Source organism: Bubalus kerabau, chromosome 2, assembly GCF_029407905.1.
Source record: "Bubalus kerabau isolate K-KA32 ecotype Philippines breed swamp buffalo chromosome 2, PCC_UOA_SB_1v2, whole genome shotgun sequence".
Taxonomy (NCBI): Eukaryota; Metazoa; Chordata; class Mammalia; order Artiodactyla; family Bovidae; genus Bubalus; species Bubalus kerabau.
The window spans coordinates 89,251,664-89,323,752 of NC_073625.1; the positions used below are offsets into that span (position 1 = coordinate 89,251,664).

Sequence of the window (72,089 nt, forward strand, 5' to 3'; positions counted from 1 at the left end):
GAGGTGAACTTTATTCTATTTGGCAAATAAATGGTCATGATTTTTGAAATGATATAACTTCAGCAAGCTTTGAATAAGTGGAGAATATTATTCCAGAAATACAACATAACAAGAAGCACGGATCTAAGAAAGTGCAAACTGGATACAGTTAACAGTGAGTCTGATTAAAGTAAAAGAATGGAACAGAAAATGTTTCAAAGATGGAACTAGCTAATGCTAGAGTTTGGAGGTGAGACTAAAACTAGACAACACCAGATTGCTTCTAGAGGAGTCACTTAATGTTTTTAGTAAAAGGTTGATGTGATCAAGTCTATGCTTTTGCAAATCAGACCAGCAGAATGTGTAAAATGGATTACAGGAGAGAGAGCTGGCAGAAAGGCTACTGTCACCATCCAGCAGCCTGAACCAGGGGAGGCCAGCAGGCTTCCAATGAGACAGACATTATGTAGAATCAGAAAGCTTTGGTTAAGGCAAGGGAACAGGAAGAATCAAAGATGATATCACCACCAAAAGTCCAGCAGATGGGGAAAACATGAAGAAAATGGGAACTGGAGAAATGATGAGAAGATGAGCTCCAATCTGGATATATTAAGTTTTAGATAGCATGAAAATATTCAAATGGAGCTACTTTGAAGACAGTTAGAAATTTAGACCTAAGGCACAGGACAGAAGGCAAGACTGAGGATCTGAAATCATCTGCTGGTTAATTATGTTGTTGTTGTTTAGTCGCTCAGTTGTGTCCAACTCTGAGAGCCCATGGACTGCAGCACACCAGGCTTCCCTGTCCTTCACTATCTCCTGGAGTTCACTCAAACTGATGTCCATCAAGTCGATGATGCCATCCAACCATCTTATCCTCTGGCATGTCCTTCTCCTCTTGCCTTGAACCTTTCCCAGCATCAGGGTTTTTCCAGTGAGTTGGCTCTTCATATCAGGTGGCCAAAGTATTAGAGCTTCTGTTTCAACATCAGTCCTTCGAATGAATATTCAGAACTGATTTCCTTTAGGATTGGCTGGTTTGATCTCTTTGCAGTCCAAGGGATTCTCAAGAGTCTTCTCCAACACCACAGTTCAAAAGCATCAATTCTTTGGTGCTCAACCTTCTTTATGGTCCAACTCTCATATCCGTATGTGACTACTAGAAAAACCATAGCTCTGAGTATACAGTCGTTTGTTGACAAAGTGTTGTCTCTGGTTTTTAATAAGATGTCTCTGGTTTTGTCTAGGTTTGTCATAGCTTTTCTTCCAAGGAGCAAGCGTCTTTTGGTTTCGTGGTTGCAGTCACCATCCATAGCTAATAATGGTTACCATTTACTGAAAGTTTCAGATGTTCTAAACACCATGCTAAGTGCTTTACATGTGTTATCTTACTTAAGCCTCACAACAAACATAAAAAGTGAACCCACTGAGACCTAAGAATTGCTATAACTTTCCCAAAATTTCTCAAGCAGTAAAAAGAAGAACTGGGGTTATAAGCAAATGTCTAAATCCAAAGCACATGATTCAGATGTGAATGTCATGAGTTAACTAGAGAGTAGCTCTGCTAGGGGCTTCCCTGGTGGCTCAGAAGTAAAGAATCTGCCTGCAATGCAGGAGACTTGGGTTTCATCCCTGGGTCTGGAAGATCTCCTGGAAAAGAAAATGGCATCCCATTCCAGTATTCTTGCCTGGGAAATCCCAGGGACAGAGGAGCCTGGTGGGCTATAGTACATGGGGTCACAAAAGAGTCCCACATAACTTAGCAACTAAACAACAAGCTCTGCTTGTTTATCTAAAAGGTTCTCCAGTACCTGGGGTGGGGAATTCCTACCCACCTTCTGTGGTGGAAGGAGAGAGAGATCACAGCACCTTCTACTCAAAGACTCAAGGCCTTTCCCTCCCCTTCCTGCTTCCAGGCATCTTCTTACTGCAAATGGGAAGGGAGGGGCACCCCTGCCATGGAGGTTGGTTTATAGTTATGATAATAAAATTGGATTCTGCTGCCCCTAAACTGGTCCTGGAAGAAGTACTAATCCCAAGTGTTTGAACCCTTTCTAGTTGTTTTTTAGATAAATTCCTATCGTTCGTATCTTTGAATGTGCCTTTAAGTCTTGAGCAAGAAAAATGTCACTCTACAACTTATTTTAAGTGTTCATGAAAAACACTCATGACTGGACCTATGGTGTGTGTCCCTGAAATCCACTGCCACCCTCAGTACTTAAAATGAACCGTCCAAACCAAATTGTATTGCATGTGGTAGCAGTTCATTTCAGGAGCCAGAGGAAAAGCCACAGGAACCCAAGTTCCTCCTGTTCTCTCAAAGGACCTGGATCCACTTTAAACGAGATAAAGTCAGATTTTTTTGAGGCAGCTAATCTTAAAATGGCACCCCATTTCAGTACTCTTGCCTAGAAAAATCCCATGGACGGAGGAGCCTGGTAGGCTGCAGTCCATGGTGTCGCTAAGAGTCCAGCATGACTGAGCGACTTCATTTTCACTTTTCACTTTCATGCATTGGAGAAGGAAATGGCAACCCACTCCAGTGTTCTTGCCTGGAGAATCCCAGGGACAGAGGAGCCTAGTGGGCTGCCGTCTATGGGGTCACAGAGTCAGACACGACTGAAGTGACTTAGCAGCAATCTTAAACCAACAACTGATGTTTAGCAAAATCATTGAAAGACAAAAAGGAAAAAAAAAAAACCCTCAGTGGTGCAGACTTATTTGGGAAAAAGCATAAAAACACAACTTTTTAGAAATTCTTCCATTTTGAGATGCAAGAATGGTCTATAATGAAGCGCTGTGTATTGAAATAAACTTAACTGGAAACCAGACTTGCCCTGATGACGTAGCCCCGGCCCTCATCCCTGCTGGCATGCAGCCACAGGACAAGCCATGACAGCTCCACTCCTGCCCAGACTGGAGCCTAACCCCACAGGCCGAGCAGAGGCTGCCTCCTCCCCGTGGGCGGCCTTGTTTCCAAACAAAACCTCATAGTGTCTGAGCTCTTATGCTTTGGGAGCTATGTACCTACTTATTAATATTTAACCTGCACAACTGTCTATTCTCATCTTTCACCGTCAAGCATTTCTGGCTTGTGTAGAGGTTAACGTCAGTCTCATATCTCTGTACTTTCTGGTTCTAATCAAAAGAGAAGGAATGCAGTGAACTGACAAGCAGACAAGGATCAAAGTACTCATTTTCTCTATGGAGGACTAACACCCTATGGGCTTCCCAGGTAGCTCAGCTGGTGAAGAATCCACCTGCAATGCGGGAGACACTGGTTTGATTCTGGGATCCAGAAGATCCCCTGGAGAAGGGATAGGCTACCCACTCTAGTATTCTTGGGCTTCCCTGGTGGCTCAGACGATAAGGAATCCACCTGAAATGCGGGAGACCTTGGTTCGATCCCTGGGGTGGAAGATCCCCTGGAGGAAGACATGGCAACCCACTGGAGTATTCTTGCCTGGAGCATCCCCATGGACAGAGAAGCCTGGCGGGCTATAGTCCATGGGATCGCAAACTGTTGGACACGACTGAGCGACTTAGTACAGGACCGCACAATCACTCTACAGTACTACTACTGAGGGTGGGAGTGGGGTGTGGGGTGGGGTGGAGGGTTGTAGGTGGGGGTGGTGAAAGTACTCAATTAAAGAAACTAATTTAGAATGAAGCCAAAAGAAATGAGGCTACCTGTTACCTCCAGCCAAATCTGAACCTTAGGACCTGGACTGGAGGTCCTGGAGGTCTGAACTGGAGTGTCTTGGGCCAGCAGGCAAACCCTTCATACATCCTTAAGCAGCAGTAGTATGATGGATGGGGGCCCATCTCAAAGAGCCCGGTTATCAGCAGAAGAGAGTGCCTGAAAGCACAGGAAAGAAATAGCTTCTAGAAGGCAGGCACCATGCCAGGTCTGTTTACAGAGCCCACTGTCTCCTTTTAACAATCTGCCAAGAAGAGAATCTTATATCTTGCTTTTAAATATGGCTTTCAAACACAGTTTTCAAACATAGCTACTCACTGGAATCACTTGGTAAGGTTTAAAAAAAATTATAGTGACCTGGCCACATCCCAGATCAACTGAATCAGAACCTCTAGAGAACAAATCTCTATTTTCTAAAGTTCTCCAGGCAATTTCAATATGCAGCCTAGGCTGAGAACCACTCCCTGGGTTGGCCAGGTCATTACTGGCAAACCCATCCAATCAATGCAGCCAGTCGTAAGCATTTTTGAGTGACTTATTTATGCTGGGAAATTTACATAATCCTCATTACAACTCTAGGAGGTAGGTATGATAACCATAGCATTTCACAGATGGGACAAGTGGGACTTGGAAAGGCTAAGTGACAGACCTGGGATGACATTTTAGTATATTGAATTCTGAGCTGGATAGGATTCCCTGACAGCTCAGCAGTAAAGAATCCACCTGCAAGGCAGGAATTCCAGGTTCGAACCCTGGGTCGGGAAGATCCCTGGGAGAAAGAAATGTCATCCCACTCTAGTATTCTTGCCTGAGGAATCCCAGGGACAGAGGAGCCTGGAGGGCTACAGCTCACAGGGTCACAACAGTCAGACTTGGTGCCTAAACCACCAGCACTTCTAAGCTGGATATTTAAACATCATATACTTTGTTGCTATCATGCTTCCAGCAATCACTCTAATCAGAGAATACATTTTTTGTTTGTTTTTCTTTTGTAGAGAGAAGTATGCAAGTGTTGGAGAAATCAAAAGGGTTTATTCTAATATGCTCTCCATAAAGTGAACAAAGTTGAAGAGGAAGAGTACAGGTTTCCAAAAACTAACATTTGTAGAGATTTGAAAAACATGTGTTATGGGCAATAAATAAACAGCCAGCAACAAAGGTCAAATGGCAATTTTTAAAAACAGAATCAGCTTAATAGTTTTGAGCAGCCCTCCTTGGTATATTGAGACTAAGAAAACTGGATGGCATAGTTCTGCTGTGGACATAAAAGAAAGAACTATGAAGGTGCCATGGGAGATTATGCAAACAAGAGACTCAAAGCTGCTTGTGTATATCACAATGACAATACAAGCTGATCAGAGATAAACAAGAACAGAGGCAGGAAGACTGGGAGAGGCTGAAACACTGTAGAAGTGAGATAAAGTTCACATCTGAGACAGAGTCTGAGGATGGAAGGTGATACAGCACCCCATAACTCAAATATTTTAAAAGGTGAAGATGAGAGGGTAACAGGCAGGAAGGCCAGGGGTCTCCAAACGGAGGAAATAGCCTGCAAGTGTCTGACATTTTTGTCTCTCTTAAGCAGCAGGAGGAAACAAACTAGTGATATTTTTTTCCTTCTCTATACAAATTTAAAAGGAGGTATCTCTTAAAATACTGTGTTGCCATAATGACACCTGGTTTCACCTGAAGTTAACTATTTTCAAACCTTGAGATAAACAATGCATTTTTCTTATGGAAATGTTTGCCTTAAGCTATGCTAATGTGCTATGATTTACCCCAAACTTTGTCTTCAAGTCAGTTCCAGCTCATGGCTCAGAACCCACTTGACAAACCAGTGTTATACTCAGATATTGTTCCCCTAATCTATGTAAATAAAACTATTTGTATGGTGATCTGCCCTTCTACAAGATTCAAGTTAACCATTTTATGGCCCAGGATGAACCATTTGGTGCCAAGATTATCCCAAAACACATCTTATGGGTAAGAGGCCTGGTGCCATTCTGAGTTTTAAGACATTCCTTTCTTTTATTAACAGACTGCTAATGACTATATAACATCCAGCTGAAGACTAGCAGGGGGGTACTCTTTCTGTCCCCTTCTGATGCCTATGTCAGCAGCTTTCTCTATCTCCTTTATACTTTAATAAAACTTTATTACACAAGAGCTCTGAGCGATCAAGCCTCGTCTCTGGCCCCGGATTAAATTCTTCTCCTCCGAGGGCCAAGAATCCTGGCGTCTTTTTTCATTCAACAACAACCTTTCATCTTGGGGGCTCATCTGAGATCCTTCAGGACAAGGTAAGGATGCTTGGAGCTCTAGTTCTTTGTTCTCTTAGCGAACACATTTTCTGCTGTGCTTTACTAACCCTATGGTGTGCTTGTGTGAATAAATGACATGCCCTGCGCTAAACAAGTGAAGAGCCCTGCTCTGCGGTTGCATGGTGATCTCATACGGCTTATGACAAAAACCTGTTGGGGATTTATACTGACCTGCCAATCCCAAGAGGCACCCAATGTCTCCTTCGGGAACCGACCAGAAATGGGCAAAGTGTGTAGACCAAACTCTCCTTTCTTGGTCAAGCTTTTTGGTCTCTTTGACCATTTCATAACTCCTTGGAAATTAGGAGTACTAACCTAATCTATTGGATCATAGGCTTTCAAGCGACTTGTGATCTATACTGTTACTGTGTACTGTGGCTTAGGTCCCAAACTTGGATTGGTAATCAGAAAAGTGCCTAGCCTCACTAGGAATCAAAAGTTCAAAAGCTAGATAGAGCTCTAGCTCCAAAAACATCTCTGAGGTTAAGGGTTACTCAGATTGGGACTGCAATGGTTTTTTCCTTTGGTAACGCTGGCTCTTGGTGGACCAGAGGAGGCTCTTATACTGGTGTGGTGATGCTTGGAAGGAACATCTCAGTTTTATGTTCGTATCAGTCTTACTGTGGTCAGGAATATACTCAGGGTCATGCACAGGCACTCAGGTGACGAATGTTTCCCCCAGCGGTCTTAACTTGGGAGGCATTCCGGAAGGTTACTCTGATTGCACCCTGGGTGGCATCAGAGGCAAGCAAGGTTAATGGTGAAGAGCTGGACATCAGGTAGGGATGCTATCAGATATACCCCTGGTACATCCCCACCCCGTCTCGGTGGTAGAACCGGGAGGGACAAGGATGGCGCCTGCGTCGGTAAGGGACAGACTAAGTCCGACCAGGAAGGAAAAGCTTTTGGTGTAGTCTCTCTACACCCCCATCTAGAGCAGGGAGGGACACCTCCGGTAGAAAGATGGCACTGGTCGCTTTTTTTCTCTCTTATAGAAGAGAGCTAACAATTCTAGCCTCACTCCTTTGAACTGTATCTTGAAAAACTGGGATAGATTTGATCCCCAGGGCTTAAAGAAGACACACCTGGTCTTCCTATGTGATACTGCATGGCCACGGTATCCATTGGAGGACGGCGAACGGTGGCCAGTTGGAGGGTCTCTTAAGTATAATACTGTTCTACAATTAGACCGGTTCTGTAAGGAACAAGGGAAAAGTTATCTTAAAGGATAGATTTCTCACTCAGTCAGCTCCAGATATCCGCCGTAAGCTATTAAAATGGGCGTATGGACCAAATCAGCCTTTAGATACTGTTACAACTGGCTCACAGTCTATTATGGTAGGGAATATGAGAAAAAGAAAGAAAGGCAGAAAAAGACAAAGAAAAAGGAGGAAGCCTTGGCAATGGCTATGAAAAACAGCCTGAAAAATATGCCCAGAGGGATCCAGGTGAAAAGAGATGGGCTTGCTATTACTGTGGAAAGGAGGGACACCTCAAGCGAGATTGCCCTTAGGCATCTAAGCCTCCCCGGCTCCATGTCCAGTCTGCAAGGGACCACACTGCAAGAGAGACTGCCCCCAGAGGCGCAGGTCTCCAGGGTCAGACTCTCAAAACAATCAGGACTGAAGGCGCCGGGGGGTCCCCACACAAGCGCTCATCCTAATTACACCTGAGGAACCCCGGGTATTAATAATTGTGGGGGGCCAATCCGTCGATTTCCTTTTAGATACTGGAGCAACTTACTCTGTGCTTACTGAAGCCCCTGGCTCACTTTCTTCCCGATCTGCTTCCATAATGGGACTGTCTGATGAACCAAGAGGTATTATTTCAGTTATTCTTTATCTTGCAACTGGGATTCTGTGCTATTTTCACATGAGTTTCTGATCGTGCCAGAATCTCCCTCACCCCTTTTGGGAAGGGATATACTGAGCAAGGTCCATGCCTCTGTTTTCATAAATATGGAGCCCTCCCTTTCTCTCCCTCTAGTTGAACAAAATGTAAATCCTAGAGTATGGGCTGATGGAAAATCTGTGGGTCGACCACAAAATGCTATTCCTGTAGTTGTTAAGCTCAAAGACCCGCACGTATTTCCACATAAGAAACAGTATCCACTAAAACCTGAGGTTAAGGAAGGGTTAAAACACATCATCGAAAATTTAAAGGAGCAGGGACTATTAATTTCCTGAAACAGTCCCTGCAACACTCCTATTTTGGGTATAAAGAAATCAAATGGCAAATGGGGACTAGTTCAAGATTTCCAAATAATAAACGAGGCTGTAGTTCCTTTACACCCCATGGTGCCTAATCCTTATACTCTATTGTCTGAAATTCCTGAATGAGCCAAATATTTCTCAGTACTTGATTTAAAAGATGCCTTCTATTCAGTGCCTTTGGCGAGGAAAGTCAATTTCTATTTGCCTTTGAAGACCCTACACAGCCAGCTTCTCCGTTAACTTGGACAGTTTTGCCCCAGGGATTTCGTGACAGTCCTCACTTATTTAGACAAAGTTTATCATGGGATCTACAAAACTTTTAATAGCTGTAAAGCGGTGGCATTACAACATGTAGATGATATTTTGCTCTGTGCTGAGACAGAGGAAGCTTGTTCACAAGCCTCAAAAGGTTTCTTAAACTTTCTGGCAGACTGCGGTTACAAGGCATCAAGAGAAAAGGCTCAGCTTTGTCAAAAATCAGTTAGATATCTGGGCCTAATCATATCAGAAGGGACTAGGGCCATAGGCCCTGAGAGAATTAAACCTATACTAAATCAAAGACAAAAGAGAATTCTCTCCTTAGTTCATATTTTTAAAACGTTGCAAAGATAGAAAATAATATAAATTGGATCTTACAAGTTTGCTGAAAGTGTGCAAACATTAATGTCAATGTTTTAATTTTGCTAACAGAAATTTTAACACTAAAAAGGATTTGAATGACTTCTTGAAGAGAGCAAATAATTATTCTAATTCTTTATGCAATTTAGAGTTTTCACATAATTTGAACCAAGGGAAAAATAAATCTTATTACAACAGTGTGTTGGAACACCTGATAAGCAAAAGAAAAAGAATTCCTATACATAAATGTGTTTTCTTGTTTTATTTCTCTTTTCAAAGTATGAATCATCACTCCTTTATGAGAAGAGGGCTGAAAGGAGGACAAGAGACTCCACCTATGTGTGCCAGGACAGAGGTGGGCGGAGTTTGTGAAATAATAATTTTCATCTTCAGAACTGTACCCATTACCTACTCCTTTAGCTGTTGGGAAACTTTTCAAAGTGTTGCAGCTGGCAAAATCAGCTTAAGACAACAGGTTGTTTTCATTTCTGGTGAAAGCTTGTTGTTCCATCACTCAGTTGTCTGATTCTTCGTGACCCCATGGACTTTAGCCTGCCAGGCTCCTCTGTTCAAGGAATTTTCCAGGCAAGAATACCAGAGTGGGTTGCCATTTCCTTCTCCAGGGGATCTTCCCAACCTAGGGACTGAACCCATGTCTGTTACACTGGCAGGCAGATTCTTTACCACTGAGCCACCAGGGAAGCCCCTTCATGAGGGTTAAATTTTAAAATGCCCTCACATTATTTTACAGTAATTGAAAATGGTTGGATCTATATTATATATGTTTCAACAGTGCTAGCCTGCAATTTAGCGATATCTCTGGGATAAAGAAAAACAAACTCTATAATTTGGTGTATAGTCATCTCGTTTTCACTGAGGTCACCAGTCAGTTCACCTGTGACTTAACTCCATCCATCCTCCCTGTGCAACCCCCAGCCCCATACACACACACACACACACACACACACACAACTAATACTTAGGTCTGGTAAAACTTGAACACATTACAGTTAAATTCTCGAGACCTTAATGTATAATGACCTAGACAGCAGGCACAAATGTTAATTGAACAAATAACTTCTGCCCTTTTTATTGCATCAACTTTTAACTGTGTTTATGTCTATCCTTAAAAGTTTTTCTAAAATGAGTTTTTGCTGAAAAGGATATAGAAGACATTATTCATATCATGAAATAAGGTTAGGAACCATAAAATTAAGATCTTAAAACATGTTTCTTAATTCTTAAGTTGCCATAAAACTCACATTCTGAAAAATCTGAAAATTATTTTGCTTGGGGATTGCTTTCAAAGATTAGCTGGAAAGAGATTAATAGCACATTCTTTGGAGAAGGCAATGGCACCCCATTCCAGTACTCTTGCCTGGAAAATCCCATGGACGGAGGAGCCTGGTAGGCAGCAGTCCATGGAGTCGCTAAGAGTCGGACATGACCGAGCAACTTCACTTTCACTTTTCACTCTACTGCACTGGAGAAGGAAATGGCAACCCACTCCAGTGTTCTTGCCTGGAGAATCCCAGGGACAGGGGAGCCTAGTGGGCTGCCATCTATGGGGTCGCACAGAGTCGGACACGACTGAAGCGACTTAGCAGCAGCAGCAGCACATTCTTTGCAACTGATTTTATGTATTAATCAAAAACAGTTAAATATCAGTAATTTCATATAGTTCCACCTGATTAGAATCATTAGATAGCTGCTGCTTCTGCTGCTGCAGCTGCTAAGTCGCTTCAGTCGTGTCCGACCGTGTGACCCTATAGACGGCAGCCCACCAGGCTCCTCTGTCCCTGGGATTCTCCAGGCAAGAATACTGGAGTGGGTTGCTATTTCCTTCTCCAATGCATGCATGCATGCTAAGACACTTCAGTCATGCCCAACTCTGTGCAACCCTATGGACAGCAGCCCTCAGGCTCCTCTGTCCACAGGATTCTCTAGGCAAGGATACTGGAGTGGGTTGCCATTTCCTTCTCATTAGATAGCTGAAAACCTGTAATATTTATACATCAAGTGAAACAATCCAAGCCTTTGTATTCCAAAGAAAAAAGCCTTCGAAGGAGAGAATGACCTTAGCTACTCTGAAATACACTAAAACTACAACACATATTCAGCACCGGGGTTCACTGAGGAAGCAATCTACGGGTGAGGCTCAGGAGTTGGGTTCTGACTGAGCTTCCTCAGTGCACGTGAAAGATGGGTGTTAGAGTAGCAGTTAGATAACTCTGGGGTAACAAGAAGCAAAGATATTGTTTAAAATAAAAATCCAAAAATGTCATGTTGGTCATTAATTTAAAAATCCCATTCCCCAAAGAACGCTGCGCTTGTTCACCTAGCTTTTGTACCTTCCACAAAACGTGCTGAAAGGCAGTGAAACTTCAAGAGTTAGAAGAGGCAGAAAACTGAGTAATCAGCCATCTCACAGGCAATAATCTACTGAAGAGTAACATTGGCTTTAAGTCAGAAGCTAACTTAATTATTTTATATAGAACATAAACATCCACAGCCATTAAACGACTTTACGAAAACTAGCCATGTTGGGGCTTCCCTGGTGTCCAGTGGAAGTCCACTGGCTGACTTCAAGCAGCCAATCCACGGGGAAGGGGTTCAATCCCTAGCAGGGGAACTAAGATCCCACATGCCATGTGGCACTGCCAAAAGATAAAAAACAGGAACAAAAAACTAGCCATGTTAGCAATGATACATAATATTATCATAATACATGATATGTATCATAACACATGATACTTTGAAAACAGGTCTTAAAACTGAAACATTAAAAAATTGTCTCTTATTTTCTAGTGGGGGCATCCCACATTTTCTAGAAGAAAAAAAAAAGACCCAAACAATAGACATAAAAGAAAGGCCTTCAGAGCAACAATGCACTTCCCTCAGAAAAATCACAGTAATCCTCATTCAGAATCCTGTACTGCTTTTTATCCTAAGGTACTGAAATTTAATCAACTCAGACACTATACACAACTCTGAGTCTCTTCTCATTTTTTATTTTTTAAAAAAGACAGATTTAGGATTTCGTAAGAAATTACTGTTACATTTTTTTTAATCTGTCAAGTACTACAGTAATGGAATAAATAAATAAGATTTTTTTTAAGTTCAATGTGTATAGACATATTTATAAAAAAATGACTGAATTAGAAGACATTAAATAATGCTGACACACCAGGAGGGGTTTAGGCAAGGAAAGGCACATCATTCCACCACAAGAGATAAAGACCAGTCGGAAGTTAATGACCAGCCAAAGCTTTAGGTCTTGTGGTAGTTTTCCTAGCTCTGGAGGGTCATTACGGTGGAACCTTCTTTATGGTACTTAGCTGAAATAAACAGCAGTTGGAAAATTTTACTTGGTGACCTCAATGTATTATTTAAAAGAAAGCACTCTTGTAATATGTCTGGTGTGTGAGGAGGGAAGGAACAAAAATCCAAAAAGGTTTGCTGATACTGGAAATCCTATTGACATATTAAAGATTTTTTAAAAAAAAGTAAAATAAGGTTAATCGTCTTGACTGGCTGAACTGGAATTTTTGTAGTTAACAAAGTTAAAATTCCACGTAAACACTCCCTTTCTTTTAAACAGACAGTGTACAGATAAAAAAACTGCAGTATTTCACTTCAGATGAAACTATATGCCAATATTTAGGGAAAAGGATCTTAGATGATTTGCTTATTTTAGATAGCCTAAGTCCTTGAAGACAGCACTGTATCTCTGGCTGACTGGCTGTCTACAATAGCAAAGCGAATATAAGTTTTGACAATGATAAGAGGTTTCCCAAAGAAACTGTAAGTTCCAGTTAAACAGATACAGTTACATTACTGAAAAGTCTAATAGACGTCAGCAGAACTTGGTATGGGTCAACCTCCTACTACCAATTTTCCTCACAAATTTGTGCCAAGACTCTACCCATTTTTCTCTGTCTGGATTCTGAACCTAGATTAGTTTGACTAAAAGATGGAATCACCCAGGTTCCATTTAAATTTTAGTTGTGTTGAGAAACAACTGTCTGCATGAATAAATAAAATGGATTTTCAGGATAAAATGGTATATCCACACAAAAAAAGTTAAATTAAAAACAATTCGGGGGAGGTAACAGACAATATTAATATAAAAAAAAATCATAAAAATGGCAACTGTAAAGCAGGCAGCTTCCCACTCATGCCACACGATATGCCTTCATTAAGGTGTACTCTTTCCGGTTGGTATGAGCAGCCCAGATGAAGAGAGCAGAAGCCATGAACTGTAAGGGAGCTGACACGCAAGCCAGGCAGAAGGACCATCCAAATTCACCAGACACATTCTCAGGCAGCTCCAGTTTCTGGTGGAGTAGTTCAATTCCAGCAACGTAACAACTCACTGAGCCCAGTGTACACAGACCTTGGAGGAAAATTTAGGGGGAAAAAAACAACATAGCTAGATAAGAGCATGATAAAAGGCAGCGACATGTGATCCCTAAGGCGACAAAGAGGTAAAACTAAGTTTGAAGAAGAGACCCACCTGCAAGGAGATGGAGAATGCCTGTGGCGATGGTGGGATACAAGCTTCGGCAGATACAAGCACAAAGTCCAATCAAAGCCCCAAAGCACATCAAACCTAGACTAACAAAAGGTAAAAGGAACTGGCAACGCCAAAGATCTGATTTCAAAAGAGAGAGAGAGAGAGAAATGAAATGTTACCATTTCAGTTTTCTCACAATGGCAATTTCTTTCATATTCTGTTAGAACTTTTCTCAAAAAGTGAGAATGGGGTACTTTGATATTGAGGCTTTTTTCCTAAAGCACATTGTTCAAAACAGTGCTAACTTTCTTCTGACAAAAGCAAAAAGACACTAATAGTTAACTATTACTGAGGGCTTCCTATGTATCAGGCACCGTTCTATACATGCTTTGTGTATTAAACCTCCCAACATCCCTATGAAGAAGGTACTATTACCTCCATTTTATAAATGAGGAAACTGAAAGAAGATAACTTGTAAAAAGTAACACAGTAAGTGGAAGAACCAGACTGGAAGCAAAACCTTCTGGTTCTACATACATATTTAAGTCCCTATAGGATCTCAAGGCAGGAATAACAAGTAAATGAATAGTGATTATAAAAGACCTGTTAAAAGAATATACACAAAGCACAAAGCAGAGGATCTAGTATATACCAGGCACTCAAAAAATGGCAGCTTTAATTATCATAAAGTCCCTCAACAACATTGGGAAAAAAGCTGATGACTTTCCAAAGCACCCCGTTCCCTTTTCAAACTATGTTAATTATTATCAATGTAGGAACATCAACTCTGAACCAAATTTTACCTGTTAGGGCTAGTTTTTACTTTCTGGAACTACATCAATGTCTTTTTTCGAACTTCCCTTCAAACTCTGTTAGTAACAAACTTCCTATGCATTGACAATGCAAAATTGAATACTTGCCATTTATTCAACATCCCCTCTCATGAAACGGTCATTCTTCCGGGCAGGTTCCAGTAACTCTAATAGCCTAGAGACTAGGTCCAAATCTGAAGATAATATTTCCCAGGCAGCCTGACCATCAAGGAACAGAATGCTCTTAATAAGGACTTTCATTTTTGACATCTACACTTTTGATACCACCACCTAAGACTAGAGCAATAGTTTTGGGAGGCCTGACACTTAAGTTGACTCATGTAAAGCTTGCAGTCAACTTTTTTCACATATCCCTAGCTGAACACAGAAAAATGAAGTGTTTAACTTAAATATAGACATTTATTATTTATTCCTATAAATTTCCTCTTTAAACAGGCCTATTAATAACATCTTTTGGTGAGTATAGATTCTGTCACCCAATGTATTAGCTGCTCAACTTCATATCTGCAATTTGTTAAGTACATATCTAACTTCTAAAATATATTATCAAGAGGACAGAGTTTGTTGGGATAACATTAAAGATCTTATTTCAAGTTGACACAATGTACAATGTCATCTTGTTCCAAAAACTGAGTTCAACAAAAGACATATAAAGTTATTTTCCTTTTTTTCCCAACAAAGTACTCACAGGTCCGAAGCAGATCAATCCCACTATTGTGGTTTCCAGGCTCAACAAATTTCTCCATGAACTGCTCATTTAGTGTGAAACTCATACATTTTGTGACCATATCAAATGACTCTGGAATAAGAAAAACAACGATTGCTTGTTGTGTTTTGGTTTGTTTTAATTTTAAACATTTAACAAAAATCTGTAATTATTCTCTGAAATAAAAGGTGATGTGGAAAAATGTTCTCAGGAGAGCACCCTCTTTGGCCCTGAGTGACACACAGGACAGACTAATGCCCAAGAGACCAATAGTTCTCAGCAGCAGGTGTGACATAGGTACAGGAAGGCAAAAAAAAAAAAAAAAAAAAAAAAGGAGTAAAATGAATGAGAATAGACAGTAAGATGACTATGAAGGAGGAGGGGACAAAGACTAAAATAGAAACTTTGATCCTTCTCCCCCAAACCTATTCCATCAGTCTTGTTCCCCATCTCAGGTAAACGATAATTTCATCCTTCTCATTCCTCAGACCAGAAACTTTATAGAGTCATTCTTGCCCATAAGCATTTCATCAGGAAATCCCACAGGCTCTACCTTCAACATTTATCTAGGATCAGGCACTGCGCTCAGTACTACCACCCTGATCTGAGGCGTAACCATCTTTCACATGAACTGGTTCAACAGCCTCTTAAGTCTCCTGGCTTCCGTCTTGCCCAGCCACCTGTCTGTTTTCAACACATCTGCCCAGGTGACCAGATTATCTTTCCTCTGCACAAAGCCCCACAATGGCTCCATCACACTCAGAGTAATATCCAAAGTCCTCATCGCACCTACAGAATCCTGCCTGATTTGCCCTACTCCCACTCCCAGAATACATCTCTGACAGTCTACCCAACTCTCCCCAGCCCCCTCCCTTCCAGCCTAGGGAATTCCTTGCTGGTTCTTGAGTATTTCAGGCATGCTCCCACCACAGGGCCCTTAGAGTCGTTCCGTCCATTCTAAATGAGTCTTCTTATTTCCACAATTACCCACAGGGTCAACTCCTTCACCTTTATCAAGTCTTTACTCAAGTGGTGTTTTCCTGCTGCAGCCTATCCTGCCTTTACTATTGAAGAACATAACTTATATGCCCACCAACATCCCCTTCCCTATGTACTTTCAAATCCCCTTTATTTTACTCTATTTTTCATAGCACATCACCTTCTACTACATAATTATTTATTCTGTTGATACTGTTATACCTATTTGTTGTTTATTGCCAGTCAGCCCTTATTAGAATGTTAGCTCCCCAGGACTAGGGATTTTTGTTTTTTTCCCTAACGTACACCTAGCTCCTAGGCCCTGAACATGAAAGTGTGCAATAAATATTTGTTGACTGAATAATAAATGATTGCTAAGATTCAAGTATCAAGTGTTCCTATGCTCTCATAAATAGAACTGAACATTTTAAATAAAATTCAGCCAACTTTCACCTCTTTCCGATCACTTTCTTTTTTGTATAAAATCACACTATCATCCTTCTGATGTACAGTATTTCGAGCCTGTTGTGCTGTGATTTGAATACAATGCTCCCAACCAAGAGGCCAACTAGTCATAAATGGAAACAAATTTATAAAGCTGTTACTTGCAAAGAACTCTAAAGCTTCCATCTTAACAACTAGAAATTAAAATTTTTCAATGCTAAGAATGCTTACAAAATAAACCTGAGAGGTAGTTTCTTAATTTTTTTTATTCTCGTAATGCATATTTTTAACCTAAAAACTCCATCAAGATTGTTGTAAAAAGGTCTTAAACAAGGAGATTTAAACATAGAGTTGGCCAAATTATATCCTCAAGATTTACAGGGCAAATGATAATATCTACTAAAACACAACTACATATAAATGACTATTAATTCATATGTGTTGACTTGATTTTGGATACTAGTACTTTAACAATTACCAAGTATTTAAAATCTTCCAAAGTACTTTACTAATTATATTCTCATGACATGTGTAAGATTAATACAACTATTTCAATGTGTGGCTAAATAAGTACAAAGATTTAAAATGGCTTTCTCCAAGATAAGGACAGTTACTCATTCAACCAATATTAATGAGTACAATGGTAATTAATTAATGGAAACTGAGGAGAGATGGTGATAGGGAAAAAGAATACATAAGATTTATTTCTTTGGGAAGAGAAAGAACCCACAGACATTCTTGTACATAACTGGCCATCATCGTATCACTTTCTCTATTATTGAGTAGCCATTGCAGAAGACGCAAAAGATGTGAGCTCAATTCCTGGGTGGCGAAGAACACCTAGAGTAGGAAATGGGAACCCCCTCCAGTATTCTTGCCTAGAAAATACTATGGAGAGAGGAGCATGGCGGGCTACAGTCCACGGGGTCACAAAGAGTCGCCCACGATGCAGTGTGTATGCGTGCACACGCAAACACACACACACACAAAGGAGACAAAAAGTTAAAATAAGACAAATACCTGTCCTTTCTGGCGGGCTATACCAGTACGTGTTTTGGGGTATAGTGATACACCGTCTCCACAATCCCACTGTGCCATTATATCGGAAAAGTGCATCACTGTAAGTCTTTTCATCTGCCTCATCACTAGCAAAGTCATTCCAGATGCTTTTGTTCAAATCGCTGGAATTTTCTTGAACTGGACTCCGATACTCATACCAGAAGTCTGTGCCAATTGAGGCTGCCATGTAGATGGTAGAAATGAGGCTAAGTACACAAGCAATTACAAACGCTGTAGCAAAACGGTTATCCATTCTGGCATTCAGACTGCTCTGTTTAGAAGTTGAAAAAGAAGAAAAGTTAGACTTCAAGGACAAGTACAGATTTTGAAAGGAATTACGTCAAAATCACCCTTTACCCTATTCCCCATCCCATGGCTCTTTAATGTATAATCATTAATGAATTTTTTTAAAAAAAAGAAGCAAGCATGTTTTAAATTAAGTTCAAAACAAAACTCATTATCATGAAAGTACTTATTGAATGCTCACATACCCAGGATGCTACGGAGACAGAAGTCTTGTTCTCTAGTCTATCACCTGCACACTAAAACAGACAACACTGAAATGGACATACACATTACAGATACAAACAGCAGACATGCCCAAAGTCAGCAATGTACCTTGCATACATTTTTAATGACAGACTGCAGAGCATTAAGTGTTCTGGGTCTGAGTGTGAAAAAGGCATAGGAAAAGGAAGCAGAGGAAATCGGCTCCTCCCAGTTTCCTCTGAACAGGGAAACCTTTTAAAACAAGGTAAAGAAAGAGTAAGGAACTATTTAGAAGACAGCTGAAAATGTTAGCCCAGAGAGAAAGGTTGTTTCAGGCGCACGGAGGAGCAAAGAGAATAATAATATGCAGTAATGCTAGATACCAATCTGCCCCTAATCCATTAAAGCTAAGCCAAGCTCCCTTCCGCTGTCACAGTCTTCACTCCTTCCTACCTACTCGCCCAGTTCCTTATACTTTTGAACCTTCTTATCTGCAAACTAAAAGATCCTCAGCCGGAAGGAAAACTCTGAATTAGGCAAATATTAACACTCCAAAGGCGTGGACTGGGCTGAATGGCAATAGTAAATGGCCGCAGTACAATGACTCAAGGCGGATCAAGCTGAGTCAAATACTGCAAATATATACCATGAACCGCGCCAAACACCTTAAAAAGGAGCTCGAAAACAAGCTCGCAAACTGGGGTTGCTGAGTTTGGAAAATGGCAAGTGACTCAGGAGAGATCAGAGCAATCACAATCGTTAACGATGATAACTCCAGAAGTTGGGTTTGTATTTTTATTCTTTTTAATTCTTTTTCATCCTGATGCTCTCAAATGACCTTAAAAGGTCCCGAGCACCAGGAGCGGCGGTTCTCCCAGGCCGGACGCCTGGAGCTGTCACCTCGCGGGTCGCACCCTGGGGCTGGGGGTGGTCGAGACGAGCGGGCGGGCTCTGGGGCGGGGCAGCCCTGAGCTGTCCCCGGCCAGGGGCCCCAGATACCCGAGAAGGCCCCTCCCCGGAACAATCAGCCAAGGGAAAAGCCCGGCGATAACCCCCCCACTCAGGACCCACACGGTCCGGGCCGCGCCCAGGGAGGGGGCCCCCTCTTCAAACTGCTGGAAACCTCGAACGGCTACACGACCCCCGCCCAGCGACGTCGGCCCCGCTCACTCACCGCCCATCCTCCTGCTCCGCCAGCTTCGCCCTCAAGCTCAAACCACAGCACCCTACTCTCTCCGCGCCTCCTCTGACGCACTTCCCTGCAGAGCCCGCCCCCTCCATAACTCCCGCGCCTCCGCCTCCGCCTCCACCCCGGGCCGGGCCTGGCCCCGGAGCCGAGGGGACTTGTGGGAGTTGTAGGAGGGACAGAGGAAAAGCTGCGGGGGGGCGGCAGACGGCATTCCTGGCTCTGGGCGCGGCGCATTGTGGGAGATGTAGTTCAGCTTCCGAGGTGCGCAGAAGGGAGGTCTGAGCTGATTGTTTCTTATATTTTACTACGAAGGTCCACCGAGTAAGGCGAGGTGTTTCGGGTCACTACGGATCATTAATTGTGACTAATGTGACTCAGATTTTTCCAGTTGTGCTTTCCCTACCACCACCCTAATTGTGAAACAACAATGCGATTATCCTTTTAAAATATTAACCCAATAATTTTAAAACTCTCCTACAGGCTCATTCCCATTGCACCAGGTACTTTCTGGTTTTATGGCTTAAGTTTAGACTAAGAAGGATGTAACCTGACAGAGTCCCTTGGACTGCAAGGAGATCCATCCAACCAGTCAATCCTAAAGGAAATCAATCCTGAATATTCTTTGGAAGGACTGCTGCCGAGCTTGAATCTCCAATACTTTAGCCACCTGATGTGAAGAACTGACTCATTTCCAAAGACCCTGATGCTGGGAAATATTGAAGGCGGGAGGAAAAGGGGAAGACAGAGGATGAGATGGTTGGATGGCATCACTGACTCAATGGGCATGAGTTTGAGTAAACTCAGGGAGTTGGTGCAATGGCACCCCACTCCAGTACTCTTGCCTGGAAAATCCCATGGACGGAGCAGCCTGGTAGGCTGCTGTCTGTGGGGTCACACAGAGTCGGACACTACTGAAGTGACTTAGCAGCAGCAGCAGCAGCAGCAGGGAATTGGTGATGGACAGGGAGGCCTGGCACGCTGCAGTCCATGGGGGTCGCAAAGAGTCTGACATAACTGACAGACTAAACTGAACTGAACCTGACAGAAGGCATCCAAATAGAATGTAATGACATTTTTCAGGTTTCATATGATTTTTGGCTGCTTTCTCTTAAAGGCAAATGATGTTTTCTCTTTATTGTAGTAAAGCTTCCTTTTTAAATAAATTGGTTAAAATATTAATACTAAGCATCTCAGATATGTCAAAAAAGTGAATACTTTTTTAATTTAGTATGAAAAAGACTGAATTTTGGAGAACATTGCATTAAGCGGATAAGGTCATGAATGACCTCAGAGATTGCAGGTGACTTTACCGCAAGGGGCAGCAGAGGATGAGGTGATTGGTTGGCATCATCTGCTCAATGGACATGAATTTGAGCAAACTGGGAGAGATAGTGAAAAACAGGGAAGCCTGGTGCTGAAGTCCATTGAGTCGCAAAGAGTTGGACACAACTTAAGCGACTGAACAACAAGAAGTAGGGCACAGAGGCAACGAAAGGATTCTAAGCCTTCAAGTACTGCATAGAAATCCACAAACAAGAAACAGCGACGTCTCTTTAGTGACCCATGTGGACCCAAGAATGTGCTCTGAGAACAGCAAATGTCAGATTTCTCAACAGATACCTACAGAGACTGGGCTTGCCAGGTGGCTCAATGGGAAAGAATCTGCATGCAACGCAGGAAATGTAGGTTCAATCCCTGGGTTGGGAACATCCCCTAGAGAAGAAAATGGCAATCCACTCCAGTATTCATACCTGGGAAACCTCATGGACAGAGGAGCTTGACAAGCTACAGATCATGGGGTCTCAAAAGAGTCAGACTCAACCTATGGACCAAACAACAACCTACAGAAACAGCCAACTCAAGGACCAGCAGGACTCTCAAACACTTCCTCATCCCCCAAATCCCTTTGAATTTGGCCACAGCACAGGGAAAAGGTAGGAACCCCAATCTGATACTAAATTTCTACCACCCTGATAGACTGAAGGTGTATCATTTGTTTTTCTATTTGTAGCCTTATTTCTTTTGCCAGAATTGGTGAACTGGTATTCATATCCAGTACATAATTAAAATAAGGTAATAGCCAAATATAATATTCAAAATTACCATATTTTCATGTAGGATATCGGATCAAAGGAGAAGTTTGTTAGAGGTACCAACTAGAGAAAATGGTGGAGGTGCTCAGGCAAATTGTTAATGCATAATAAAACCCCTCAATGCATTTTTTCACCAGGAAATGTTTTCATCCACTGGTTTCATTAGAAATTCCCTACCTTCTTTCTCCAGTGAAGTGGAACTATCTCTCTAGAGAAGTTACATGGTAAATAAAACCAGGTCAAAGAGAAGTTTGAAAAAGGAAAAGGAAGACACTGCCTCAGTTCACAAACAAGGAAACTGAGCCCAGGGAATAACTGACTTCAAGCTTGAATACTCGGGTGAGCTGACTAGTTTTGTGACATTAGAGAATTTACTTAACCTCTTTAAGTCTCAGTTTATTTTTATCTAAATTATGATGTTGACAATAGCACCTATTCCATGTGATCATTGTGAGAATTAAATGAGAAAATACATATAAAATACCCAGTCTAGAGCCTGGGGCATACTAGACAATTGCTAAACTATTAGTATTTGCAAATATTTGTTCAACACCTATAATCTTTGAATAGGGGCAATATAAACACCTCTTTAAAGCTCTCAATTCCCCCTGGAGGCTGGAAGTAAGCCGTTTGTGTTGGTCCCTGCTCACTTCAGAAGGTTTAGGAACATTGTTGTTGTTTGTTGTTTAGTTGCTCAGTCGTGTCTGACTCTTTGTGACCCTAGCCCACCAGCTCCTGTGTCCATGGGATTTCCCAGGCAAGACCATTTCCAACCTCTGGACCAACTTCCAAATGGCTAAGAAGGATGCCAGGACCAGATTTTAGGCATCCTCGCTCAGCTTCACTCAGGAGATTCCCAGGCTGGGCTCATGGCATACGAAAGTCCTCATGATTCAGGAGATGGATGTATCTGGAGAGACCTTCAAAGGAGGATGACGCTTTCATCTATCAAATCTGCAGAATGCCTAGAAAACACAACACATTTCAGTCAGCAGTTTAGCATGGACCTGGGAGTGTCTGCACACTTGAGGTTGTGACCTTCCTGCCCACTCAGCCCAGAGGACTTGAACCACTCCATCACACCCAGTACCACCAAGCACACAACCATGTTTCTGGTCTATCTTTACATCTTGGGGTTTCTGTCTTCTATCTGTGCTTGCTGCTCATGTTGGTAAGCAAAATAAATACTTAATAAATTCATGCAGTTAAATTTGTTTTCATTTCATACTGCACTGTTTGGGAAACGATAGCTTGCCTGATGTATTTTCACATAAAGATGATTTAGTGCAACCAAGTACAGATTATGAAATTTAGATTTAAAAGCAAAGTTGAGCTAGTCCTCTGGCTTAATTTGTTAAGGATGGTTCTAGTTTCAGCAAGAAGATATTGTAATTACACTCTACTTTAAATAAACCAAAAATCTAGTTATGTAGATATTATAACTTGTTTCTATTATGTGCTTACAAAAACGACTCTTTATGTGAGAATTCCCTCCAATACAAAACTCCCTAATACACTTAAATATTACTTTTAATTGTACTTTTTTAAGGAATTAAAAACTACATTAAGCAAAATATATATTCCTTATATTTTTCTCACATAGTTTTATCCTGATTGTTTTCATTATGAACTTTGGAGTGCAGAAAGAAGGAAAATAGAAAAATATCAAGTTCTGGGCTCTAATCAATAATGATCCTCAAACAGATGTATCAATCTTTGAATTTCTTTGTACCAATTCACTATAGAACAATGCAAAGTTAATCAAGGACAAGGCAAATAAAAAGTGTGTCCAAAATAGCTCTTTCCTTTTAGTAATTCCTGCCAGATGTTACACAGAAGAACAAAACAAACTATAGCTGTTCAGATATCCATGTTTCTGAAGGACAGAGAATGGACCATGTGTAAATGAGAAGTTTAATTTGTCCTTTATTTTAAAATCATCAATGTGAATCTTTGATAGATAACCTCTTTCTGGGCCCCAGTGTCCTCATTAGTTAAATGGTTGTACTAGATGATCACTAATGTCACTTAAAGCTGTACAATTTTATGAATCATAATTCTGCTAGAAGAAAATGGTTGCTATAGGTCCACAGAATTGCAGTTTCACTGGAAAATGCATGTATTCTATACCTCCAGCTAAAGTAAAATACAAGACAGAGAGTGGGAAATGTAGATGGACAAAGAAAAAGGATGAAAGCTGCATGCATGCTGATTAGAAAAGATACAGCAGTTCAGACCTTTTGCTGTTTCAACAAAATCAGTAATCATGGAAAATGGAAACTGTTGGAGAAGTTTGTGAAAAATACTTATTCATAGCAGATGATTCAAAACTCAAGCTAATTCAGTCCAGTTCTACAAACACATATTGACCATCAATTGTATGCCAGACAATATGCTGGGTACCAGAGACACCAGTGTAAATAAATACAGTTTTTGCTGTACACAGCCTAAACCCAGATTAAATCAACAATGATGAAGAAGCCTGAAGTGTAGGTGCCTAGAATACTAAGGTCACTACTGTTTAGGTAAATATGAGATACCAAGAGAGAAAAAAATCCAACAAATGAAGTTGGGGATAATAGCAAATAGGTGCCACTTAATTTGGCATGATATAGTACATTATATTGCACTAAACTCTCCTGTCAGAATAAAAAAATAAATAACTCAGTATAAACAGAGATTTTAAACTGGACTATTTAAATGGTCATACATGTTATGATACTCAAATAAGAAGTGGACAAGCAAGTGTTTCTAACAAATGAATGTACAATCACTTTATCTGATAAGATTTATGAAAAACAAATAGTTTGCTTCATGATCTTTGCCATTTACCCTGGGACAAATCGGTACAGCATATATGAAGAGATTTCTTTCTGCTGGACCATCTGCTACGTAATCTAGTGAATCCTAACTAATATGGGGGTCAGAATGGTTGATAGAGAAGAAACAGAAGTAATATATCACAGTGCCAGTTGGAGTGGCTGTATTCACACAAAACCTCCAATCCACCCGTGAAGCAGAGGCTGTAAGTCACAGGTATGGCTGAATGATGATAGTAGATCCACTTGGGCAGATGCCTCAGTGACAAAAACTTACTCTGTCTCCATTTTTAACATTTAAGTCAGTTCTGAACATATCTCAGGAATTAGGACACAGAGTAAGGGAGGGTTTAGAAGTCTAAATTAATTCCTAAAAATTTCTGAGATCCAGGCCAGAAGACTTCTAAGAAGTTCAAACTAAGAGGTGATTTTTAAACTTTTTTTAAAAATTAGCCAAAATAATAACAAACATAATGTATAAAGATGATTAAGATCTGTGAATTACAACAGTGGCCCTAAACTTTAGTATATTTAGGAATCACTGCTGCTGCTGCTGCTAAGTTGCTTCAGTCATGTCCAACTCTGTGCGACTCCATAGATGGCAGCCCACCAGGCTCCCCTGTCCCTGGGATTCTCCAGGCAAGAACACTGGAGTGGGTTACCATTTCCTTCTCCAATGCAGGAAAGTGAAAAGAGAAAGTGAAGTCGCTCAGTCATGTCTGACTCTTCACGACCCCATGGACTGTTGCCTACCAGGCTCCTCCGTCCATGGGATTTTCCAGGCAAGAGTACTGGAGTGGGTTGCCATTGCCTTCTCCAAGCCACTCCTAACGACTCTGATTCAATAGCTCTGGGACCAGGTTCAGAAAGCTACAGTTTAGTAGGTATCCCAGGGGATTCTGACATGGGTAATATGGTCTAGCATCCACAAATTCAAAACAATGACTTTAAGGGGCCAAAAAAAAAGACTACAGTTGGATAACTACTATAACCTTGAGGCTAGTGGAATGATATCAGATGGTCTCTGCCTTTAAGTTGCTCATGATCAGCTCAGGAGGTCAGACACCAAAAAACTTACCATGTGAGATAAGGTAATAAGTAGTTTACAAGTAGCATTGTGAAAGGTCTTAGAACATACAAAGGTGTAGGCAATAATCTCTGTTATCAGAAAGGATGAGGGAGGGAGTATTTCCTTTCTGGAAAAATAATTCTTAAGAAGTGACATGTGTGCTGTAATTCAGTTACTGATATTTATAGCTTACTCTTTTTTATTTCTGGTCATCGCCTGTTCATACTGCCTTTTCATATGCTTACGGTGTCCAGTGTTGTTTTTGAGTTTTGGTCTATTTGGTTTCTTCACGTTTATTTCAAAGGGCGTTCAAGGTTAAAAATGATCATCATTCAGAACTTATTTAGAACTATGACCTCCCCTACTCTATGTAGTCAGCTTTTATCGTGGGTTCTGTCTTATAACAGCTTTATACTCTTTGAGTTATTAAAAGACCAGTACTGTGCTGTTTGGGCTTCCCTGGTGGCTCAGCAGTAAAGAATTTGCCTGCATTGCCGGAGCTGCAGGAGACTCAGTTAGATCTCTCTGAGTCTGGAAGATCCCCTGGATGAGGGCATGGCAACCCAATTCAGTATTTTTGTCTGGAGAATCCCAAGGACAGAGGAACCTGACAGAGGAGTCCTTAGGGTCACAGTTGGACATGACTGAAGCAACTTAGCATGCACGCTCACAGTATGCAATTTGTTCCCTTTTTTTGGCTCAAAACAATTTTCTAACTCAGGTTCCAAGATACTGTTGATCTGTGGTGGGTATTCTCATACTGCAGCATTCTACCACTAATTTCCATAATCCAAAGTGACTATATGATAAAGCAAATCATTTTGCCTACAGGTGCTTCAAAGTTTACTGAGGAAGTCAGCCTTATTTGAGATAATTGACATCAGCAGGCCAACAAATTTGGAATGCTGAAAGAAAATTTAAGGCCTGAAGAATAAAAGTACAGTCAGATGTGATCCTCTGGAGTATGAGCCTAAACTCTTTTCCATTGTTATAATTGTATGCAGAATTCCTGAGATATATCTAAAATTTGTTTAATATTTTAGGCCTACAATCAACATTATCTCTTTAAATAGCAGAACTTCTGGCTGAAGAATGTGAAATTCTAATAGTACAATTAACATACATTTACAAGTAAACTTTTATATATATATATATATACACATATAATTGCTTCTTTAACGCAAACACACACAGTGTTTAAATACTTGAATATTTTATGTTTACCTCATCAATCCTTTTCAAGTAAACACTGTCCTACTTCAAACTAACAGACTGAGTTATTCTATTAAATATTTAAGGCTTGCCCAGTGGGAAAGATTTCTATCCCAGAAATGTCAAAAAGTTAATTAGCTATATCTCCTCTGCAGCCTATACTTAGGGAAGGATATGGCCTCCCACACTCCCTCAGGGACAACACAGAGCAGCCTAGGACACAAAAGAAGACAGATTGAGGCCCATAAATCAACTCCCTAGTGACTTTCTGGAGCTGCCCCAGATCAGGGGAGCCCTCCCCCTTCCCTGACCCAGACTACAGTCCTGAAACTGAATAGAACATGGCAATAGAACATGGCAGGGGGGAACCCAGCAGGCAGGATCGTTCTCTACAATGTGTTAATTAATTATGGAAAAAACAAAAATTCAGTGGAAAGGACTTCGAATGTTTAGCAATTATATTTTCTTCTACACAATAGTAATATCAACCCAAAACTGTAATTTTGAGGGTGACATGAGATGGAGGGACAGTGAAAGGACACAAGAGTGTGAGGGAGCCTTGAGCTACTTCAGCCAGTAAAAAATTGAAACAGGAGTCAACTTCAGAATTTGTCATGTTTTACTATGGTCTTCCTAAATAAAAGGGAACAGGTGAGAGAAAAATATGATAGAATCCGTCTGCTACTAGGCTGTCCCTCAAGTGTTTTGAATGAACCTCAAATCTTCCTTTTGTAGGGCTTTCCTTTTATACTGGCCACTGCATCGTAGTGTCAACTAATATATGGTTGTCTGTTGCCAAGTCAGTCATTCCAAAAGGGAAGTTCACTGATGTGTGGAGGCACTTATTGAAAAGTCAGAGTTCAGAAGCTAAAAAATCAGTCCTATCAAAGTGAAGTGTAAAAAAGAGTAGATCAGAGGGAATCTAGAGACTGGTGGAGGATAGTTATTTGAGGGTTCATAAGGAGAATTCCTTCAAGGATATTATTCAAGGATATTAATGCTAACAAAAGGAAACCACGTTTGTTGAATTACAGTAACAGAAAACAATGGAAAAATAGCAGTTTGTGCCTTTCAAACCTGTGTTTGTAAGCTGCATAAATAACAACAGTGCCTGCAATTAAACCCCAATGAATTCATCCTTGCTAAATTATACTGGATCAAAGTAACATTTCCAAAACACCTACTAGGTGCAAGGTACTATGCTAATTGCAGTGAAAAACATTTTAAATAATAATAAAAACACAAGACGTGGTCCCAGCATTTTGGGTATTTTTTAAAACTCACTGAACAAGACAGGATCTGTTATGCATGAACTGAAAGAGCCAAATAAATGAGAAGAAACTAATTGGAATCATAATGTTTGCCATAGATGCAGACTGGTATGATTTGGGAAAATTTCAGTTTACTCTCCATGCAATGGAAGACTATTGAAAAGTCTTCATATTCCACCAATGATATGATTGAAAAGAGTACCTTGAGCATCACCACCTTAAAATTCTAAAAGTAAAACAGGATCTCGTATGTGAAACAGGAGGCTAGATCAAAAGGATTCTCAATGTTAGAAAAGCAAAGATGTCTTTAAATTTAAGTAGGTAGGAGAAAAAAAGTTAATTCATCTCCCAACTTCTGAATTTAAAGAAATAAATTGAATACCTTGAAGAAAAAAGCCAAAGAGCACCTCAGTTTTCTGTGTATGTATGTGTGTGTGTTAGTCGCTCAGTCGTGCCTGGCTCTTTGCCAACCCCATGGGCTGTAGCCCACCAGGCTCCTCTGCCCATGGAATTCTCCAGGCAAGAGAATCCCTGGAGTGGTTGCCACGCGCTCCTCCAGGAGATATTCCTAACCCAGGTATTGAACCTGGGTCTTCTGCACTGCAGGCAGATTCTTCACCATCTGAGCCACCTCCTGGGCAAATGCAAATAAAGAAAACCATAACCACAACCTACCCAGCACCTATCAGGGTGGTGTTCCTTGTGGGCCCTTTCTGAGGATTGGTAGAAACTGTGTTTTTTAATCTCTGTTTTTATGCTTGTCCCAAGATCTTTTAAGGAAGGGGGTGGGGCAGGGGGAAGAGGCAGACGCTGTATAAAAGAAGCTGCCTTGAGAATATTCTAAAACACACACAAAAACTTCCTAGGTTAGGAAACTTACCAGATTTGGCAGCTGATGGACCCAGTGATGGACCCAGAAGCAACCACGGTTTATTTGGAATATCTCTTTGTTACAAGTCACAATCCTGAAATTGAAGAGACCCACTCCCATGTTCCTTATACATCAGTCTTCCTTCCGGTCTTCTACACAGCTGTGTTCCTGATTGGAGTGTCTGGGAACCTCATTCTCATGAGTGCACTGCATTTCAAACGGGGCAGCAGAAGACTGATTGACATCTTTATCATCAACCTGGCTGCCTCCGACTTCATCTTCGTCATCACTTTGCCTCTCTGGGTGGATAAAGAAGCATCTCTGGGACTGTGGAGGACAGGCTCTTTCCTATGCAAAGGAAGCTCCTACGTGATCTCAGTCAACATGCACTGCAATGTCTTCTTGCTCACCTGTATGAGTGTGGACCGCTACCTGGCCATCGTGTGTCCGGCCATATCCAGGAAAGTCAGGAGGAGAGACTGTGCCTATGCAGTCTGTGCCAGTGTCTGGTTTGTCTCCTGCCTTCTGGGGTTGCCTACCCTTCTGTCCAGGGAGCTTACCCCGATTGATGGTAAACCATACTGTGCAGAGGAGAGGGCCACTCCCATCAAACTGACTTGGGCCCTGGTGGCCTTAATTTTTACATTTTTTGCGCCTTTGGTGAGCATTGTGTCCTGCTACTGTTGCATCACAAGGAAGCTGTGTGTCCATTACCAGCAGTCGGGAAAGCATAACAAAAAGCTGAGGAAATCCATAAAGATCATCTTTATCGTTGTGGCAGCCTTTGTTCTCTCCTGGCTGCCCTTCAATACTTTCAAGCTCCTGGCTATTGTCTCTGGGTTGCAGCAAGAGCTCTACCTGTCCTCAGCTTTTCTCCAGCGGGGGATGGAGGTGTGCGGGCCCCTGGCATTTGCCAACAGCTGCGTCAACCCCTTCATTTACTATATCTTTGACGGCTACATCCGCCGGGCCATCGTGCGCTGCTTGTGCCCTTGCCTGAAGAACTATGACTTTGGGAGCAGCACCGAGACATCAGACCTCACGAAAGCTCTCTCCAACTTTATTCACGCAGAGGATTTTGCCAGAAAGAGGAAGAGGTCTGTGTCACTCTGAAAAGGACAGTGACATTTCAAGCTCTGTTGATGGGGTTGAAGGGTTCATTTATGCCCACGACAAAGAAAGAAGAAAAGTATTGCTAATAGTATTCATATTGCTTATGAATACAAAGAAGTGTTCATTTTTAAAGAGACATCTAGAAAGTCTCGGTGTTCATGGATATAATTAGGTTATATGCTGTTTTTTGTTTTTTGTTTTTGTTTTTTTTTTTGGTTTGAGCTGAATAGCCTTATTTGACCCTTGCCAGTCAAGTTCACTGGGCAAAATACAACTCTTCTAAGTCTTGAACTCTGAGATAAGGCTCCTGCTTGGACCAGTTCCTTTCTTCATGGGTGTTAATGCACATTCCAGCCTTTTCCTCTCTCAGGAAACTTGATCCACACCACCCTTCATACTGGGCTCCAGAGTGGACTGCATGTAAAGGATTCCACCCAGTTGTAACTGGTGAGAAATATGGTGACAATGCAGATAGTAAAAAACTGTAATATACCTGTGCTCAGTAATTACTTGTTCCTGAGTAATGAAGTCAGGTTCTGGCCTTAATCTTTGATCACCCTTAATTTGGTGATTCCATACCACCTTCCAACCTTGTCTTTCACCCTATACCATTCACAGTGACTTTGGGCTGGTGAAACCTCATGGGGAAAAAATCATTCTGTATTGTGTTTATGATTTAGGACTTACTTTACCACTTAGTCTTCAAGAATATTTTGACATAGAATAAGCTTGGACTTTTGTTTTCCTTATAAGATATATTGGTTAAAATGTATCTCATTATAATGGTATAATAACTACTTTTCAATGAGGTTTTACTGTGCTCTTGTTTTCCTTTTAGCCTTTATAAATTAGGATATGACTTTGTTTTAATTACATGTTTTTAATTACCTAGTTATCTAGTTATCAAATAAAAATGTTACTACTACTATAATTGGAGGTCATCTAATGCTTAGCTACACCCTCATGCAGATTATCATTTTGTATTTTAATTAAAATGTTAATGCTGCACATTCCCTAGAGCATCATTTGCTTGGTATATGTAATTTCACAATTTGATCCGATAATACAGGAAGACAGGATGCTCAGTATTCAGGTGAAGGGAAAAATCTGTAACAAAAATGTTACTGATATTTTACATGTAGTTTTTTTAAACTCAAAAACCTTCGAGAACTCCTTCAACTGATAAATATTTACTGAGCCAATTCATACCTATATTCCTTTCAAAACTTTGAAGTTAAAATGTAATTAGCAGCAACCACAAAAGACTTTGCAGCAGCAAGCCTACTATTGTAAATACCTTTTGATTCAAGATAAAGTAGTTTTTTTACCTCTACTGTTGACACAAATGAATTACTATTTTAGTTTTAAATGTTAGGTTTGAAAATCAGAGAAAGCTTCAAATCTTTTCAGAGATGACATAGTTCAGGATCATCCTATGTACCTTAATATTAAGAGAAATCTCAAATATTGGGCATCTTCTTATAGTCTGTCTAGAAGTTTTGGGTTTGATAAATTGGTTAATTTATTAATTTCTCTTAAACTTTTATTAAATAAAAATATAATTTCATTATAAAAGTGTTCATCTATGTTGTATTAATTGCTATTAACATATCAATTAACACTGATACCCTAACAGTGTTTTAACAAATTATCATAGATATAGAAATAAAAAGACTGTAAATCGTAAGAAATAAATTTTCTTGGAAAACTTCAAAAGTGAATTCAACATAATTAAATAGATTGCCAAGCATTAAGTAAAAACAAAATACAAGATATTTACTTTTCAGAAACAAATCAACAAAAGCACTGTAACTAATCAATGCCTTTGAGAAATGCTACCTTTAGAAAACAGCCCAATCAGCTGCAGTATTTGTTAGGAAATGAAAAAACCTGGGTTACTTGGTTTAACTTCACCTTTAATGTTGGGACATTGAACAAATCATTTTAATCTTTCATATCTAAATGTCATTGGTAATATCCATGCCCATAGTATCCTTAAGTTTAAGACTAATAAATACAAGTAAAAAGTTCCTTAAATATTAAAAAGTTATGTAAAATGATTGTATCTATCATTAATTATTGAATGTTACATAAAAATTTCCAAACTAGATTATTAAATGACTCTTAATCATTTTCATTTAACAAATATTAGAATCTATCTTACTTCTGTATCATCCCTTTTATTTTTCCATTTTAACACTAAAGAAAATATAGTATTGTACTTTTAAATATTTTAAGTGGATATGCTGTGTGCCTTATAAAAATCTTAGCATATTTTATATTCATAAGGTACCAGTGATGGAAGGAATATAGGCATAATTCTACAGATAGCATAACTGATAGAAAAAAGTATAAATGTAATTAATAAGTCACTATGAAAACTTACCACAGAAAAGCTCTCCATTAAAGCCTGGATAAGAAGTTGTCTGATAACTTATAATTAATTTAAAAATTAAGGCACACACAGTCACAAACACACATTTAGTCCATTTGGGCCATATAGAAAGATGAAAACTAACCTGACATTCCTGGGAGTCCCACAGTTCGTCCTCTCTAACAAGTCAAAATTACCCCCGAGTGAGAACAACACTAAGTAAGAACAGTCTTGAAGGAAGCTATGTGCGTGACTGAAAGGAGACATAAGTTACTAGGGGTCACAAGTTAATTTTTAAATAGACGCAGAAATACACAGTATGATGGGAAGCTGAGTAAAAGAAATCTTCCTCTGATTCATCTCGACTCCTCAAATCATTCTCTATCCCCCCCAAGAGATATCAGAAGTGAGAAATGACTTATCAAATGTGCATGCCACAGAGAAAAGTGAGCCTCAGTTTTCCTGCACAGCTCATTCACAAAAGTCAAACAATAGTAAAGAATTACAAATTTGTTTCTCAAAGAGCCCCTGATGGAGCCTGCTATCAAGATGATGCCTCCACCGGGAGAGAGAGCAGTGCCATCCAGAGGAAAAGCAGAAGGATAATTCTAACTTGTAAACGGTACTGGATTCAACTGCTTTCCACAGAGCTTGTAGGTTGGATTATCCCTTGCAAATGCCTGTTCTTATTTTCCGTTCTTTTCTTTGAGTCAACATTCTTTGCTTTTATCGATTCTGCGAGTAAGCAGTTACGACTAGACTTTACATGTCAGTAGACAGAGAAAAACTACTCCAGCTCTGACTTTTAATTGCAGATGAGTGCCTCTTGTCTCTTATCTTTGTCAGTTTCTTAACAGAACTACATTAGCAAAATGTATCTGATAAGTGGAAATTTCATCCTCAGATTGATTAAACTTCAACATTAAAACAAACTTTCTTTAAATATCCAATGTGTCAAACTATTAGCAAAGTGAAAGTTCTTATGACAAGTTGAAATACCATAGTATATAAACTCACCTGAAATGTTCATTTATTAATCTAAAAGTGGAAGGAGATATTCTGTTACTTGACAAGCATTATTAACCTAAAAAGTTCTTGGTTTATGTATGTGAGTACCAAATTTCTAAGATTCAATGGCACTTTAAAATTACAGTGGAACCTTTTCTGAGTTGGGCACATATAACTAAGTTGAATTGTCATTGTTTTAGGCAAGTGGCCCATTTGAAGGATTCATATGATACAGTGTTCATATTATTTTTGTAATGCTCTGCAGACCGAGTGAAGATATCATTGCAGGAAGATTCTTTACCAGCTGAGCCACAAGAGAAGCCCAAGAATACTGGAGTGGGTAGCCTATCCCTTCTCCAGTGGATCTTCCCGACCCAAGGTCTCCATTGCAGGAGGATTCTTTACCAACTGAGCTATCAGCGAAGCCCTAAGATATCATCAATCTGACATTATTCAGTGATTTTTTTTCTTTTCTAATTAAGAGGATTTAATAATTAGCTAGTTTACTATCACTTCCATATTAACAAGAGTTAGGCTTCCTCTATGAGTACTTCATATTTGTCAATATTGATGGAAAATTTAGTGTTTTTATCTGCTAGCCTCTATCAACAGAGTCGGACATGACTGATGCGACTTAGCATGCGTGCATGCATTGGAGAAGGAAATGGCAACCCACTCCAGTGTTCTTGCCTGGAGAATCCCAGGGACAGGGGAGCCTGGTGGGCTGCCGTCTATGGGGTCGCACAGAGTCAGACATGACTGAGGTGATTTAGCAGCAGCAGCAGCAGCCTCTATCAATTATGATTAGAAAGATTTTATTTCCTTATTACTATTAGTTTAAATGAAATATAAAAGGTACTTTTTGCTAGAATACTTTGTCTATATTTGCAGAAGCTATAGATATTCTTGTGATGTTCTTAGATCAAATAAAATTTTTTCATCAATAATTGTGTGAGTAAAGACTTTTAAATTTTTTTAAAAAGTTTCTGTGGCAGAGTCTTTAGCAGACAATTCTGCTTTTTTTCCATATAGACAGTGTGTAAGAACTGTCTGTTGTAAAATGCTCACAAATTCTTAAATCTGAAAATTCCAGTATAGCATATAAAATGCTCCATACAAATTTTGTAAAGTTTAAGCTCTTCAGAGATACTGTATGATGTGTAGAAAATAAAGCAAAATTGAGATCTCAATTCTAAGTGTTTAGCCTAAACTGCTAATTAAGTCATTACTCATCCCATCATAGGTCAGTGGTTTCATTTTATACTTTTATGCCTAGACCAGTGGAGTTTCTTGGAAAATAGTCAATATCTCAAACATCAAACTGTGAGTGCAAAGTGTCTATTGTACACAATGCATTATGACAGCCAGAAATTTGTTAATCTAACTGATGGGTCCCTTATTATAATTTATGGATTCTGAAGCAGGCGTACTGCAGTCATCCACTCACAAAACCTCTCTCTCTCTCCCCTCCCCTCAACCCCACATCTCCATCTCTCTCTCTCTTTCTCTGTCTCACACACACACACGCAAATATACAAATACATGATGTACAAATACAGCTGATAAATACCCACTGACTTCTGTTGCTAATATTCAGTCTAAAGTACTTGATAGAATGCAAGAAAGGGAAAAATAAGGCAAAGAAAAAATATAGTAAACATAAAATACAAAAGAAAATGTCATATATAAAAAATAAACATATCAAATAATACAATAAAATAACATAATATTATATTGTAATAACAATTGATATTGTAATAATACAATAAAAACACAAATGAATTAAAATTTCCTGTTAAAATTGAACCAGTAGCTCATTCTCACAGTCATCTAATATATATGTGGCACTACTAGACTCTGTAGAATGTAAAGAGATAGAGGTAAAATTTATTTCCTCATGGAGTTTACAAGCCTCTAGTTATATTTTAAATCAAAGAATGGAGTATTGCCATCCAACAAGAACTTGATATATGCAGAGAAAATAACAAGTCAAATCACTTTATTTAATCTTTTCCAATGTTTAGGGGAAAACCCATATTTGTCCATACACAAGTTTCTTCATGTAACTGCCATTTTGATATGGTTATTTCCTAAATATCATCCATATTTCCTTAAAGAAATGTGCATCCCCATCACTGGCATCCCCCAATGAAGATACTTTTGTTGATCTTAAAGATTTTTAGGTGTAAAAGTTTATTTTAAACATAAGAGCGCCTCTGGTTTCAATTTATTTTCAAACAAATTTTAAAAGGTATGTAAAGTAGATAAATCTACTCTAACCTTGCCCAAAGACCGTGATTTAATGAGATGCCCTCTCTTTTACCCTCTGTTTAGACCAAAAACAAAACTGACAACTCAGGTGGAGAAGTGGTAAATGAGAAACGAAACTTCCCCCGTGGTTTCATGTTTAAAGCAAAAAAAAAAAACAGATTCAGAGGAGCTGAAGGTAGATGGAAATGGCAACTCTATTTCTAGTGAAAAAGATGTTCATGCAATGCAGATCTGACTTGTATGCATTAAGAAAAATAGTTTAAATTAGTAAAGAATTGAAAAATGAAGTCAATGCAGAGCATAACTTACACAGACTTTAGGATTTTAAATTACAGTAGTTTCATTTATATAATTCAAAGTACTGCCAGTAAACTTATGAAAATATTTAGCATGATAATCAAAGATGACCAAATTAAAATAAAAAATATAATTTTACCTATTAGGTTAGCAAATATTTAAACATTAAATACTGAGGCTTACCAGAATTAAAGGTGTGGAGTGTGGGCAAGACTTCTTGGGCTATTGATTGAGTATAACTTGATTAAGCTTTCTACAGGATTTAGAAAATCTATGAAAAGAAATTTCACTTCTAGGATTTTACCACGCAATGTAATTATGGCAACATGCAAAGATATACATTCATGCATTTTTATTGCAGCACTGTTTGCAAAAGAGACTGGTACATATTAAGAGCTTGATAAATAATAGTTGATAAATAACTCCATCTTAGATTACAGATGAAGAAAACAGAATTCAAAGAAATCAAGTTTCACATAATTCTTAATGAACTGAATAAAAAAATGAAACCTGATTTCAGTCAAATTGAAGCCTATGCAATTTCAAAGCTCCTGCTTTTTCCACGATGCCATATTTTTTTCCTCTGATTCCCTTACTCTTTAATAGACTGTTAAAAACCTTCACTTATTTATTATTTTTTCCAATGCAAATCTCTCAAATCACCAAACCCTTTGTCTGTTCTTGACTAACATTGCCTGAGGGAGAAGGAAGTTCATTTTACTGAAAGTTTGTGTTTTGTTTTTTTTTTTTTTTTTTTTTTCAAAAGAAAAACATTTTCTTGTAACATGTTTCCCATGATCTCTTAATTATGACGTTTCAGAAACAGCATCTTCCATCCAACAGTCACTAAAAATTCTTATCTAGAAAAACAGATACAGGCTGCATGTAAGAAATGGACAATTATCTATTTTACTCCCCCTCCCACCCAACCCCACACTAAAGGATAGTAGCATTATGACAGAGGCTTTCACAGGAAAACATTTTTTTTAAGCGTGAATAGGTACTAAGTAAGAATCATAGTTTCATTTTCTTTATCCCTCAAATGTTTCTAGTCCCAGATTTCTGAGAATATACCCATAGCAAGAGTCTGAGTGAACTCCGGGCGTTGGTGATGGACAGGGAGGCCTGGCCTGCTGCGATTCATGGGGTCGCAGAGTCGGACACGACTGAGCGACTGACCCATAGCAAGAAGAAAAAGTAAATCTAATGCCAAAGCTCACGCTATAAACAGTGTGGGCAATGCAGCCTAAACTGGTTCAGAAATTGAAGTTTTACCATCTTTCTTATTAAGTGCTATTCATTATGCCAAGAAGCTGCCCTGATCCCTGTGCAGAAGACATTCAGTAGCCAGTGCTCCTGTCTTTCAGCAACTTTGTTTACACTTTTCAGAAGGCACATTTATATAAATGGCTTCCTGATTTCAGTAGGGACTCTCCAATGCAGATTTGAGAACACAGAAGTTTCTCAGATTAGGAACATTATTGTTGTTGTTCAGTCACTAAGTCATGTCTGACTCTTTGCAACCCCATGAACTGTATAGCATGCCAGTCTTCTTGGTCCTTCACTATCTCCCAGAGTTTGTTCAAACTCATGTCCATTGAATAGGTGGTGTCATCCAACCATCTCATCTTCTGTTACCCCCTTCTCCTCCTGCCCTCAATCTTCCCAGCATCAGGGTCTTTTCCAGTGAGTCAGCTCTTCACATCAGGAGGCCAAAGTATTAGAGCTTTAGCTTCAGCATCAATCCTTTCAGTGAATATTCAGGGCTGGTTTCCTTTAGGATTGACTGGTTTTATCTCCTTGCTGTCCAAGGGACTCTCAAGAGTTTTCTCCAGCACCACAATTCGAAAGCATCAATTCTTCAGTGCTCAGCCTTCTTATAAACATTGTAAACTTATAAACATTATAAACTACCCCAAACATAAGGTTAAAACTTGATTTAAATTTACAATAAATAAGAAACAATATTTACCATGCAGCATTTTTAGGAAGGGGAATTAAGAATGTTACAAAGTAAAATGATAATAAGGTTAATAATTACTGGCCCACAATTAAGGAAAAAGAAAATATAATTTTTAAGCATAAGAGAGCATGGTACTTAAGTATTAAACCTGCTATTTATTTTTAACAGCAAAGAATAATTACTTCAGCTTGCTTTATTTAGGGAATATATTAAAATGTTAATAATGGTTTTTTTATATAGTAGAACCAAGGACAGATTCACTTTTAATTTTAATTTATTTTTCTTTACATTTTATGAATATTCTATATTTCCTATAATGAATATGTATTTTCTTTTTTAAACTTTAAAATAAAAGATGCTGGAATAAAATGTCACAGGTGGCATAAAATACACATCAATATTTCGGTACAACTTTGCGTCTTCCTCTGAAGTCAAAAATAGGGATTTTTTAAATGTCATGTTCAATTTTAAATTCCATATTCATAACTTTGGGATGATTTAACTCTGGACAAAGTCTTACCAAATTAAAGCTCAGCCAAGTTGTATTTGTTCTCATATCAAACGCAGCAAGTAATTATTTGGGTCAAAGATTCCAATTTCCTTTCCTAAATTGACTTGCCCATTAAGTTAAATGTCAGCCTAGTTTGAGTACATAGGTGCAGTTTTTACATTATTTTTTACGTATTTTAACTTTTCAATTAAGTGTAAATTAGAAATGGTTCAACAGAATGATAGTTGACTATAGGCCTTGCCAATTAATTTCAAATGCTCTCTTTCAGAACATTTGCAAATAATATGATATTTCTGGAAAAAGTGAAAATATTTCCAAGTGAAAACTTTCTGAAATACAAGTAATGAACTTTTTATTTGAGCAGTCATACGAGAATGAATGGTGACTCCTAGCATTTTTCTACTTCACTCGGATTTACCTACAAAGTATTGTAGCATCGTTGACATCTGAATATTGTTTACTAAGCTCTCAAGGAAGAACCACTGGCCTAACATCAATTTTCCATTGTAACAGTACAGCTCTATTACCAAGAAAAACGCGCAGGGAAGATGACTCATAATAAATATCTACAACTCCCAACGATCTATAAAGTGCTTCACATGTATTAACACACTTAATTTAATCCACGCCACCCTCCTCCCTTCCCCTCTTTTCTCATAGCAATCAGACCCTCCATCTCAGTCCAAAGGTCTCTCCCTACCTTCTCTAGCTCCATCTCCAATAAATCTCTTGCCTATTCTTGTCTTGAGGTCTGCTTCTCTGCAAACTAGAGCTAACATAGGAAGAAAACTTTTTTTTTTTCCTGAGAGAATAAAATTTTCTGAAGGTTCAAGAATTCTTTGGGGAAGTGCTTTCCTTACCAACATGTCAAAATAGAGCATGCTATACAATGGAATAACAAGCATTTTATGCATTTTCATACTTCATATATAAAATCATACATAAAGCAGAGAATTATAAAAGTGTGCCTCTGATAAGTATCTGGATTATCTGGCTTAAGGAAAGTCCTCAATGACACCTTAAGTAATAGGGAATAATTCTTAGTGCTATAATGATAAGTAATACTGTAGCTATTATTGGAGTTTTCTTGCACCTTTCTCCCACTTCCCTGGAAAATTCAAAAGAAGAATGCCTTAAAATAATGGCATAACTACAAAAGTGTAATGTAATATAGTTGGAAACATAAGGGCTTTAAAATCAGAAAATTTGAGTTAGAAACCATAACAACAGACCACTAGTAACATCAGTATGAACTTGGACAAGCTATTAACATTCTCTGCCTCAAGTTTTTACCTGTTAAATGAGGATAACACTGTTTTCCATGGAGTTGTTGAGATAGGTCACACAAATAAAGTCTATTTTGTTTTTATATTATTTATTGATCCTATATGCATGAACATAAAAATATATATTTTAACAAATTTTAATTTTTAGTAATTTAATTGTGAGGACTTAAAATGTATCAAGTTGTTGAAGTGCATATAAATGTCATGTACCATTATATATTAGTCATAATATATACATACCTAAACAGGCAGACCCAAAAAACCAGCATCCTCATTCACAGCTAGTAAATTTATTTTAGTTCTTGGGCCACAAATTTTATCAACTATGTTTGAGAACTATTTTTATTCAAAGCATTATAATGCATTTATTATTTTGTTCTTGCTAGTGGTATAACAGAAAATATCTTTAAAGCAAGAAGAGGATCAGACATAGATGTCTTTCCTTAGAAGTCTCTCTAAGTAAGGTTTTTCAGCTGCGTTAGTTAACACAGTTGTGCATGTATATCTATAACTCTATCAGAAATTATATATAAAGAGGGAAGGAGGAACTTAAGGGTTTACGAAGCCACGGTTTTGCTCTGAAGATAGAAGAAAGTACTAGCTACAGGCAAGAAGTTCTCTCTGTGAAAGTCAAAGCCTGTCTTGGCTTTGACATTTTTGATGAGTTAAAGTGCAGAAAAACCTACAACTGTAGATCTGCAAATGTTTAAAATACTTCATCAAACAAAGATTAAAATATCACATACATTTTATTTATGTCTTTATGTAGAGAAGATAAGAAATATAGTATTCTTCCTATTTGCCTATAATTGTGGTGCTTAACAACATTGCCCTCTGGGAGAAACAACTCTGTTTCGGGTTAGGGGGTGTGGTTGGCAGAGGGACAAGTAAGGGAGTGGAAGATAGGGAACAGCATCATCATTGTTGCTGATTTTCCATTTATTTTAGGAAAAAGTTCCTCCTCTGTGGTTTTTTATATCTAAGATGACTAGCCAGCTTAGAATGTACAGTGTTGGGAAGGCTTCTAAGGGAGAGTTAGAACAGACAGGTGGAGCCTAGGAGAAAAATTCACCTTCTCCAACTGCACTTCTGCTGCTGCTGCTGCTAAGTCGCTTCAGTCGTGTCTGACTCTGTGCAACCCCATAGACGGCAGCCCACCAGGCTCCTCTGTCCATGGGATTCTCCAGGCAAGAACACTGGAGTGGGTTGCCATTTCCTCCTCCAATGCATGAAAGTGAAAAGTCAAGTGAAGTCGCTCAGTCGTGTCCGACTCTTTGCGACCCCATGGACTACAGCCTACCAGGCTCCTCCATCCATGGGATTTTCCAGGCAAGAGTACTGGAGTGGGGTGCCATTGCCTTCTCCAGCTCTACCCTGTAAGGACACTGACCCAGTGGGAGAGGGGAATGACCTCAGAGTCATTAACTCCTCCATATCCTCCACCATTGGATAAGCCTGCCATGATTGGCTTACTTCAGCCACTGAACCATCTTCACATGAATGCATGACTTCCATCTTCAATTTTTCTTTAATTATTTCTGTTTTTGTGCTGCTCCACTTTCTGTTAAAGTAAAAACAGCACTAATTTTTTAACTAAATCAAAGATGCTTTAAATTCTATGAAGGCTTTACAATTTGCAAAAGTTTCACACACATGATTTCATATAATCCCATAATAATGTTGTTTGTTTGTTTGTTTTCTCCTACCCTATATTGCCACTCCCCTTTCCCTCTCCCCACTGGTAACCACTGGTTTGTTCTTTCTCTGGGTGAGTCTGCTTCTTTTGTTTTATTCACTAGTTTGTTATATTTTTTAGATCCACATATGTGATACATTCAGAGAAGGCAATGGCACCCCACTCCAGTACTCTTGCCTGGAAAATCCCATGGACAGAGGACCCTGGTGGGCCGCCGTCCATGGGGTTGCTAAGAGTCGGACATGACTGAGCGACTTCACTTTCTTTCACTTTCATGCATTGGAGAAGGAAATGGCAACGCACTCCAGTGTTCTTGCCTGGAGAATCCCAAGGACTGGAGAGCTCGGTGGGCTGCCGTCTATGGGGTCGCACAGAGTAGGACACGACTGAAGAGACTTAGCAGCATGTGATACATTGTATTTTTCTTTGTCTGACATATTTCACCTAGTGTAATGCCCTCCACTTCCATCCACGTAGCTTCAAATGGCAAAATTTCATTCTTTTCTATGGCTGAATAATATTATATCACGTGTGTGTGTGTGTGTGTATGTGTATTCAATTGTATGTATGTGTATATATACATACAATTGAATCTTCTTTAATCCATTCATCTGTCGATGGACATTGTTTCCATACCTTGGCAATTGTAAACAATCCTGTTAAGAACATTGGGTTGCATGATCTTTTCGAATTAGTGTTTCTGTGTTTTTCAGATATGTACCCAGAAGTGGAATTGCTGGATCATATGGTAGTTCTATTTTTAATTTTTCGAGAAACCTCCATTATGGTTTCCATAGTGGCTACACCAATTTACATTCCCCCCAACAGTGTACAAGTGTTTCCTTTTCTCCACATCCTTGACATTTGTCATTTGTCTTCATTTTGTTAATAGCCAGTCTGACAGATGTGCAGTGGCAGCTCACTGTGATTTTGACTTGCACTTCCCTGATGATTAGCCCTTTTCAAGTGCCTGTTGGCCATCTGCATTTCCTCTTTGGAAAAATATACATCCACTTCTTCTGCCCATTGTTTCCCCTTCGGGAAAAGTGTGAATGCAGTCCCCTCTACCACAAGTTATGCAGCTGAGTTTCCCATGTTTGGAGAAATCAGAGGGGTCAGCACACCCCGAGTGCAATGGGTAAGTCTCACCTGGGGCAAACCACATTCGTGATCATGGTAACTCCCATGCCAGGTAAGTATCCCATTTTTCAATTTTTTTAAAAAATTTCTTTTTGTATGAGCTATGTATATGCATTTAATATTAACCCCTTATTTGTCATATCATTTGCAAAAATTTTCTTCCATAGCCTCTCCTATTAAGTAGATTGTCTTTCTGTTTTGTTAATGGTCTCCTTTGCTGTGCAAAATCTTTGAATCTTAATTAGGTCCTATTTGTTTATTTTTGCTTTTATTTCCTTTGCTTTAGGAGAAGGATCCAAAAAACGTATTGCTGTGATTTATGTCAAAGACATAAATCTGCCTATGTTTTCCTCAAGGAGTCTTAACATGTTTAAAAAAAAACATGAGTTTTTAATATGATAAATGATTCCCCCTTGCTTTACTATAAAACACAGAGTGAGACACAATAAGAGAATCCTCATGGCCTTAAATAATGTATTCGAAATTTTCAATGTAAAAATCTAGTTAAATTCAGATCCAAATTGTTAGATTTATTGTGCCAAATTTCAAATGGAAATGTGGTTCTCTGCATTTTAAAATGTATAACAACTGTTTATAATATTCTGTATAATACAGACATATCACTATGTGCATGACAGAGTTAAAGCCTTATTTATGCAATTTTTATAGAATACAACACAAACATTTCTGTCAAAAGGACTTGTAAAATCATCTACCTCAACCCACTCATTTTTCAAATGAAGAAACTAAGTGTAGAGTCTTATTCAGAAGCAAAAGTCCTTTGAGTTATTTAAAAAAATCATTAAGCTGATACACATGGGTACTATTATAAACGTTGTTAAGATAGTGATACATTTCTGTTGCTGGTGGTAAGTAGCCACCCCTGAGTACTCGAAGTGCTCACCTCTCCTGGCCTTCGGTCATCTTTGCTAGGAGCTCCTGGGCCCTTCAACATCAACCACCTAAAGGGTTAACCCTGTGAAAGCAGGAGGCCCTTGGGAGACAGGTTCCTCCTGAAGTGGTGCCCATGAAGATGCAGGCTGTTAAACAGTTGTGAGCATCACCTCTGCCTGCAGTCAATGACAGAAACTTAAAATTCCCAGCTGCATCGGACACCTGTCAATTGAGCCAGCATCCATTCCGATGCTTTACCCCCACCCTCAGGCAGTCATCTGCTCCTTCCCACCCAGCTCATGTGTTTTGGTAAAAGCTGAACCCACTCTCAGGCCCATAGAAAAGCCTTAATAGACTTCAGCTCCTCGGTTGCTTCCACACCTCGGCCACAGCCACCACAGGCTGAGCATGTGACCACTTAACTAGGCAGTTCAGAGTGTCGGGTCAGCATTGCTATCTCCCCAGCTGGGCTGCATGGAAACTTGCAACCACCTTATTAACAGCAGGGGGGCCAGTCAGAATAAAATTAACGTGGTTAACAGTTAAGAGAGAAGACAGAAAAACAAAGCAACACAAAACAAACTTTTAAAACTGAGTTTTTACTGGCATGGCTGAGCTGCTAGTTCAATGAACCTAGGTCCTCCCTACATCTGGACTTTCCAGTCACCTGAACTTCACTCTGTTGGTTGTTTTCTCTTGTTGTTTAAGCCCATTTGAGTTGAGTTTTATTTCAAACCTCAAAAGACCTCAAAGTTCCTCCAGCAGTTTTGTGAGAATTCTTCAGTACAGCACTTAAGTTAAATATATCACAAAGTTATAAAACAAAACAGAATTTCCCAAAATGTGTTCCAAAGAACATGAACTGTAAGAGAAGTTAATAGTTATTATGGTCCTGGAGAGGAACAGCTCAATAAAGTCAACTAAAATAGACCTGGATCATCTCACAAAGAAGATTTGTGGTGTACTCAAAATATAACTTTTATTTTTTATTCTTACCTAATCTATTTCAAATGTATTCATTACAGTAATTGCCCCTTGCCTGAAGACCTTGGGAGATTTATTGACTTTTCTACTTATTTTGGGGGGAAGACTTTAAAATCTCAAATCACAACATTAATTCAGAAAACAAAATAACTTTGTTCTTTTCTTCTCACCATTCACTTAATAGCCAGCTCTTTGGGGAAAGTTGGGGTGGGGTAAGTTACCAGATTTAATAGATTAAAATATGAGATGCCTAGTAATATTTGAAATTCAGACAAATGACATATATTTTTTTAATATAAACATGTTCCAAATATTGCATGGGATATACTTATATTTATAATTAAAAGTGTTCATTGGATACCTGAAATTCAAATTTAACTGAAGATCTTGATTTTTTTCTAGGAATGGTAAGTAAAAGCAAGGAGAAAAGGCAAGGGGAGTTATAGTTCTTTGCTGAATGACTATGTTCTTTGGGCATGGGGGATGGTGAAGATGACTCATATGAGCCAACATTCGGGTTCTTTAAATATTTCTTCATAGCGGAATCTCCCCAGCATCAATACTCAAGACTTGAGTGATACTCCTCATTCCCTCAGGATGTCTACGTCCCCTAGTCCATCAGCTGGGAGATATAGATTTGTCCACACCAGATATAGATTTGTCCCCATACATCTTTGGCCCTACACAGCCTGGCCTCCAAAGTGGCAAAGCACTTGGAACAGTGCCTGACACAGAATATGTGCTCAGTAAACATCAACTGATATTAATAGTAGGAGTATCAGCATTAGTAGCAGTATAAGCAGTAGTACTGGGGTTGCCTAGGTGACAATTAAAAAATGGTAAACTGAGTTTCGATTACATTGAGACGTGTCATTTTGCAAATTCATGTGTTTCTGATTTTACTGGTCTAAAAAAGCAAATGTTTCCATACATTTGAGTATGGCTTAGTGAATCAAAATGCCTGTAGAGTCCTTAAATAATACTATAATTTTCGTATCCTCTTGTATTGAGTTGACCAAAAAGTTCATCTTGGTCTTTCCATAACATCTTAAAAAAAACTGAAATCAAACTTTTTGGCCAACCCAATATTTTAGCCATGTAAAATCTTTTTTGAAATATAGACATTTTCACATAGTTAGAAGATACATAATTAGGAATTATTTTGTATCTTTTATTTTTAAATAAAGTGAGGTAAAGTGTTAGTCACTCAGTCATGTCCAACTCTTTGCGACCCCATGGACTATAGCCCACCAAGCTCTTCTGACCATGGGTTTCTCCAGGCAAGAATACAGGAGTGGGTAACCATTCCTTTCTCCAGGGGAATCTTCTCTACCCAAGGATCAAACCCAGGTCTCCCGCATCGCAGGCAGATACTTTACCATCTGAGTCACCAGGAAAGCCCCATTCTCTTTTAAAGACAAGAGGGTGCTTAATCCAAAAGAAACAAATATTATTAGCAACTTTGGATAAAAATATAATCATTACAAAACACAACATTGTCTATCTTCTAACCAAATTTCCAAAAAAGTGCATTTTTATTTTGTGATTTTTCAACTTTTGCAGCTCTGCCTGAAGCCACAATCTTATGACTTGGATCACAAGATAAGCACCCTGCTGTCATTAATTTTTAAGCAATGTCTCAGTTTCACATGCAACCCAGAAAGGGCAGAAAGAAAAACAGCAAGCCCCACCAGCATATGCCTCAAGATCACTAATTTTAAACACACAGTTGTATCCTAATTTGCCATAAGCAGCGCACCAAGGAAAGGTGGGCTCTAGATGAGCTGGTGAAAAATCCCCATCAGAACGATTGGGTTTGAGTAGTTCAGCAATCTTGAGAAGCAATTCCATTCAACTTCAACAGACTATCTTGTCATGGTATGAGCTGTGTCCCCTCAAAAAAGATGTGTCTTAACCCCCAGCAGTCTTAACCCCCAGCACCTTAGAATGTGACCTTATTTAAAGAGAAGGTCTTTATAATCAAATTAAAATAGGGTAATTAGGATAGGCTTTATTCCAGTGTGACTGATGTCGGTATAAAAGGAGGAAATTTGGACACAGACCCAGAGGGCTTCCCCAGTGGCACAGCAGGAAAGAACCTGCCTGCAATGCAGAATATACAGGTTTGAGCTCTGGTTCAGGAAGATCCCCTGGAGGAGGGCATGGCAACCCACTCCAGTATTCTTGCCTAAAGAATCCCATGGACAGAGGAACCTGGCAGGCTACAGTCCATGAGGACACAAAGAGTCGGACACAACTGAAGTGACTGAGCATGCAGATGGACTATGATGTGAAGTGACTCAAAGAGAAAATGGTCATCTACAAGCCAAGGAATGCCAGAAGCTAGGAGAGAAACCCCCAAACAGACACTTTCCTAGACCCTTCGGAAGGACCATGGCCCTGCTGACACCTTGCTTTCAAACTTCAGGTCTCCAGATCTATGAAACCACAATTTTCTGTTTCTCTAAGCCACCCAGTACTTTGTCATGCTAGACCTAGGAAACCAATACAGCGTATGAAAGTTTGTCCTTCCAAACATCCAAATTACTAAAAGTAGCTGTTCTATACTTTTTTCTGCCAGCTTTTGACAGCTCGTCAAATCTCAGGTTCTGCCCTTTGAAGTTAGTAGAAATGTATACACAAAAGAACCCTACAAAATGATGATACAAGGGAGATAAAATGAAAGAATGCCATTTCAGTATTTCTAATTTTTATTCAAATGGTTAAGCATCTCTTTTACTGAAGGGGGTCACACGCATATTCTGCCTCTGAGATTGCTAGATTTAAAAAAAAGTACTCTTCACTCTTTATTTATTTGGGGGCAGATAGGGTATTACTTTCCCAAGCAGGGCTCAAACCTGTGCCCCATGCAGTGGAAGCATAGAGTCATAACCACTGGACCACCAGGAAAGTCCCCAGACTGCCACATTTAAAAGTAAAATATTAGTGTTAGAGACCAGGTATATTACATTAAGAATAAATTTTAATTATAATGAATAACCCTGGGATCCAAGGATTGATAGCAATTCTTAAACATTTATTGGCTCCACTCAGAGGATTATTTCCAGTAACTAGCAGGTCAGAGCTTAAGTCCAGCTCAGCCTTGCACACACGGCCTCTGAGTTCCCCTGGAGCCCTCATTTACTGGGCGTGACTACAGCAAAGCAGGGGAGGAAGTGAACAGCTTTCTTAAGCTCCCTGCCTCATGTATAACCCTGAAAACATCCACACTATTGGAAAAAAGAGCAAGAAGTTTTGTTGGCTGGATTGTGGTAGGATTCCTGGAAAAGCACAGTCCTCAAAGCATACCTGAGAAAATTCTCACAGGAGTTAAAACAGTTTCCCTGTTTTGTATTTTTCTCTTCTCCCTATTTGTTCTGCAAAACTCCCCATGGAGGTCTTTGTCCCTCAGACCTCTAATCTGAATAGCATCATCTGTTAAGCCCAAAGTGTCTGGACAGAGAAATTAGACCAGGGAAAACAGGACTTCAGGTTTCTAAGACTGGGATAACCACAAGCTGTGGTGGGGCTTTGCACGAGCCCCTTCCGCATTGGCTACAGAAACCTCAGATTCTTATGTGTGAAATGAGGAAGTTGTACTACATGGCTTCAAATAACTCTTACAGCTTAAAAACCCTTTGACTTTGATTCTTTTTTTGTTTGTTTTAATCTTTATAGACATATAGTTGATTTAGCTTCCCTGGTGCCTCAGACTGTGGAATCAGTCTGCAATGCAGGAGACCTGAGTTCAATCTTTGGGTTGGGAAGATCCTCTGGAGAAAGGAATGGCTACCCAGTCCAGGATTTTTCCTGGAGAATCCCATGGACAGAGGAGCCTGGCAGGCTGTAGCCCATGAGGTTGGGAAGAGTCGGACACAACTGAGCGACTAAGCACACACACACACGTGGCTGACTTCCAACGTTGTGTTAGTTTCTGCTGTACAGCTAAGTGAATCAGTTATACATATACATGTATGAATCTTTTTACGTTTCTTTTCCTATATATGTCATTACAGAGTACTGAGTGGAGTTCCCTGTGCTGTATAACAGATAACATATGATATCACTTATATGGATATCTAAAAATGGAATCCAAAAAGTGGACTCTAAACAAATGATACAAATGAACTTATTTACAAAACAGAAATAGAGTCACAGATGTAAAAAACAAACTTGTGGTTATCAGAGGGCAAAAGGGGGAAGGAATAAATTGGGAAATTGGGACTGACATATACACACTACTATATATATAAAATAGATAACTAATATATATATATAACTAAATATATATATATAAATTTATATATATATAACTAAAATATATATATATTTTTATATATATATAAAATAGATAACTAATAAGGTCAGACAAGTATCCTATGACTTTGATTCTAAACTCACAAGGGAGCAGGGCATGGGTGCTACAATGATGCAATGACCTCACAACTTAGGCTAATTTTAAGAAGAAAAAGAACCCTGACCGAAGAGACGGTGATGTTACCAAAGGAAAGTTAGAGGGGTTTGTGGTAGATTCCCGTAGAAGGCAATGGCACCCCACTCCAGTACTCTTGCCTGGAAAATCCCATGGACGGAGGAGCCTGGTAGGCTGCAGTCCATGGGGTCGCTAAGAGTCAGACACGACTGAGTGACTTCACTTTCACTTTTCACTTTCATGCATTGGAGAAGGAAATGGCAACCCACTCCAGTGTTCTTGCCTGGAGAATCCCAGGGATGGGGGAGCCTGGTAGGCTGCAGTCCATGGGGTCGCTAAGAGTCAGACACGACTGAGCGACTTCACTTTCACTTTTCACTTTCATGCATTGGAGAAGGAAATGGCAACCCACTCCAGTGTTCTTGCCTGGAGAATCCCAGGGATGGGGGAACCTGGTGGGCTGCCGTCTATGGGGTCGCACAGAGTCAGACATGACTGAAGTGACTTAACAGCTTAGCAGCAGTGGTAGATTCCCAAGGAAAGTGCTACAGTATTAAATGATCCTACCTGGAAATAGAGAAGTAAGACTTCCAGCTGCAGCAGACCAAGCCATTCCCAGGGAGTGGGTCCCACTGGGCGGGCAGGGATCATCACGCGTTGGGTGATCCACCAGTGAACTCTCTCTCTCTGTGTCTCTGTCTCTCCCTGTCTTTCCCAGATTGCTCTTACTTACAAAACTCTCACCTCACACTGAGAATGACTCATATTCTTTCATGAGCTTAAGTAATATATCAGGATTCCAGGAGGAAAAAGATGGTAACTTCAAATTAAGATAATTTAAGAGGGGCTTAATAAAGAAAGATCACAAGGTGTAGGGCAGTAGCCTGGGATTGGTAACAACAGAGCTTATCCATTCAGTTCAGTTCAATCGCTCAGTCATGTCCAACTCTTTGCAATCCCATGGAGGATAGCACACCAGGCTTCCCTGTCCATCACCAACTCCTGAAACTTGCTCAAATTCATGTTCATCGAGTCAGTGATGCAATGCAAATTTTTTGGTGTGGGATAGGTATAAGTATGAGAAGGGGATGACAGAAGATGAGATGGCTAGATGGCATCACTGACTCAATAGACATGAGTTTGGGTAGACTCCGGGAGCTGGTGATGGACAGGGAGACCTGGCATGCTGCAATTCATGGGGTCGCAAAGCGTCAGACACGACTGAGCGACTGAACTGAACTGAACTGAGGTATAAGTATCTAACATGATTCCTTAACCCCAGAACTCCCCATTGTTCCTCCACCAGAGATGGAAGAGTTGGTAAAAAATAAAAAGTTCTAAAAGTTTGCTACTTGTTAGTCTTTGTAATTAAATACATGAAAGACTGGTTTTTCTTTGGATACACTCTGTGATTATATTAATACTTAACCCGTGACCAAACGTCTAGACTTAAAACTGGGGGGTGAGGACTTCCCTGGTTGTCCGGTGGTTAAGAATTCGCCTGCCAACCCAGAGGAAACAGGTTCAATTCCTGCTCTGGGAAGATCCCACAAGCTGCAGGGCAACTAAGCCCATACGACACAGTTACTGAGCCCATGCACCCTAGAAGCCATGCTCCGCAACGAGAAGCCCATGCTCTGCCACTAAGAGTAGCCCCAGCAACTAGAGAAAGCCCGCGTGCAGTGGTAAAGGCCCAGTACAGCCAAAAATTTGAAAAAGCAAAAACAAAAAACTGGGGGAATTCACTCTAGAATTCATTCTCTCACAAATGGCCAGCATTGCTTCAGGAGGCCACCAGGGTCAAACTTCTACAGTCTTACCACAGGTCTTCTTTAATCTGAGAATCTTTCACTGTGTCCTGCTTTATCTGGTATGCTTATCTTAAAATCCCAGTTGGATCAATTCTCTTAGTTGTATTTCTACCCAAAAGAATAGCAAAATTACTCCATATCTAACCTAGGATAGCAAAATGCTTCCATTCTTCACTCATATACGCTCAACTGATGTGGCTAATCGACCGTTTCTCATTCCTGGAAACTGTAAAATAAGGTACTGAGTGTCTCTGTCAACAAATTCTGCTTCTGTTTCCACCCTTAGGAAACAGAATTTTCAAAGTGATATGAATATGTACTATAAAAGCCTTGTTAGGACCTATTGCGATAAACCATTACCATATAATAATAGCTCACTCCCTGTAATCACCTTCTGCCAGCTTACTTATATATCATGCTTCTCTTTCTCATCTGCTTCTCTTAATCTTGTAATATCCCTGGTGTTAAGGACTAGTCACAACTAATTAACATTTATCCTTCAGGTAGGGTACGCTGTAAACACTGTGGTAATCAGTGTGTTTTCTTACGGGAACGTTGTTTATAAACAAAGGCAGAATTCTTCCACTTCTAACTGAAAAGGGCCAACTGAGGCAGGGAGAGCATCGCCTAGGGGGATATAGCACTCCTCTGTGTCTTACGCTTTGTTGTTGCTCAGTCCTACTCTTTGCAACCCCTTGGACTGCAGCATGCCAGGCTCCTCTGTTCAAGACCAATCAAATCAAATCCTGGAATACCAAAGCTGGGGGTGGAGTGGGGGTGGAGCGGCCGGGAACCTTTCTTGATGTTAAAAAGAGGTAATTTTTAAGATAATAGGAAACAAAGTTAAAACAAAGAACTTGTCATGTACAATTGGTAACATAAACTAAGATTAGCTCCAAAGGAGCATAGATAACTACATGCTGGTTGACTTCATGGCTCATTCATTTGTTCAGCAAATATTAAGTACTCCCAAGCCAAATATTTGCCAGGCACTGTTACCGGCATTGTTTACAGGCTCTTCCTAAACTTCAGAAGTTGTCTGGAGGGCAATCACCAGGTCATTGCACACAATTACCCTGAATCAGTCTGAATCAGATGGGTGGATCATAGATTTGCCATAATTTAATAGCATTTTTATTGTGGATATTGATTTCTTCAATTATATAAGCATAATGTACCTAATACAAACCCTTTGATCTGAGTTATTACAAAGAATGTATAAATAGACAAAAATAAACACTCAAACTGAAGTCCTACTTCTTTACCTGACTAAAATTCCATTTTTTTTTTTAAGGCAAATGCTTTGGAAAAATACATAGTTGGCTTTGTCTATGCTCTGTGCTGGGCTAAACCAGTTTCTCTAATATCAAAGCTTCCTTTTCCACCAACTTGATCCACTGTCCTGTTGCCCAAAGTTCTTGTCCCCACAACTTCACTTTACCCAGTCTGATGACAAGACACTGAACTCCTGCAAACAAGAAAGAATGCTTGTGGGATACTATGATAAGTGACTAAATAATTTCAAAATGCTATTGGTTTGTTTTCTTTCTAGAGTATACATAAACAGTAATGCAATTTCAAAGGAACTAAAATCCTTCTCCCTTTCACCACATAAGTTAACACCTCCTTTTCATACAAGTGATCATGTACAAAGCTGTTCAAAAAAGTAGTTTAGATATGAGTTTCATTTAGAATTTCTCAGCTGCATATTTTGTCTTTCACCTATTTTCATTTGACAATTATTTTAATGTATACACCATTCCCAGTACTTAAAACAAGAAATTATGATTTTTAAAAAAACAGTTAGAAAAACAACAGAGGAGAAACTGGTGGGTGAAGAAAAAGTCATTGAAACAAAATTTATCTCGAGAAGAAAAGGAAACCAACAATGCAGCATAAGCAAAAATGTCTTTCTAGAATTATACTTGTTGATGAGGAAATGACTGAAAATCAGGAGCATAAACATGCCTGCCTTCTTCTACTATTCCAAATACCTTCTCTTTATACATAATTATGCAGCATCTTACCTTAAAGAGGAAGATCACAGGCTACTATATCACTGCTTTTTTGTTCAAAGTAAAAATCATATCTTTGTGTGTTTTTTTTAAGTTAAGTGAAATTCAGAAAGACAGATACAAGGCAGAGAAAGAGAGCAAAGAATCCAGATGCCTGCCTGTATGTCTGAAAGAAGGGTTTCTGAAAGGTGTTATTTTATTTTTTTGAAACCTTTTCAGCTCTAGCTAAAGCTGAAGCTAGCCTGAGCATCGCGTGCCATTCTTGAAGGGTCCTTGGGGCTGACTCATTTGTTTTATCATTTCTTGTGAAAACGAGAGGTGGCAACTATCACTGGAGAGCAAAGGGTGACTTGGTGACTGATCTCTTTACCAAACCGAGGGAAGCGATCACACGCGAGGCTCAGAAGCTCCCCACTCCCTGGGAAACCCAGCAGCTTGGTAGAAAGGGAGTAGATTCTATACAAGCAGACAGGTGGTAACTGAGAATACAAACATGAAGAAGAATAAATATGTTTTTCAGAAATATATACCGCAGTAACAATCAGAATTATTCTACTTCTCATTTACACCCTATGCTCTTAACTGTAAATAGTGCAATTTAAAATAGAATTGATCGTTGCTCTGTGTTTTAAAAATTCTCTCCCTTTATAAATGCATCACTTCACTTTTAACTGTCCTTAGAACCTTCATAGTTTACTTCCTCTAAAATAGGTGCACTTTTAATAGAACGGTGGGGGCAAAAGCCACAAACCCACTCATAGGACCGAGGAGTGAGCAATGGGAACAATGAGCAGGGGGAGATAAAAAGTAGTAAATGCCCTAAAAGAAGTCATGGGAAAGTCAGGGATTCTTCTTTCCAGAGTCAATGGGGCTTGACTTCTGATAATTCTTGCTGTTCTTTAGATGCTAAGTCATGTCTGATTCTTTTCAGCCCTATGGACTGTAGCCCACCATGAGATTTCCCAGGCAAGAATGCTGTAGGGAGTTGCCATTTCCTTCTCCAGGCAATCTTCCGGACCCAGGGATTGAACCCATATCTCCTGCATTGGCAGGTGGGTTCTTTACCACTGAGCCACCAGGGAAGGGGAAGCCCTGGAAAAGAAATGACCAAAACATTTGTGGAATACTTCTTGGGATAGGAGTGGAGACAGACAGACACTTTACAGACATATATTTTTAATCTTTAAAATATCCTGGGGAAGTAAATATTATCTCAATTTTAAAGATGATAAAGTTCAGATGCATAGTTAATGGAAAAGGAGAGAAAAATAGGCAGACTGACTCCCATTGTCAATCTGGAGACTAAATGTTTCAAAAGCACATCTGCCTTCTTTGTGACTAATAACCAACATATTTTTATTAATTCAATTACTGAAGCATGTCTTCCTATAGTAACTGAATTTATCTTCATTAAAGCACCGATAGGATGTTCTCTCAGGTGAGAAAAACGAGTCTCAGGGTGTTCTCAAGATCACTCATCCTGGAAATTATAGAGCCAAAATCAGAGCATAAATCCTGTGCCCTCAATTCTTCTGCTTTTTCAATCTTTCCCTTTGCCTTTCATCTCTGCTCCCCTCCTCTCCTTATGATTCATGAGAGGGCTGTGATGTTCTTAAACTTTCACATCCACTTGCAGCCAGAACTGAAGCTTCAGCCCATCAATTTTACAGCTTGTCTCCCTGTTGAAAGCCAAAGGTCCTTACGAGAGACAGCACTTTAATCTTTCATCCATCATTTGCACTTTAGTATGACAAAGGGACTGAGACCAGTTTGTCTTTAATAGACTTATTTCTTAGGGTATTTTCAGGTTCACAGCAAAACTGAATGGAAGGTCCAGAGATTTCCCATGTACCCCGTCCCCCACCCATGTTATGTTTTCAACATCCCCTACCAGAGTGGAACATTCGTTACAATTGATGAACGTAAATTAACACACTGTTATCACCCCAAACCACAGTTTACATTAGAGTTCACCCTTGGTGCTATGTATTTTGTAGGTCTGGACAATGTATAATGACATATATCCACCATTATAGTATCCTCCAGTGAGGTCTCACTGCCCTAAAAATCCTCTGTTCTCTGCCTATTCCCCTTCCTTTACCCTAGCCTTTGGCAACCACTGATCTTTATACTGTGAAATAAGTTTTTGATGGGAGGGGGGAATGAAAACTAAAACAAGTGAACAATCAAATACAGAAGACAAGAGCATTTAGACTCAAGGTACACAGGTTGATATGAGTGGGGAAACTGAAGACCTAGACAGAAACTCAAGCAATTTTATAAGTAAGTTAGACACACCTTTCGCTACCCCACCCATCCTCACATCTTGCTGAAGACTCAGCTCAGTGGATTTGAAACAGTTTTAACAGTGAAAACCTATGTTGAAATAAAAGCGTATATTTTTATACGTAATATAATAAGAATGTAATTGATATATGTTAGCATGCACATTCAGCTATTTTAATGAAAGTTATAGTCTTACATGCACCCCAGCATCTACCTCAGCTGACAGCATCCAGTCTATTTTTAAAATTTCGATTTAGTTTAATGGTATTGAGATTAAAATCCAATTCATAGTAACAAATATTTGCAAATGGTTCTTTAAAGGAATTCACACTGAAGTCTAGGACTACTTCCATTAAACTGAGTCAGAAGTTTGGAACAGCGCTCACAACTTGTTTGCATTTTTTAGTATAAACATAAAAGTCTAAGACACGCCTAAAAATGTACAGTCAGTATTAACAGCATTTATGTCAAAATATTATCAAAATATGACCAAGTTATGTGTTCATCTGCTTTTATCCAATTGTATTGTATTGCACAGGGGACCCTGGTAGGCTGCCGTCTGTGGTGTCGCACAGAGTCGGACACGACTGAAGTGACTTAGCAGTAGCAGCAGTACTAGTCCTTAAGGAAAGAATTCACCAAAAAGCATTCCTGAGTTTTTCCAGGAACATGATCACTTAAGTATTATTATGGTGTACTCTTAGTTGTGCATAGTCATAGACTTAAATTTTTAAATGACTAGGGCAAAGCTATAAACCTTTCTAAGCCAAGGGTACATCTGTAAGAACTGTATATGAACAGAGCCAGGGAAAACTCTGGGAAAGAAGACTATTTAAAAGAGCTAGCCTTGCCAAGTACTAAAAAATATGATAAACCTCTAGTAATTAACTGTGTGGTGGAACAGATAATCAATGAAAGAGGCCACAGGGTATAGAAATAGACCCAAATACATATAGAAGACATGAATATGATCAACTTGAACATTCCTTCTGTCAAAATTCATTTCTGGTGCAGGGATGCACTGGAACTGGCATACAGCCAGCTGACAAGAGGCAACTGTGCACATCTTTTTCTAACTCTGTGTTAAGTAAATTTACATAGATAGCTTGTAATTGATCATGGTGGGGTGTTTACACTTCAGAAATTGGCAAATATTACAAATCAGTGCTTTTCTTTTTGTTCCTTGAGATTCAATTTTCCAGTCACCAGTTCTGGGAGGTTAAAAAAAAAAACGTAAGATATGAACCAGAAGATAATGTGAGTATTTTTCTCTTAATAATTTTAAAAATGGTAGAGAAACCTTTTTACAAAAATCCAAAATACAGTTTACTACAAAAAGTAAAACCTTCTACTCTGAAAAACTTCTGTAAGTAACACCAAGGTTAAAATGTCAAAATGGGTGAAAATATGTACACAGATAAAACAGGGCTAATTTTCTTAATATACAAAGAGTGCTAACAAATTAATAGGGAAAAGAGTAATTCAATGTAAAGATGATTGAAAGACATCAATTGACAGTTAACAGAAATATAAAACTGTCCAATAAATACATGAAAAAACTGCTCAACCTCACGCCTAACTAAAAAATCCAAATTGAAAAAAATTTTAAACCTATACAATGACCAAAATTTAGTGTGGGTTGTGATGATGAGGGTAGATACGGGGAAGCTTATTCATTCACTGTGAGATATGATTAAATTAAATTTTATATTGTTAAGTGAAATTTAAAATTCACATTTGTTTTAATTTAATAATTCTACTTCTAGGAATTGGTCTTAAAGACTTTCATAGACTCACAAAAGTAAGACAGGGATGATTGTTATGACTGTTTGGATAAAAGTTATGTATCACAGCCTAAGAAATTACCCTGAAACTTAAAAGCTTAACATCATACCATTTATTTCATGCAGTGTCTGTGTGTCAGGAGCTGGAGAGCAGCTTAGCTGGGTGGGTATCTCACGAGGTTGTAGTCATGGTATGGGTGGAGGCTGCTGTCATCTGCAGATTGACTGGGGCTGGAAGATCCAGTTCCAATGTGACTCACACTCATGGCTGACAAGTTGTAGGAGACCTTAGTCCATCACCCCAAAGACCTCTCAGTAGGACTGTTGCAGTGTCCCCAGCACAGGACAGCTGGCTTCCATCAGAGTGACCGATCTGGAAAAGAGCAAGCAGAAGCCACAGTGCTTCGTAGGATCTAGTCCTGGAAGTCACACCTGACCACTTCCACAATATCCTAGTTACACAGGTCAACCCAATTCAGTTAGGGAACTGTATACAAGACGGCACAAAGACCAGGAAGAAAGGCTCATTGGAGGCCATCTTGTGAGGCTACTTTACACCATTTGGACTAACAAGAAAAATAAAATAAAAAAGAATCTCAATATTCATTAATAAAATACTGGTTAAGATTTTAACTTAATAAAATGTTATAGAACCATTGAAAAGAAGGAAACAACCTATCTCTGCTGTGATGGAAAAATGCCCAAAATATAAAGTATGTAAAGCACATATCTATACTTTTATAATAAGATTCCCTTGATATTCTTATAAAAATAGGCATATATGTACAATTACATGCATAGGAGCATGAAATATCTGCAACAGTTTACAAGGAGAGCTATCAGTGGGCAGTGGAACTGGGGTGATAGAGGTTAGGCATATATAGCTTTTTATTGTATGCTCTGAACTTATAATAGAAATGTTTGAAAAAAATCTAACTGTGCACATATATCACATTTATAATTTTTAAAACTAGCTAACAATATACTCCACAGATATTACAGGACAGACAGGCAAAGGGGGACATTATTTTACCCAAGCTTAGGCAGACTTCCTTCAGATTCTAGCTCCTGCTTGGAAGAGCTGAGTAGATAAGCAGGGAAAACATAAGATGGTTTACTGAGCTGAGGACTGAGTACTGCCAGTCTTCCAAGTCTTCCAGTCTCCAGCCTCTGCAAAGCTGGATTAACAGGAGACAGGAACTGTCCCCAAAGTAGAAATGTGTTCTGTGGTGGATGGCTTCCTATCTGAGGCCACAGGGGCCTTTGGCGCGTCTGGCAGCTGAGATGTGCAGAAATGGTAGGGTTTGCAGTAGGCAGCAGAGACACAGGGTCACACCACCCCGGAATGCCTCTTAACACCTTGATGTTAGCAAACCTTGGCTCCAGTGGATTTCCAAAGTATCTGCTACTGCTGGGGCATGTGAACACCTGTCCTGGAAGATTTTCAGCTGCTGGAAGTTGAGTGATCACTCCTGCTGGATTATCTTGAATGGGTTGAAGCCCAGGAAAGCCCATGCTCAGTTTATTATAAGGCCAAGTTTGGGGTTTGAAGCCTGGAAGACGTCCTCCACTGGGGTGAGAAAGAAGATAGCTGAAAATTGTCTACAGCAACATGAGAAAAATGGAGTCACAAGGTTTTAAGGGAGCCTCCTAAAAGCTTATATCAAATGCCAATAATACAATGATAATAATTATTAAAGGTGCATCTGACAATGGTGTGGTGGTTGGGGTGGGGGGGGGGTGTTAGCCGCTCAGTCATGTCCGACTCTTTGCAACCCCATGGACTGTAGCCTGCCAGTCCCCTCTGTCCATGAAATTCTCCAGACAAGAATACTGGCATGGGTTGCTATTCCCTTCTCCAGATCAGACATTTATTAAGTGGTTATTCACTTACTAGTCATATCCATTTTCCAAGTTAAAAAGCTGAGAACCGGAGAGGCTAAGCAAACCTCCCAAAGATATTATGCACCCTTTTTTTGAATTTCGGTTTGACAAATAAGGTCTATAACATACTTGGGAAAGTTGGTTAGCCTCTCCAGTTCTCAACTTTTTAACTTGGAAAATGAATATGATTAGTAAGGGAATAATACTGATTAGTAAGTCAGCCAACAGCTGATTCATTGGAAAAGTCCCTGATGCTGGGCAAGATTGAGGACAGAAGGAGAAGAGGGCACCAGAGGATGAGATGGCTGGATGGCATCACCAATGCAATGGACATGAACTTGGGAAAACTTCGGGAGATGGTGAGGGACAGGAAGGCCTGACGTTCTGCAGTCCGTGGGGTCACAGAGAGGTGGATACAACTGGGTGACTGAACAACAACAAAACAAACTTCCCAAGGATATTATGCACTTTTTTTTTTTTGGAATTTTGGTTTGGCAAATAATTCAAAAATGTACTTAAAAAAAAAAAACATGGAATCAAACATTTTAAGAATTCATGAAGCACTTCTGCCCAAGGAAATAGAAGAATGCTGCTAGTTAACCCATGACTGGAAACCATCAGTGGAATTCACAGAAGGGGAGATTTCTGTTCGGTATAAAGCATAAGCTTATTCAGAATTAAACTAGTCAATCTATTTTCCTGAGAGGTAGTAAGCTCTCCATCACTGGCAATGTTTAAGCAGAATCACAGTTACTACCTGTTAGGTATAATACAGAGAAATGTGAGCAGCATACCATTGGCTTCTATTTCAAATCTAAGTTCCAATGTTTCTATGAGAATAAAGGCTTCACTTTGTTATGCTTTGGGTTGAATTGAATTGAAGCTTCTAATTGCACAAGGCCGGATAGAGTATATTTCTTGAGATTGTAAGGTTTTAAAAATGATAGCAAACACTTAAGTACTTATTATATGCATGGCATTGTTTAAAGTGCTTTACATAGATTAACACAGGTAATCCTTCATAACACCCTAGTGAGGTACATGTTATGTACATAAGATTTACCTAAAGATTCTAACCTCAAATTCTGGGTACCAAGTCCATGCTCTTCAGCACTCCGCAATGTTTACGCTCTGCGTAGTGAGATTGTTGCAATTACAAGACCCTTCAGGTAGAGAAGGTTTAGCTAAGACACTGCAGATAAATGAATAAACAGACACAGGAAGTGGTTTGTTGCATAATAGGGAGTTTCTATCCATGTTTCTATAGTTACACCACCAAACCACAGACTGATACCAAGAAAAAAAATCAGTGCGAGAAAACCCTCGATATCATTAACATTCCTTGATTCTGAACTCAGCACAGATCAGCTTAATCTAAAATGTTTAGTTTAGTATGGGAAAAGGAAGATAAGGAGAAAACAATGAAAATAGCATTAGTAGAACATAAGTTTCCTACCTTTTGTTTCTTTATTTTTTCCATAACAATAGGATTTCTTTTCATAGAGCAACAACCATACGACGTTTACTGTCCCTTATTGAATGCAAATCACAGTGAGGTGCTGGTGGTACCGGCAATGAGAGGCAAGGTCTTGGCTGACATCTCTGAGCTTCCAGCAACTCAGTAATTCAGTTCAGCCTCAAAACCAGACCTCTGGAGGCCTGAGGTCGGAAGAACCAGAACACTTGGCTCTAGGGTGTTGAGCAAATACTTCATTCACCCTTCAGTTTTCTAACATATGCAATAGAAATAATAGTACCTCTCTCAGAGGATCCTTTCAAAAATTGAATAAGTTAACTTGTGTAATTTTAGAACTCTGCCTGGCATATAGGCACATAGAAAATCCTCAATTAGCGTTAGCTATTAACATTAGCTGGTGTGAGGGGAAATGGAACATTTAAGTGTAAATCTAAACTTGCAAAGAGATGTTATGTTACTGAGTGGCATGTGAGAATCAGATGAGAGTTACAGATACTAAATACACCTGGGTTCAAAGTGGAGTGAGATGGTTACCGGTGGGAGTGGTAGGGGCCACTGGGGCAGACTCTCAAGGCGAGGAGAGGAGAGCCAAGAAACGGATTCTTTTGCCCACCTTTGATGTGGCATACTTTCAAATTCTGTCACAAGTAAAATTTTCTCAGCTAATCTAAGGTGGTCTATGATATAACACTTGACCACAAAGAAAAAAAAAAATAGAAGAGAATTAAAAAGTTAAACAATAGGTGGGAAACAATGATACACAAAAGAATTAAAATGCACTAAGAAATAACTTGTTATTTCCTTCCCAAATAAAATATATGTACATATAAATATATGTGCTTAATATTGATATTTTGATATCCATGTTAATAAATACCTACCACTGAATAGTTTTTCACTCTTCCAGCTAAATTACTCCATCAGATTACTCAAATTTCTTAGCTTTAAAAATAATTATTATTTTCAATGTTGACCTGACAAAGTGAAAAGCAACTGACTGAGGCATCTGTCTGTATAATCTAAACACATGCACATCTATATTTTTTACTGGGAGGGGAGTAAGTAACCTGCAAATGACTAAACTCTTCTTCCTGACTCATCTCATCTACTCTTCTTCTGACTTTTAAAATGATAACTAATCATTTACTTTGTTTTCTTTTTATGAACTATCTGACTTGTTTTAATGCCTTCAGCACACCTTAACAGATTTACTAGATACGTGCTGTCTGGATACACTTGACAGTTTACAGAACTCTTTCCCATGTACTCTATCAGTTACCTCTCACAGTAATTTTGAGAGGAACACGTTACTCATTCTGTTTTACAGATGTGGTAACAAGAGTAGAGTCTATGTGACTTTCCCTGGATCCCACAGCTTTGACTGGTCTGAGATCTCGGCTCAGGTGGTATGGGAATATTAGCAAAAGTTTCAGAAATGATTGCTATGCCTTGAAGGGTCGTCGTCAGTTGACTGGTTAAAAAAAGAAAAGGGGAGCACAGTACAGACTTATATTTGAGTCTCTGTCTATAAATTTTTTGTGTTGTTATTTATTTGTCTTACTTTCTTTTTTTTTTTTTTTTTTTGCTTTCCCTATTGAAAGTTATTTTTCCTCACAAGCTTCCGAAGCCTGCCAGAATTAGCAACTAATTCCTGCAACTCCTGACTGTGGTCTGGTCTCTATTCTTCAGGTGAGTAAGAAGGGGAATCAAGCAGAGACACACTGGACTGCTGGGCCCTTGGAAATCTTCCCAGGAATTGTCCTATTGTTTATCCTTATAGCTTTATCCTCATATCCTTTATAGCTTCCCTTGTGGCTCAGCTGGTAAAGAATCTGCTTGCAATGTGGGAGACCTGGGTTTGATCCCTGGGTTAGGAAGATCCCCTGGAGAAGGGAAAGGCTACCCACTCCAGTATTCTGGCCTGGAGAATTCCATGAACTGTATAGTCCATGGGATTGCAAAGAGTGGGACACAACTGAGCGACTTTCACTTCACTTTTTATCCTCATTAGGGATGAAAGTAAATTGTTAAAGCTGCAGGCCTGTGTATTGGCGTCATTGGCCCCAGAAAATGTGGCCAAGGCTGGCAAAGCTGCTTCCTACTGTACAACCCTTTAGCATAAGTGGTGGTTCATGACAATAGACTTGCAACAATGTAAGGAGTTTTTACAAAGGGCTGGGCACCAGGGCTGTTGGAGGAGAGATTAGCAGGAAGCCCAAGATAACTTAGGAGCCTATTCATAAGCAATTTTTGGCCACCAGAAAGAATGTTCACCCAATCCTGGAAATAGGAACTCATGGCCTGATGAACTATGGACTTCTGAGTCTCATGAGTGGAAGGAGTAAGAAGAGCGGATGAAGAGAAACTTTATGGTTTAGGGGAAAATGGGAGAGGAAAAGTAACCCCTTAAAAAGGCAAGTGGATGGTAAAGGCAAGGAAGGAGAAGATTTCAGTGGTATGATAGTTAATTTTATGTATCAACTTGGCAGGGCCATGGTGCCCAGTCATGTAGTCAAATATTATTCTAGATGTTTCCATAAGTGTGTTTTTCAAATGAGACTAACATTTAAATGAGTGGAGTTTGAGTAAAGCAGATTGCTCTCCATAATGTGGGTAGGCCACTTCCAATCAGCTGAAAGCCTAAACAGAACAAAAGCCTGACCTTCCTGAGCAAGAGGAAATTCTGCCAGCAAATGGCCTTTGTTGTTCTTTATTTATTTAGTTTCACCAGGTCTCAGTTAAGGCATGTGGACTCTAGTTCCCTGACCAGGGATAGAACCAGGGCCTCCTGCACTGGGAGCATGGAGTCTTAGCCACAGGACCACCAGGGAAGTCTTGGCTTTCATTTGACTTGAACTACAGCACTGTCTCTTCCCTGGGTCTGCAGGCTGATGGCATTAAAACTTAAACTGCTTAGATTTCTCAGCCTCCATAATGGCATTATGGAGCCTATTCATTAAGTTTCTTAAGAGATAGAAAGATATGTATCTCCTAGGCAATGGCACCCCACTCCAGTACTCTTGCCTGGAAAATCCCATGGATGGAGGAGTCTGGTAGGCTGTAGTCCATGGGGTTGCTAAGAGTCGGACATGACTGAGCAACTTCAATTTCACTTTTCACTTTCATTCATTGGAGAAGGAAATGGCAACCCACTCCAGTGTTCTTGCCTGGAGAATCCCAGGGACGGGGGAGCCTGGTGGGCTGCCGTCTATGGGGTCGCACAGAGTCGGACATGACTGAAGCGACTTAGCAGCAGTAGCAGCAGCAGTTTCTCTGGAAAGCCCTCATACAGGTGGGTTATAGTCCTCAGCCTACAAGGAGGGGATTTAAAACTGGTGAACAAAAACCAGGGATTGTGCACCAAGCCAGGTGTGACTCTAATTGGCAAGTATTTGTATACTGATCTCACCTTGGGCTTCTTAATTTTCCAACATTAGTTTTTCCTTGCCAACTTTTCTTACTTTTAATTGAATACATCCTATTATACTTCATATGTTATTATAAACCCCCTTAATTCCTTTTTAGGATGTTAGAAGTATAAATAAGTTAATAGATCCTCATCATTTGAAACCATGATTTAAGGTTAGATTTAGATTACTACCTATAAGTAAGAAAGGAGTACATCAAGACTGTATATTCTCACCCTGCTTACTTAACTTATATGCAGAGTAATCATGAGAAATGCTGGGTTTGCTAAAGCACAAGCTGGAATCAAGATTGCCAGGAGAAATATCAATAACCTTAGATATGCAGATGATACCACCCTTATGGCAGAAAGTAAAGAAGAACTAAAGAGCCTCTTGATGAAAGTGAAAGAGGACAGTGAAAAAGTTGGCTTAAAGATTAACATTCAGAAAACTAAGACCATGGCATCGGGTGCCACCACTTCATGGCAAATAGATGGGGAAACAGTGGAAACAGTGACAGACTTTATTTTGGGGGGGGGGGGCTCCAAAATCACTGCAGATGGTGATTGCAGCCATGAAATTAAAAGACACTTACTCCTTGGAAGGAGTGTTATGACCAACCTAGACAGCATATTAAAAAGCAGAGACATTACTTTGCCAACAAAGGTCTGTCTAGTCAAAGCTATGGTTTTTCCAGTAGTCAAGGATGGATGTAAGAGTTGGACTATAAAGAAAACTGAGCACTAAAGAATTGATGCTTTTGAACTGTGGTGTTGGAGAAGACTCTTGAGAATCCGTTGGTTGAAGATCCAACCAGTCTATCCTAAAGGAAATCAGTCCTGAATATTCATTGGAAGGACTAATGTTGAAGCTGAAACTCCAATACTTTAGCCAGCTGATGCGAAGAGCTGACTCACTGGAAAAGACCCCGATGCTGGGAAAGACTGAAGGTGGGAGGAGAAGGGGACGACAGAGGATGAGATGGTTGGATGGCATCACCGACTCAATTGACAGAAGTTTGAGTAAACTCCAGGAGTTGGTAATGGACAGGGAGGCCTGGCGTGCTGCAGTTCATGGGGTTTCAAAGAGTCAGACACAACTGAGCAACTGAATTGAACTGAACTAACTGAAGAACAAAATGATGAGAAGATACAGAATTCCAAGTGCATGTACAAAGGAAAGTATTTTGGTAAAAGAACAGAAAGAATTGAAATTAATTCAGATGATAAACATCAAACCACAGATATGGGAGCAAGAACCAAAAACTCTATATTTAAAAAAAAAATAAAAAAAAAAAGATGAGTAACAAAAGGGAAATGAGTTGTTAGTAGGCCTACCTAAATTTTTATAAAATTATATAATTAAAAATATTTTCTGGTGTGAGAAAAATTAAAGGGTTCAAGGATATGATACAAGTAATGAAAACATTGCTATGTTGTCTTCATACATATGCTTTTCAAAATGTGTATGCTTCTTATTCTAAAATATTTTTCTAAATTTAAAAAATGCAGATAAAATTTCATGCTATGTCAATAAGAGGACTTTAGGGCTTTTCTGACTATCTGTGATTACAGAAAGACACTAGAAATCACGAGGAACAAACAACAGTGAACTCAGAATGTCATACCACAAAAGAAGAGTAGGAATCACACCTGCCCACGCGAGGATCTGGCCTGGGTGAAACATTGAGAGTAAGCCCACAGACTTCAGGAAGAAGCATTCCCCATCTAACAACTCATCTTTCCTAAAGAGAAAACATCTTTCAGTCTGATTTCCTTGTTCTCCTGTGGTGTATCTCACACTGATCCAACCATGAATTAATAACACTATAGCGGCAGCACATAGACTGTTTGATCGACAGTCCAGGGAGGAGGCCAGATTACTTGTTCCAAGTCCCACGCTGGCTCATTATTTCCACTGAATTTCCTCTAATCTGGAGGGGATCAAGGAGGAGCAGTCAGGAGTCATGAGCTTTTCATTAGGTAACTTTCCTTTCATTTCCATTTCATATTCTACTGATTGCCAAGGAAACCATGTTGAGGTTTTCAGCCACTGGTAGCAAGTCCTTCAAGTTGTCACTAAAACATAATTTGAAGAAAACAAAGTAGATCTATAAAAACGGAAATGTTTATTGTTTTTCTTAGGTTTCTTTCTTTACAAATACAACTCTGCTCAAGTTCCTCTATAACTCATGAGATGCTTCTGTGGTTAAGCCAAAGGGCTGCTATGTTTAAAAAATACAACCCCAGAAACAGTGGTCAAGTTGTTAGATGGCCACTGATTTCAATATAACTTCTAATCTCCCAAGCAGAACCTTTAAAGAAGTCACACATCTGGGACATTGTCTAGCACCCACCCTTTGAAATGCCTTCTCTATATACATTGGTATGTATGAAATCTGTGATTTTTTATTTTATGACAAATAGTTTTACTTATTAGTATAGACAGAAAAGACACTTTAGTACCACACTGAAAGTTCTATGGATCTTGAGTATTAGAACCTGTTAAATAATTCTTTCCTAGCATATCTGACTCTTCAACTAGTTAGAAGATTCCGTGCATTTAATGAATCTTAACATGAAGTTAAAAACAGGAAGAGGTCTTTAAAACACTGATAAGGTAATGGCAACTCACGATAAAAAAAATCAATACCAAGGAAACCAGAATTGAAAGAGACACATGTACCCCAATGTTCATCGCACCACTGTTTACAATAGCCAGGACATGGAAGCAATCTAGATGTCCATCGGCAGACAAATGTATAAGAAAGCTGTGGTACATATACACAATGGAATATTCAGTTCAGTTCAGTTCAGTCGCTCAGTCGTGTCCGACTCTTTTCGACCCCATGAATTGCAGCACGCCAGGCCTCCCCGTCCATCACCATCTCCCGAAGTTCACTCAAACTCACGTCCATAGAGTCAGTGATGCCATCCAGCCATCTCATCCTCTGTCGTCCCCTTTTCCTCCTGCCCCCAATCCCTCCCAGCATCAGAGTCTTTTCCAATGAGTCAACTCTTCACATGAGGTGGCCAAAGTACTGGAGTTTCAGCTTTAGCATCATTCCTTCCAAAGAATACCCAGAACTGATCTCCTTCAGAATGGACTGGTTGGATCTCCTTGCAGTCCAAGGGACTCTCAAGAGTCTTCTCCAATACCACAGTTCAAAAGCATCAATTCTTCAGCGCTCAGCTTTCTTCACAGTCCAACTCTCACATCCATACATGACTACTGGGAAAACCATAGCCTTGACTAGATGGACCTTTGTTGGCAAAGTAATGTCTCTGCTTTTGAATATGGAATATTACTCAACTATTAAAAAGAATGCATTTGAATCAGTTCTAATGAGGTAGATGAAACTAGAGCCTATTATACAGAGTGAAGTATATTAGAAAGAAAAACACCAATACGGTATATTAACCCATATATATGGAATTTAGAAAGATGGTAATGATGACCCTATATGCGAGACAGCAAAAGAGACACAGATATGAAGAACAGTCTTTTGGACTCTGTGGGAGAAGGCAAGGGTGGGATGATTTGAGAAAATAGCACTGAAACATGTATATTATCATATGTGAAATAGATCCCCAGTCCAGGTTCAATGCATGATACAGGGTGCTCAGGGCTGGTGCACTGGGATGACCCAGAGGGATGGGATGGGGAGGGAGGTGGGAGGGAGGGTCAAGATGGGGAACACATGTAAACCCATGGCTGATTCATGTGAATGTATGGTAAAAACCACCACAATATTGTAAAGTAATTAGCCTCCAATTAAAATAAATTTAAAAAAAAAGAAAAAAAAATTTAATAAAATAAATCTTCTCAAACTTCAAAAAAAAAAAAGAAAGAAACAACTATATGATGGAAAAGTATACAGAATGATAAGTGTTTTGAGATCTTAAATAAAATGTGAGATCTTAAAAAAATTCATGGCCTTTACTTTTAAATTAATCTGATAAATGTTAGCAGTTAAAAAATCAAATAGGATGGGGAACACATGTATACCTGTGGCAGATTCATGTTGATATATGGCAAAACCAATACAATATTGTAAAGTTAAAAAATAAAATAAAATAAATTTTAAAAAATCAAATAGGAATAAAGGTTTATAATGAAATGTAGCAATTCTCTGTCCCCTGGTCATCTATCCGTAGTCCTGATCTACAAAAGCAACTTGTTTTAAAACTTTTAGATCTATCTTCTGTTAACTTCTATATAAATGATCAGCTCAATCTCTTTTCTGAGAATATTAATTAGAGATGTCTGTTTTCTCTGCTTCTCTCTCTTATATTTGGAAGTTTTCCTCAAATATCTGATGATCTATGATCTTAAAAAGGCAACAAAAATTGGACTGAAAACGCTAGATGTCGGGGGTTATGAGGGTACAGGATACGAAAAGAGTTGTGCATGGTGAAAATGCCAAAGATCCCTCCTAGGGGTAAAGCTTTTTTTGTGTGTGTGTCTAGAACTATTCTATGAGATAGTTTTCTAGAAAAGAGCTCTTGAATTTCCTGCCCAGCTGCAGGTGAAATTCCCTTGAGGGAAAAGTCCTCAGTCAGGAGGTCACTTTTCAAGAAAACCCTTATTGCGGTGCCAGCCTGTCCTGTATTTTTGAAGATTTTAAATAACAGAGGGAAGTGTTTAAGATATAAAGTTAAGGGGGGAAATTAGTATGCAAAATTGTATATACAGTATGACTTGACTAAATTCAAATTTACATGAGGTAGCTAGGAAGAACTACACCAGAATATTAAGTGGTTATGGTTATAGTTATTTCTGAACAGTGGTACAAAATGTGACGATTATTTCCTTTTGATACAGCTGTTTTCCAAAATTTCCATAAAGTATTGACACTGATTTAAATATTAGGGAAAAATACTTGATTTTTAAAGAAACACATATCAGGATGCCAAAAGGAAAACTCACAGAAGTAGATACATGCTGGTATCAAAGTAAAAATCTTTCTGCCCTAGCTTAAAGGGTATAATTAAACATTTACTGTTTTTTAATATTTAGAAAATGAGGATATTAAGGAAAATCCCCCTGGTATACTGAAATGGCTGCTTGCATACAAGAATCCAGCTAAGAAATAGAACACTGCTAATTTTGAAGCTCTTGGAAGCTTTGCCTCAGTCCTTTTCCCCACTCACCAGAAATGTATTTGTCCTTGGCTTTTCCTTAGTTTTTTCACCTAAATACAGTTTATGGCCTAGCTTTGCATCTTCTGAATTTTATACAAATGGAATCAAACTGCACGTTTTATTCTACAGGTTGCTTTTTTCACCTCATATTATGTTTGTGAGTTTTATGGATAATCCTAGTTTATATTTTTATTCCAATGAACATCTCTACTATAACATCTTTATTTAACATCTACAGTCTCCATTTCTTTTAGACAGTATCCATTAGTCCCTCTAAAAACTGATGAGATATTAGCATATTTTCATTTCCTCCCCTGTGACTCCAGCCTGGGGTAAGAAAACAAACTTTATTGTTATCTTTTTCTTCCTTTGATTTTTCAAGATATTCTGCTTTCTGAATTCTCCAACTTCATTTTTAGTCCTTCAAAAGTACAAAAATGTACTTTTTTTTTTTTTTACTAAATGTACTTATTTTTTACTACAGTACTATTTTTACCAGAAAGCTTTGAAATTTTTGATGTCATTAATTTTAATACTCCCCCAATATCTTTATTTGTGAATATATGCATTAATGTACTAATTTATTATGGACAAATAATTACATTACACATAAAAATAGAACTTTTGAAAAGAGGGTGTTTTCTTATTTTTCTTCACAGAACTATCACATGTCCACCCCTCACTCCCTCCCCCGAGCATAGACACCCTCTCGATTCAGATGAGTGCTGCTCCATCTTTTCAGGATTATGTATCCTTTTGAGTCAAGTTAACATCAGGAACTCAAAGAAAAAGGCACACATCTTCTCATGATTTCAGACAACTCACACTTCAGAAATTCAGTAGGAACTCAAGATGAAGACCATGCTTTAGACATTCATAATTATTCAGATTATAGACATTGCCAACTTTAGAATCTGTCTTTAAGAGAGAAGTGAAACAGGGTGGAGCCATTAGATAAGACAGAAACATCATAGTGGAATTAACTGTGCTTGATTAAATATGTGATAACTCCTTTAGATAGTCTCGCCGACTATACCACAGTTCAGCGAAGGAGAGATCTGCATTCTCTCTCATCTCCTCCCTTTTCCTGCCTCCCTCTCCTCTTTTGCTGTCCTGTTCTGTCTCTCTCATTACCCTGCTCCCTTTCTCTTCCATTTCTCAACACCCACCAGCAAAACAAAAACAAAACTCAACACAGGGTTAGATTTTCTTGAGCAAACGGGCTCCACCTACTGGTTCCTTCAGGAATTTCATGTGAGTGAAAGTCGCTCAGTCATGTGCAACTCTTTGCGACCCCTCAGACTATACAGTCCATGGAATTCTCCAGGCCAGAATACTAGAGTGGGAAGCCTTTTCCCTTCTCCAGGGGATCTTCCCAACCCAGGGATAAAGCCCAGGTCTCCAGCATTGCAGGCGGATTCTTTACCAAGTGAACTATCAGGGACGCCCTAAGGAATTTCATATTTAAACACAAACTTGAGAAACTGGGCTTCCCTGGTGGTTCAGATGGTAAAGAACCCACCTGCAATGAAGGAGACCTGAGTTCGATCCCTGAGTCAGAAAGATCCCCTGTAGAAAGGAATGACTATCCGCTCCAGTACTCTTGCTTGGAGAATTCCACGGACAGAGGAACCTCGTGGGCTACAGTCCATAGGGTCACAAACAGTTGGACTCAACAGACATGGAACAACAGACTGGTTCCAAATAGGAAAAGTAGTACATCAAGGCTGTATATTGTCACTCTGCTTATTTAACTTACATGCAGAGAGAAGGAAATGGCAACCCACTCCAGTGTTCTTGCCTGGAGAATCCCAGGGACGGTTGAGGCTGGTGGGCTGCCGTCTATGGGGTCGCACAGAGTTGGACACAACTGAAGAGACTTAGCAGCAGCAGCAGCAGCAGAGTACATCATGAGAAACACTGGGCTCGAAGAAGCACAAGCTGGAATCAAGATTGCCAGGAAAAATATCAATAAGCTCAGATATGTAGATGACACCACCCTTATGGCAGAAAGTGAAGAGGAACTAAAAAGCCTCTTGATGAAAGTGAAAGAGGAGAGTGAAAAAGTTGGCTTAAAGCTCAACATTCAGAAAACTAAGATCATGGCATCTGGTCCCATCACTTCATGGCAAATAGATGGGGAAACAGTGGAAACAGTGTCAGATTTTATTTTGGGGGGCTCCAAAATCACTGCAGATAGTGATTGCAGCCATGAAATTAAAAGACGCTTACTCCTTGGAAGGAAAGTTATGACCAACGTAGATAGCATATTCAAAAACAGAAACATTACTTTGCCAACAAAGGTCTGTCTAGTCAAGACTATGGTTTTTCCAGTAGTCATGTATGGATGTGAGTTGGACTGTGAAGAAAGCTGAGCGCCGAAGAATTGATGCTTTTGAACTGTGGTGTTGGAGAAGACTCTTGAGAGTCCCTTGGACTGCAAGGAGATCCAACCAGTCCATTCTGAAAGAGATCAGTCCTGGGTGTTCTTTGGCAGGAATGATGCTAAAGCTGAAACTCCAGTACTTTGGCCACCTCATGCGAAGAGTTGACTCATTGGAAAAGACTCTGATGCTGGGAAGGATTGGGGGCAGGAGGAGAAGGGGACGACAGAGGATGAGATGGCTGGATGGCATCACTGACTCGATGGACGTGAGTTTGAGTGAACTCCCGGAGTTGGTGATGGACAGGGAGGCCTGGCGTGCTGAGATTCATGGGGTTGCAAACAGTGGGACACGACTGAGTGACTGAACTGAACTGTGCAACTAACATACACTGAGAAACTAAAGACACTATCCAATATATGGCAATGAAAATAATTTTATTACCTACCATATTTTAGTACCTGAGAAAACCTTGGTAATTTATAGACTAAGATCATTTCTAAAAATCTGAACTTAATTCCTAAGTTATCAAACATGTTTATTGTAGCATGTATTATTTTAATATAGTCTATGTAGAAACATAGTAACATTTTAACCCTTAATTACAATCACACCTAACTTGTCCTTTTTGATTCCCTTCCTCCCTATTCAATTTGTTCAGGGAGCTACTCTCAGGACCCTTTCTTGACACCTTTCTCCCTGCTCATTTCTCTGCCCCCAGTTCAGTCTTTGACTCTTTCTTATTACATTACACTTGCTTCTCCAGATGGCTCACCTATTTTTTCAATTAAGACCTTCACACAAACAATTGGTAAATATATATTTCTAGACTTAACTTCTCTCTCTTGAGTTTTAGACTCACATCTCCAAATATAGGTGTAGGTGCCTCGCAGGCATGCCAAGCTCACCAAATTCACTCTTCTCATTTTTTAAATGACATCCAACCTGTTCTCTGGAGTAGGGAATGACTACCCACTCCAGTATTCTTGCTTGGAGAATTCCATGGACAGAGGAGCCTGGTGGGCTAGAGTCCATCAGGTTGCAAAGAGTCGAGCACGACTGAATGACTTAGCACACAACTTCTTCTAGTTATCCACTGCTGTTTAACAAGCCACCTCAAATGTAGTGACATGAAGCAGCAACCATGCTCTTCTGCTCACAGATTCTGAGAATCAGGAATTCTGTTCGAGGGAGCACAGAAAACAAAGCTAGGTGGAGCTGAGCAGACCACCTTTTGCTATTACAAGAGAGATACCATATCTTCCTCACTTCATCAAATAAGAGGGAGGTGAAGATGAAAAGGAAGTGTGTGTTGTTTCCTTGAGATATATTCACAGTATTTTAAAGCCATCCTCTTGTTTAATAGCCTAAGATCAAGTACACACTAAAGAATTAAAAGTTACTCAGCATAAGTTAGTAAGTCAATTTGTATTCATACTATGGACAATGTAACCTACATTTCTGTGAACAAAGAATTGTTTTGGCCATAAAGCTATCAGCCCCTGCAGCCACCCCCAACAGTGCACTCTGAAGGGAATTCAGGATGGA

At 39.4% G+C, this 72,089-nt stretch overlaps 2 protein-coding genes, 1 long non-coding RNA gene and 1 other non-coding gene across 5 annotated transcripts; 1 reads left to right on the forward strand and 3 right to left on the reverse strand.

Moving 5' to 3' along the window:
- Positions 1-11,820: 11,820 nt before the first annotated feature.
- CLDND1 (claudin domain containing 1) lies at positions 11,821-19,162 on the reverse strand. 2 transcript variants are annotated; one of them, XM_055567888.1, is made up of 6 exons: positions 19,031-19,107; positions 17,859-17,902; positions 17,329-17,638; positions 14,869-14,979; positions 13,348-13,485; positions 11,821-13,227 (listed from the first exon to the last, which is right to left on the reverse strand). In XM_055567888.1, the coding sequence occupies exons 1-6, from the start codon at positions 19,035-19,037 to the stop codon at positions 13,007-13,009; spliced, it is 831 nt and encodes a 276-aa protein (XP_055423863.1). In that variant the 5' UTR covers positions 19,038-19,107; the 3' UTR covers positions 11,821-13,006. The 2 variants fall into 2 exon arrangements, with proteins under 2 accessions (XP_055423863.1, XP_055423864.1); XM_055567889.1 differs by lacking the exon at positions 17,859-17,902 and having other exon boundaries at positions 19,031-19,162.
- Positions 19,163-20,872: 1,710 nt separating this feature from the next.
- On the reverse strand, positions 20,873-60,273 carry LOC129643438 (uncharacterized). The gene is made up of 4 exons (XR_008710308.1): positions 59,586-60,273; positions 57,279-57,815; positions 56,356-56,618; positions 20,873-22,103 (listed from the first exon to the last, which is right to left on the reverse strand). It is a non-coding gene; the product is annotated as an uncharacterized LOC129643438 (long non-coding RNA).
- Positions 28,398-29,595, forward strand: GPR15 (G protein-coupled receptor 15). Its single transcript, XM_055567885.1, has one exon. The coding sequence runs from the start codon at positions 28,405-28,407 to the stop codon at positions 29,491-29,493; it is 1,089 nt and encodes a 362-aa protein (XP_055423860.1). The 5' UTR covers positions 28,398-28,404; the 3' UTR covers positions 29,494-29,595.
- Positions 41,937-42,099, reverse strand: LOC129645198 (U1 spliceosomal RNA). The gene has a single exon (XR_008711281.1). It is a non-coding gene; the product is annotated as a U1 spliceosomal RNA (small nuclear RNA).
- Positions 60,274-72,089: the final 11,816 nt, after the last annotated feature.

Coding starts and splice junctions, on each gene's coding strand:
- CLDND1 (XM_055567888.1), bottom strand. Junction 14,980..17,328: donor TAGCCCGCCAGAAAGGACAG/GTATTTGTCTTA, acceptor TTCTTATTCCAG/AGTCATTTGATATGGTCACA. Junction 13,486..14,868: donor GATTGATCTGCTTCGGACCT/GTGAGTACTTTG, acceptor TTTTGAAATCAG/ATCTTTGGCGTTGCCAGTTC.
- GPR15 (XM_055567885.1), top strand. CDS start 28,405: ATGGACCCAGTGATGGACCCAGAAGCAACCACGGTTTATTTGGAATAT.